This window comes from Ostrinia nubilalis, chromosome Z (assembly GCF_963855985.1).
Source record: "Ostrinia nubilalis chromosome Z, ilOstNubi1.1, whole genome shotgun sequence".
Lineage (NCBI taxonomy): Eukaryota > Metazoa > Arthropoda > Insecta > Lepidoptera > Crambidae > Ostrinia > Ostrinia nubilalis.
In genome coordinates, this window is record NC_087119.1 from 17,154,333 (window position 1) to 17,226,421 (window position 72,089).

Genomic DNA, 72,089 nt, shown 5'->3' on the forward strand with positions numbered 1-72,089 from the left:
TATCACTCAAAGATCTGTACTCATCAACTCCATTTTGACTTTGTGAAAAAATATGCGTTTAAATAACGTGTTTGTAACCCAAAAATGTAACGTTTCTATGTTATTCAAAATGTAACCTATAGAAAAATATTTCGTCTGAAAAAGTTTACAAGCTTTGGTTGTATTGCCAACCTTAGTGGAATCACGATTCAAACACAAGCAAAAGACAATTTTATGTTGAATGTTAATATGAAGATCTGTCCCTAATTTATTTATCTATTGTATCTGACTTTAAAAAAAAACGATAAATAAAATTATTTAAGTTTTTTAATTTCGTAATTGAAAATACAAAGTTCGTGATACTATACTCGTACTTTTGGGAAGAATTTTTGATTTACATGATTATGATATTTTAAACAAAAATACTCATTTAAATGTTCTACCCTAGTTTGAATATCATAGTGTTAAACGACAAGAGATTCATATGAAAATAAGCAGCACATTGGTACTCCAAGAATTTTGCAAATGTACAGAACAAAAATTTAAGTACATATCACGTTCTTTAAAACGTTTACATATAGTTTGCCTTTGGTGAAATTATAACCACGTGGGGGCACGGTTTAACGTATTTTAAAGTATGCGTACATTCCCTTGACGATCCCGACTCATTGTTCGCGACCACAGAAAGAGCAAAACACCAACGAAGATGGAGATGTCCAATATTTTAGATGGCATAGCAGTCGCCGCTACGAAATCGGAATTCTTGGTTCAAGGATTCCCTCTAAACTTGTCGTGAAAAAACGCCTGTAAATCAATATTCTTAAAGTTCCTAATGGAGTGCACTTTCGATTGCACAATGAGACTGTATCGGGACGTTCGAACAACGCTTTAGTAATCAGGTATGCAATAGATAACCATGTTTTATGCTAATCCTACAAACAGAAACATAACTTACAAATTTTCGAGAGCCTTCGTGAAGTTAATGTTTCGTCTCGAGGAATAGAGCTTTATTACAAGGGTCTATACCCAAGTGTACACACGAAATTAAGAGCAATCAACCCGTAGATTGTTATGTTGACTTTTGCCCGTCATCGGCTATTAAGATTGCTTTGTTATAGAAACATGTTGGACTATTTACACAACACGTTGCTCTCAGAGAGCCTTTGTAAAAATATCTCGGGGTTTTTTACATTCGTTGGTCAGCACATATCGCTCTCACGACTTTGAATGAAATCTCCCAGTCACTTAACGCGACGTTAGAATTTGCTTTCAATATATATGAATCGTTCCGATAGCTTTATTATACAAACTGAATGACGGCGATATAGACTGGTAGATGCAAGAATGCTAGCATCTTGAGGTGACAATGACTCGTGATTGCCGCATGAGTTTGTTATTGAATTACGAAGCTAAATAGTTTTACTTTGACTCACCAACTAAAAATGTTGATTGGCTATGGGAGACTCTTTTTCTTAAGTAATTTAAGCAACAGTTTTTTGTTACTGCGAGTGCCATAAATATGACATAGACTTTCAAGTGCTTGTGTAGCAAGTTTGAGAATGTGAGCATATTCACTGTTGTTGTACTCTATGAAAAAAATGTGGGAAAAAAGGTAAAAGTAATGTACAAAAATATTAGACAGCTACGATAAAAAAACGTGATGAAATCGAGATTAAGCCAAATAATGTTTGTATTCGTAACGCTGTGTAAAATTTATTATAAAAATATAAAGAATAATAAATCATCTGCCTCTGATATACCTACTATACGTGATCATGATCTTTCCACACAAATTGACAACCATGTAGTAGAGTTACTCGGGCGCGAAGTGACACGTCCTTCAAAATCTGCAACTGCATCTTCTTCGGTCTGCAGCCGTGCGGCTGTGTCAGCTGTGTATCAGTTTTATTCAAAAAAACAATTAGCTAGATTGAATCGACTCCCTTATTATTCAGTGTATTCATTATAATTGAAAAAATAAAAACTACAATGATAGCTTCGTATATTAATTTTATTGGAATCGTGAAGTACATATTATTATTTGCTCTATTTCGCAGATTAGTGTGCAAAAATGCAAACTCCTTTACCGTTTCGCTTACCGACTTTAACCGGGCGGGGCTCATATAGAACAGATGTGATGAAAAGAAACATTTGCGAAATCTATACTCGATCGATAACGAATAATCCAAGCACAATTATCGAACAATCATGTAAGTACTTACCTATGTATGATATTACTCGTAGCACGACACGTTAGGTGTCAAGTCAATATACGGACGACAAAACATCAAGCTATACACGGTGGCGTCTTATCTTGTTGTAATACAGGTTATTTTGCGAAACATTATTCCTAGTGATCACACGGCTTTAATTTGCTAAGAGGCGAAAGACTTTACTTGTGTGTGATTTTTAACCAAAATGTGACCATTACGCACAAATCAATCTTTATTGATGACTATTAAAATAAAACTGTTATCACAGGATGGATGAAAGCAATTGAGCAGTTCCCATGAATTCCAATATTATAACTTCGTCACGCGTCCTTTCAACGTTGTCATAGGCTGTACTTCACACGATTTATTTATTTATGTTGTGGCCGCCTTTCATCTACTATACGTGAGCAAATAATGAATGTACGACATACGATGCGCCGGTGCTGACGTCAGCCCGGACACGGTCACATCAAAGCACTCTTCCTTGATGATTTATCGTATTTTGTTAGACTTCGCCCCAATTATGATCGTGAAAATTTTGTGTATTCCCGTAATAAAGCGTTTACCTCTGAAGTACTTTGATCTCTAATTAGGCGACGGTGAGATTGACTAGATTTAAACACGGCACTGTAATCGTTGATTGATTTATTATGACGTGTAAGATAAAATATACTTGCTTCAAGCATGTCGTCGTAATTACTGGCTTTAAAAGTAGCACTAGAGAATTCATGACGTCTGACCTATTTGCAAGGAGGTTTACATTGGAAATGTACGAGACAGGAAAGTAATAACTACGATTAGGAACAAAAGTATTCTTTAATTTCTAATATGTCATTGAGTTGTCCATGAAAAATTATCACTGTGTTAATTTATTATTGTAATCGTACGCTATTATAACTTAAAAAATTGTGTTACGTGATTTTTCATCACTTTTCATAATGAATCCAAAGTTCGTCAATCGTATTAGAGCATTGTATATATTTTATTTAAGATCAATTTATCTTTATTATATCAATCGGCAGTTAGCGTACAGCTTCCATAAGTATTTTACAAGTCCAGTAATTTTAGTCTTAACTCTCAACAAGTCGATTTCTAGGGTACAAATTCTAATATGGGACGGCAGAGCGCCTAGCTGAAATTGTGCTTTTGCAAAATCACACGCAGAGTCAGGACCGCACTGCGCTGTCGATTCTGAACCAAAGTGTATAAAAATAAAAATAAAATTCATAAGTTGACGCGTAAGCCGCACACACACCCCGATCCGTGCTGCACCGCAAAACCGGTGTGATCTATTTAACAAAGAGAGCTGCCTAAAACCAACAACAGAAAACAGAGTACAGCGTCCACGGACGTTTTAGCTACATTGTCATGTGTTTGATTTGGCCCGCCCATGCCCTGTTTCACGCCTCTCGCTAACCGCATGTCAATAAACGCGATCAAATTTTTTTTGACATAGTGACTACCAACCAACTTTAGATCAAACAGTTCTCGAGGAAAGTAGGAACACAAAAATTCATAATTTGTTTTAAATTCAATGCATGTCATTAGTTCAAAAAATGTACTTAAAATTGCTTATCAATATATCAATTTATTATGCTAAAAATATAAACAAAAAGAATAATGAAGATAAAAGTATTGTGGTGCACACAAAAACTTACAAAACTTCAAATAATGCGCTTACATCAAAATCGATCGGCATTTGAACGATTCAATTTTGTCAGCGAATCTTACAAGTGAAATTCGACCTTACTCGTGTTAAATTCGAGCGCTTTTCGTGTCACTACCGGAATCACGGGTTGGATAGGTATTATAAGATTATAACGAGATCTGAAATACCAAACACGAGAATACCATTTTAGTTAAATTCGATTTTTTAAATGATTACGAAAATTAGGCTACTGGCTCAGTTAAATCCGTGCGGGATCGATGCATGTTATCGATATGAACAGTCAGACGACATTTTTATATTTTAATAGTTAAGTGATAAAATATGCATGATGAAAAAGAGTACTTACCTACTACGTTTCCAGTTTTTTAAGTGAATAGTGGGTATAAAAAGGATTTTATTACAATCATCATTATTAACCTTTAACCGACGACGTGATTTTTTTGTCACGCCGTCTGCGACGTGCGGTCTGTGGGACCGCTATACTGTTTACTCAAAAAGTAATCATTTTTTGTATAAAAGTATATTGATTTTATATTTTTTGAGAACACTATAGTATTACAAATAAACATACGTATAATTTGTGAGGAATCAATTTAAATTATTTATTTAAATATGGCTAAAACGTTTTTGACGCTTAATTTCGTTAAAATAACACTAGAGCTCAATAATACCTATATAACTTGTAAATTTTAATCAAAGCAAGAAAAACTATACTCCTTCCTAAATATAGTGAACATAATGAATAAAATAAAAATAAATGACACGTACATTACATGCACAAAAAAAAATTTGACGTAGGGTAAACATTAGGCATAATCGAGACATTTTTTTTACCGCATTCCAAGCATTTCCGGTATACATAGGTAACACCTGTAAGATAATTTCGTTTTCAATTTAGGTGGACTAAAATGTACGTCTTTTTTGCAGCTGGTACAATGACATCAGGCTGATTTGGCATGTCAGAACCTAGAATACATGTCACTGTTTGCTTTACCACCCGTTTCGGGGTATTTTTTTACAGACTACCATATTTTACATAATATTATGTAATATCATTAGGAAATGTCTTTTCCTAGGTTGTGGTGGCCCAGGATCCATAATTTTTACGAAAAATGAGTCGTCTAAAACAAAAACGCAAGTTTTAGTATGGTACAAAAATGTCACGTAGTCTGCGACGTGCGGTCCCACAGACCGCTGTTGAACTTTAAATCGAATTATCTTATTAAAACTGCCCTCATCGATGTAACCACTACCTGTAATGGCGTTTGGGCAACTAAACTCGAAGGTACTGAGACGCTCGGGACATGGGAGTAAGTAGAACATTGCAATCCAGAAAGTTCAAAAACCGGAGCGGTCTGTGAGACCGCACGTCGTCGGTTAAAGGTTAAATCTCTTCGCGTCCAACTCGACACTGGATGACGGGGGACATTAGCCACCGATTATACCGAGGTGTGAGAGCTGTATGCCGGATATCCGGTTCCACCAAAGCTCAGTACGCCTGGCTCTATTTTCCCTGGATATCCATAAGTCGAGTGGGCCCGATGGAATCCCTCCTATCGTGCTGAGGACGTGCGCTCCTGAGTTAGCACCGGTTTTAACGCGCCTTTTTCAGCTCTCCTACCTCTCTGGCATAGTCCCGACCTCATGGAGGACAGCTTTGGTGCACCCGATCCCTAAAAAAGGTGACCGCTCAAATCCGTCCAACTATAGGCCGATAGCAATCACCTCCTTGTTCTCGATGATAATGGAATCCATTATCAACAGCCAGCTCCTTCGGTACCTAGAGGCCCACCAGTTGCTAAGTGACCGACAGTACGGTTTCCGTGGAGGCCGCTCGGCTGGTGATCTTCTAGTCTACTTGACACATTGTTGGGCACAGGCGATCGAGACTAAGGGGGAAGCATTGGCGGTCAGTTTGGACATGGCGAAGGCCTTCGATCGGGTTTGGCACAAAGCGCTTCTTTCGAAGCTCCCTTCCTATGGGCTTCCCGAGAAATTATGCGGATGGATCGCCAGCTTTTTAGCAGACAGAAGCATTAAGGTCGTTGTCGACAGCAAATGCTCAGATTCTATGTCTGTGAATGCTGGTGTCCCCCAAGGCTGTATGCTATCGCCTACGCTCTTCCTTCTGCATATCAATGATATGCTGCAAATTAGCGGCATTCATTGCTATGCGGACGACAGCACGGTTGATGCCGCTTATACCGGCCGCGCAAATATCTCTCGGAAGAACGTCATTGAGAGCCGTAACAAACTTGTGTCCGAAATTGAAACCTCCTTGAAGGAGGTCTCAGACTGGGGTCGACGCAATTTGGTCCAATTTAACCCTACAAAGACACAAGTTTGCGCGTTCACCGCCAAAAAGTTGCCGTTTGTCGTATCCCGCTGTTTCGAGAGCACTCTTCCCCTCAGATCATAGAAAGAGAATGTACAAGTGTGTTAGAATTTTTATCACCACTGATTTCGATATCGCAGTAACTGTTACGGCACTGAATTCGTTCGTAAAAATGTTTAGTTTTTTTTAATTATAAGGAAAATACCAATGGATTTGCAATACTTACATGTAGTAAATGACTCCATTGTTCCTGTAGTTCTGCGTTTCACTTGTTTTATTGCACGTAACGACGCATTATCCAAAATATCGGAGAACATTTCCTTAGTACGACTGAATCGCGACTAACCTAGCTACGCGGCCGATGTTCGTTTCTGGGCATATCGCGGAGACACGCGCCACGCCCCCGTTTCACATCTATTCCCTTCTATGATCTGAGCACTCCCCTAACTGCCTCCGCCAATATCGGAATCCTTGGTGTTGACATATCGAGCGAAGTCCAGTTCCTTGGTCATTTAGAGGGTAAGGCTAAATTAGCCTCGAAGAAGCTTGGTGTGCTCAATAGATCGAAACGGTATTTCACTCCAGCCCATCGTCTGCAACTTTGCAAGGCGCAGGTTCGGCCTCATATGGAATATACTGTTCTCATCTTTGGGCAGGTGCGCCCCAGTACCAGCTTCTCCCTCTGGACCGCATTGAACGGAGAGCAGCTCGAATCGTTGACTGCCAGGACATTTCGGATCGGCTTGACCCCTTGGCGCTGCGTAGTGATGTATCCTCACTGTGCATCTTCTATCGCATGTATCACGGGGAGTGCTCCGAAGAATTATCCGGACTTATTCCTGCCGCCACTTTTCGCCACCGATCTACCCGACAGCACTTCCACCCCCATAACTTAGATGGTTGGCAGTCCACAACAGTACGTTTCTCTAGAAACTTCCTGCCCCGTACAACCAAACTGTGGAATGTCGTCTGCGGTGTTTCCGGACGGATACGACCTGCAAGCTTTCAAGAGGAGAGCGTATCTTCACCTTAAAGGCCGGCAACGCACCTGTAACGCCCCTGGGTCTGCGGGTGTCTATGGGCGACGGTAATCACTTACCATCAGGTGATCTGTCTGCTCGTTTGCCTCCTGTCACATAAAAAAAAAAAAAAATCTCCAGAAGTGTGACACCAGGGGGAATTAAAAGATTTGGCCTTCATTCTTCATGATAACCTGCGGGCTTCAGGTCTGATGTTCACATTTCTCGTCGGATCTCACGCTATTCACGGGAAGAATGAAGAATTGAAGAGGTCCTATTCTACTCTACGGGGACTCAGCTACAGAATACAGAAACTCTATCATTATCATTATTATGAGTTGAACTCCCTCGCTGCGCTAAGTTTGTGTTTGTTCGGTCTAATTTTCAGAAACTTTTGTACGGATTGGGTTCGGGTTTAGCTATGGAAAGTAGGATTATGTGGAAAGGATAAGTACTTACGTATATTTACTAACATTTTCGCAGAAATATAATAACCGCTTTGGTGGTATTTGTGAATTAAGTCGGAACTATGATCTGAAAACGTAGGTATGAAGCATTTGATAAACAGGGTGTCCCAAAATGTAGTGTCAAACCGAAGCCCAGAGGTAGAGCATCAGTAGGGCTACCCGAATCACCGCCATGTATGTCTACGATTTTTCGTAGTTTAGAAGTTATCATTAATTTTTAAAATTTCATGACCTAGTAGGCTTCAATATTTTAAATCTTTTTTCAAGGTAGACTTTTGTCAGATTTCTTTTTTTTTTTGACAAAATTGCTATTAATGGGAGTCGTGTGAAAAAATATTCACCTTCCTATCTTTGATGCAACATAAAAAATGTATGCTACAAACTTGAAAAAAATAATAATTTTAGCAAAAATTATAAAAATTTTTACTTAAAAGATTCAATAAAAAAAGAACTTCCATAGGTTCTAAGTAATTTTAAAAACTGCGTAGTTATCTGTATAAATATTCACTTCGGGACTGATCCTTACTTCACCTTTCTCAGACTAAAGAAAATCCCACCTGAGTGCTCTACCCAGAATACCGCCGAACGGTGAAGGGGTCGGACTGGCCGACTCGTGAATTCGTGATCCGGGGAACGCGGGTTCGTTCCCCGCCGCTGCTCGACTTTTGTGGTAAGCCCAGCCCACTCGTGATACAAGCATATTTAGCTTAGTACGATTATTTGTGTAATAACAAATTTTAATGTATGATGGAAAAAAATTCTCTTTAAAAATATATATGATGATGTCATCTACTTAGGTACCTTTTTAGATTTTTTTAATGAGGGCTATCGTTTTTATATACTAACAGTTGGCACCCCTGGCGATTGACAGGACCTTACTCTACAGTGGCGCCATGTTGATGAGTGCAAATGCGATAGTCCTCCTACCACTTTAGCGCTCACAAGTTGGCGCCACTGTCTTCGCTACTAGCAAGTGACAGGACCTTACTCTACAGTGGCGCTAACTGGTGAGCGCTAAAACGATAGCCCTCATTGCTGGTATATTTGTCAAAAGAGTCCTGGCACCAAGAAACCTATACTAGTTTCATTGAATCTGAACATTAGCTCGAATGTAACTGCAACTTTTTAACAATGGGTAGGTACGTACACCTTAGGTAACTTTGACTTTTCACGATTTCTGTAAATTCAGCTAATTTGAAAAAAAATATGCACTGTAACTGGACCTGATGCATAAATTCTTATTATTCAAAGTTACCCAAGAATGACGTAAGTAAAGTGATAATTATAGATCAATTGCTATCATATTCCTACTATTTTTAATACCATGGTACTTACACCTTGGGTAACTTTGACTTTTCACGATTTCTGTAAATTAAGCTAATTATAAAAAAAATATGCACTGTAACTGGACCTGATGCATAAAATCTTATTATTCAAAGTTACCCAAGAATGACGTAGGTAAAGTGATAACTATATTGATCAATTGCTATCATATGTATCCTACTATTTTTAATACCTTGCCTGTGTGTATTAATATATGTGATTAAAATGTTTTGAAACGTTATTGTTGAACTTGTGTTAAATTCATCGGTCTTAAAAACTTTTTTCAGAAAAGGATCATAATATTTACTCGTGAATGTTTTCATACTGAAAATCGATTTAATAAAATGTCATTAATTTTTGACAAAATACGTTTTTAATATGTATACCTAAATAGTTTTCAACTAATAATGTTAAAAACGTGCTGGAGCATTCGCCTGTAACGTAAAATTTCAGATGCGATTGTTGTACTTTATAGCGATACATTGCAGGCAAAGGCTCCAGGTTAAGGACACCTTTGTCGGCATATTATTTATTAATACACAACTTTTTTTTTAATAAATATGATTTGTAATTTATTAGTAATTGATATAATTGTAAATGTGGGTAACTCTCTATGGCCTTTGTGGTATCAGATATTGATGAGTTACTATCCACAATTATAAAAGAAGGCTGAAAGTAGAGTAGTGAAATAAAAAACTGTAATTACTTCTGTATTCAATTTTATTGCATCTATTCACACACCTTTCTGGGAACGGTCAAAAGACGTTTAAGACGGTTAATAACAATACGTGTTACTAATAAATTAACAATGCTGAAATAAACGCTGAGTTACGACACGAACAAGTATTTTAAGAAACGAACATGAAGAAAACCTTCGTATTTCTACGCACATACTTCATCTAACAGTAGATATATTACTAGAACATGATCACACAGTATTAAGTAGCAGACGTGTAAATAAAAGGAACGAAGTAAGTTACAGTTATTTTCATTTGGACATGCTTTCGTTGTTTACAATTACTACATTGAAGATTAACGTCTCCCATCCGCGTTTTAATTATGTACATTAAAAGACTGCTAATACAGAAAATTTATTGCATTTACCTCTCTTAAATATTCACGATATCATTACATTTATACTTACAACAGTGACATTTATGTACAAAACTATAGACTCAGTTTTGGACTTTCAGTCTCTACAATATTAAAGAAAATATTTTACAATGTTTAGAAAACAAATCATGAATAATCGTATAACTTTACATTAATTTAACTTTTACAATTATACAAGGCCATTTTAGACTTAGATAAGTATATTCAACTCATTTTGGAGATACAAGTCTAATTGAGGAACCTGTATGAGGGCTGGTACTGCAGAAGCAATAGGTTAATTAATAACATCACTTTGATAAGAACTCGAAAACAGCAAGGATTATTTTGCATAAAATACCTTCACATTCCCACATTTTGGTCCCATGACGCTTGTTTAAAAAGTGTAGGCAATTATAGTAATGAACATTTTCAAATAATTGTATATAAACATAATGAGTGTTAAGTTAAAGATAATGTGTCATTTTATTATGGATGGGACACGGAGATAATTATTTTTTTCATTCTCATTTCAGGTTCTGTATAATAAGGAAAATAGTAGTCTGAGTTTTTGATAGTTTTTGAAGTCTTTCATAATCACGACAAATTGTAGTAAAGTGAATTATTCACCAAAAGGGTACCAAAATAGTAGGTATAGTATTATTTTCAAGTAAAGAACGATTATAAAGATCATAAAGGACTTTAAAACTAAAAACAACAGAACCGAGTTATTGAGTGTTTTTTTTTTGTTGTAGAAATGTATGTACGTATATTTTTAAATACCTGTGATTTGAAACCAAAGGTAATAAGTTAAGGTATTCTCACCCTTAAAGATAGGCGCGATATTAAAATATTTGACGTAATGAGAATAGACCGAATGCTTAACGGCCACATGTATTTTTTAAGATGCACATGTATTAAGATACTGTGGGAACGGTGAATTAGTATTTTGTATCATATTACTATACTACAATATACTTTAGAACCGTCACCAGCCCTATACATCCTGGTTAAATAGTAAAATGCATAAAAGTTAAGATGTACACGACTGATATTACATGTCAAACATATTATTGTAATGTTAACACAGACAAAATAGTCTTCTGACTAGAAAATAACTATACAGATTTTCACAAATCTAATATTGATAAAATTTGTGGATTAAACTTATTATTAGAAGCTTGTTACAACTACTGACCTCGTATGAATAAATATTAAAATTCGAATGTAAGATATTTTTATGAAACTATCAAACAATAGTAAAACATTGGACGTAATTAGGCACTAAACGTGAAGAGGATATTTTCAAAATAATAATTTACATTCTACATACAAATAATCTAACACAGTGTCGATTTTCTATTAGAAACGTAACACATAATAATACCTATTTTTGAATTAAATCACTTCGATTAACCACTTTCAATAATAACTACTGCAACATGTCGCAAGGTCCAACTTGTATTAGCACCTAGTATTGTCGGTCGGTCGGCGCGAGCGCAGCGCCGACGTCGTTTGCGAGTTGTCAACCTCACGGCGGGCGGCCGTCGAGCGTGCACCGCTCCATGTGTCCACTATCACAAATCTAAGCTTCTCTACCGGTGCATAATAATTATCACGTATATGTAGGTATGTATACATATTTATATTTTTAAACTATTAATCACTATTTACAAGTGGGAAGGCCCTCGCGGCACTCTTCGGGAGATCGCGTTTATTGTCGATGCGCCAGCGGCGGGCGGGGAGCTAGTGGTCAGGCACGAGGCGGCGGCGGCGGCTCGGCCAGCGAGGAGGTGGAGGAGGAGGACGGCGAGGGCGCGGGCGGGGCGGGGGCGGGCGCCGACAGCGCCAGCGACCGCGAGTACTCCAGCAGGGCCACGTCCGCGGGGTGCGTCGGGTGGTACAGGCCGCGGTACAGCTCCGGCCTGCTGTACGGGTGCGCCAGGCGGGCTGCTGCTGCGGCCGCCGCTGCGGACTGGTAGAACGCTGAAGCCGACGTGGGCGGTGTCGGGGTTTCACCGTCTTTGCTGGCCATGTCCGCCAGAGACCATATTCTGGGCTTCGCAGAAGCGGGCGTGCTACCCGGTGGAGCTCGGGACGGTAAGTGCTGGTAAGCGGGGTGGATTGGCCTCTCGTACGGCTCTGGGGACTCGGGACCGCTGTCTGCGCGTGATTCAGACCATTCGGATTCAGTTCTTTGTCCTAATAAATCTAACCTTTGTTGAGGCCTGTCGCCATCTTCGCTTGAACCGGTGCCAGAGTCCTTTCCATCTAAAATAAAAATATTTCATTGTAATCCTGCATTATCCGGTCCTAGATTTCATAGAAAGCAGATGTAAATCAAAATGAATAAAGGAATGGTTTTAAAAGTATACTACTTATTTTATCACTTGATGCTGTAAAAAAAACCGAAAAAGATATCGAAAAAATGATCCACCCACCTACAGGTATTTTATCTAATCAAAATACATCAAACATCACACTATGGCCACGAACATTACACCAGTACCGAAATGAATATCTACAGAGAGTAAAATTTTAATAATCTTCTTTACAGGATTAAGAGAATTAAAAAATAAATACGTACCCAGAGCATCTTTTCCATCATTGCTCTTGTGGTCGTCGTCATCATTATTATTGTCATCATCATCGACCCTGTTTCTCGGTTCCCACGTCATCTTGTTTTCCTTCTTCAGGCGACGGCGCGCGTTGGCGAACCACGTCGACACTTGCGTCAGCGTCATTTTAGTGATGATAGCAAGCATAATCTTCTCTCCCTTTGTGGGGTATGGATTCTTTTTGTGCTCGTTAAGCCACGCCTTGAGTGTGCTTGTTGTTTCGCGTGTCGCATTTTTCCTCCTGGCACCATTGAGATCCATCCCGTACCTGTTAGAAATAAACGCCTTTGTTACTACGAATACAGGATTTATTAATCAAACGATAAAATCGCGGTGCAAATCATTAAGAACCATTCCGGAAAGCGTTTCAGACATAAACGCATAACAAGGATTTAACAGTTGCGAAGCGTGGACAGATCCCTCCCTGGGCGAACGCTTAATTTTTTTTAAAGTAGATTCCGGCTTACGTTTCCAGTCTGATTTGGGCGAGATTGCAGATAATGCGAAACGACACCGCCCCAATCCGCAGCCCTCCAATGAAAGCCAATGAAAGCGGCAGCATAATAATTGAAATCGAGATAAGCCATCGACTGCTGGCGAACGCTAAGCTGCAGCTTATCTGAGACATAGCTACATACGCATTTGTTGGACCACGCGCCGTTATTTGAATTGTCCTATCTTTATTAGGATGCAGTCCCCGTATCCCATTTCTATTAAGCCTCGAGAACGGTTTACTTAGTAAGTTTGGGCGTGATACAGAAAGACTTCATTTTACCGACCCCCATTTGCTAACATGCGTTAATCAAGATAGTACGGTAACATAAACGATTGTTTTAGATATAACAATTTGAAATATTATTGCAGTTAAAATATGGATATTAAACGTAAGTATTTTTTTGTATTATTTTTCGGTGGCTAGAAAACTTGAAGTAAAAATATGATGCGTTAAAACCATTTTAAAATTTACAATATCTCGGTTAGGAAATCAGACTCTATAGTGCCGTAACACCATGTGCCGCCACGCCAACGCACTGTCAGAAACGAAGTAGGGTGGAAAATGGGATGAGTAGTATGGGAAATTAATAAAACTGTCACTTAAATCGCAGAAGTGACGCGCGGCACCCCTTAACAATAAAACCCAAACGATATTGAGCTTTATACAACACTATTACGGTAACAAATCAAATATTCCCCAAAACAAACATGCATTCAGTCCATTGTCAACTATGATGTTGACTTTATTTTGTTCGCCCCTATTCCGAGTTCGACATATAAATAATAATATTCATTTCGTTTGTGTTTCTTTGTATTAGCAACGAATACGAGTAATGGATTGTCTTTCATCAATGGATTTTTCTCTATACCTTTCAGGATATCCACCTTGTTTTGTCATCTGTTGATAGGTAATCAGATAGAATCCTATCTTTTAGTGTGAATAAGTAAAATAAACTTGTTAAAAATAACGTTGAGATATGGTTCAATACACATATCAAAATAACGCTTCTTTATTACAGAATAGGAAGCGGTAATCGTATGATGGTTTGTGGATAAAACATCTCTTAAAGGCGTCATTTTAATGACGTTCGTCGAGCTCTATGAATGAACTAACATCCATAGAATTCGAGTAACAATGCAAAAGTGGAGCGTCGCGAGGCTTAGGCGTATTCCACAAACAAAAAACGTCATTTATCCCGGGCGTGCCACTTTCACAGTATCCGCGCTCGCGGGGATAGCGCGGGCTCGTTTTTTATTATTTCTGCTCCGAGCTGTGGCTGCCCACCCCAACCACCTCGCCTTCAATTAAATCCCTATCTCTCGAGCCACCTCATACTTCCTACTTAAACTCATAAAAATGAGATAAACACAAAAATATTGCTCGTACCCGCTGTCGTTGTTATTAAAGTAAGCCGTTACTGCTACGGTTAATTCACTCGGTTAAATTGTATTTTTATGTTTGGGTTTGCAGATCGTGACTGACTTAATTAATTGCGTGATTATTTATTGAACATTGCGGGAGATGGTATTATTTTTATGATAGAGTGCTAAATTCGCGGTGATCATGTTATTTTATAATAATTCGTAATTAATGGACTGATTGATGTTACAAAGAAAGTAAAAGAGATAGTTATTGTCATGTAATAATTAACAGTTTCACTACGAAAAGCGTAACTGCTACCAATAGACCTAATTCTTTAAGTTTTTCCTGCACTTATTTTGGTTTGTTTGTTAATTGAAATGTCATGAAATTAATTTAATAATAATGGAAATTCTCTAATTTGACGAGTAGTAAAAATAGAGTGGACTTACCAAACTTGACCCTAAATAAAGTTCATGTAAAGCTTTTTATAGAGCGACAATGTACTTGAAAAAATTCTTAATATGCAAACAGTAAGTAGGTATTAAAATATCCACGGTTCTCATAGTTTGACGTCTCAATATGCATGAAAAACTTAACAAACGAATCGTGATTATCAGAAAAAAAGGAACACGATTTCCTGGTTTTTCCATAACAAAACTTTTGACGGCCGACATGACTTTTAACCAGCCCATCTATAGTTTGCAAACTCCGCTCGGCACATTCGTAGTTAAAACTGGAGTTGGCTTAAATCAAACTCTTTCCACAAAAAACTAGCTACATTGACAGCTACAGTTAATATGAAATGGTTTGTTTTCAAACAAACTCACGATCGACAGTTTTTATCAGTTTAATGGTTTTTGAATATTATTTTAGGCGACAATTTTAAGCCTGTCAATGACATCGCTTTGACCCGAGCCAAGCTTATCTAAGGCTTTACAGCTAAAGTCTGGCTCTATTTAATTAAATTTATTGAAAATCAATCATGTTCATTTTATAATAAACGCAGGTTACGCAACTTACGTTCTTGACTTTGTGACAAAGAGAATTATAACGGCCTGTTGAGTAGGTAACAATGACTTCCTATGCAGGACTTTATATTTAAACTGTTAATTTAATTAATTTAGACGCAAATAAATAAAACACAAAATTCTATGTTACTTTCGGGTCCGTTATTAGACCGTATTACGTTCTAGAACCGTTAAATACAGGATTTTGGAATATACAAGTACAAATTTTAATATAATAATAGCCTAAGAGTAAGTCATTATAATCTTGTTGATAGAGCATCATTTAGAACAGGATGTACTTAAATTAAGAAAATTGATTCAAATGATCCAAAAATCCCTTTTCTGGCAAAACAATACCTGCATAATAATATACGAAATGATATATTATTTGTGGCCGCCACTTACGTGCTAAACGTTTACGTGAATGGGACCGTTTCAGGGCGGGGGCGAATCAAGATCATAATAATAAAACAAAGGTGAAATAATGGTCCGCAGCGGCCAGGGGGCTTGACACCGATACACGGGATGAGAGATGCGACCCACAAGTTACACCTGAGCACCCGTCCGATCGCGAAGACCGGGTTGTTACGACTTAAATACTCTCGAGCGATTCTGTCTTTTGGGGATTTTCATTTACAAATGTAGTTTCATTTCGATATACTGAAATAACTTTACAATGAAATACACAGATGAATGTTAACATTTCGGTTGTATTGCCAGGCTGATCAAAATAAAGATTTGTTAGACTTTCGTTTTAAAGCCTCTATTTAGGCATAACAACACTAAACGCAACAAATTATAGAAAAATGATAACTACAGAATGTTGTTTTTATAAAATTGATTTAGCACAAAAAAGAATTACTAAGGTCTACCTAAACCTGGAATTCTGTGATTGAGTATCATTTATCCCGGGATATCATCGTAGCTTGATACAACATCAATATATAATAAAAGAAATCACTACGGAGATGCCAAGTTGGAGCTGTGTGTGTCAGAAATTAACAAGACTGTAACTATACACCGATTTTTGTGTAAGTGATCATGCCGCCTCGGTTTGACGCAGGTAAGAGAAGAGATATAATGTTTCCATTACACTTTGAATTCACCAATGACATCGTCCGCACCCGCACCGATATAAAATTACATGGTGCGATATTTTGTAAGGTAATAGATGTACATTTTTTTCTTACGCTTGACTGAGTCATCTACATTATAAGCCACGGACTATGAAATTTTCAAGAGGTTAATACTTGATGACAGTTTTGTGTAAAATGCTTTAGAGAGTCGTCTCTTGTGGCGTAAGTATCCAGTTTCATGTGTCATCTTAATCGCATTTTACACTTAAGAGCGTTTACGCGAAGCGCGGCGTTTCAAGGGGCATCATTGGAAATGATTCGCGCGCGGCGTTTTTTAATAGTTTTCAAATGTTTATAGCAAAACAATAACAATGAATTAAATATCGTTTCAAAGTAAATATTTTAAAGAAGATGTTGTTTTATTACATTAAGCTATTTTTATGTTGAATAAAAGAAGAATATTGGTGAAAAAATCACTTTGATTTTTGGGTATTTCACGTTCTTTTAATTTGTGATTTCTTATTGTAAAATGCTTAAATCTAAAAATTTTCTCAGATAACTATTTGCCCAAGGATCTATGCTATAGGATATAAATGTTTTTTAAATCGTTTTCACAGTATTTTTATAAAAATTTCAGCTTGTAAACTGACGCTAAAGTGGAAATTTACAAAACCTGTGTGGACTTATCTTGATAGAATTCTTAAATACTAAACTAATCGCAATATTTTCTCAATTAACTATTTAGACGACGAAATTGCCTAACTATTTATGCCTATAACATATTTGTAGTATTACTGGTTAATGATTGTAACGAGTTGAAAAAGTACTGTTTTTGCGCCAAACGGCGTAAACGCTCTTAAGCATGATATTAAAGAACGCTGTTTGCGTTGACTACTTTGTATGCAATCAAGTTTTTATTCTAGATAGAGCATATGCCGGAAAAAATAAACTAGCTTTTAAGCATGAACGTAAATCGACTGAAACCTGTAAAAATTTGGAACTGGTATTAAACATAAAAGTAATCAGTTTTCAACACGAACATCGCCTTCCATGCTACAAGTAAATTACCATGTTCGTAAAAAGTATATCAGATAAAGCTAATTATTCGTCGTCGTAATATGGTAACGGACGCACGCAACGACCAATCTCGGGTTATGAGCGAAGTTTTAAAAGGTACGATATAGGGCTACAGGTTCCAAATATTGGTGGGTAGATAGGGCGGCGGGGGCGCGGCACGCCAACAACACATTACCACCCGGCAACGCGCTATTACGGCCAACCGCACGCGTCCATGTTAGCCGATAGCTGCCACCCGAACATGCTATCCGACGACTAATTGGTCAGCTCCATGCATAAAAACCCCTAATAGAAACAACTGTGGCGAGGGAAGCCCGCTTACAGCTTAAAACGTAAATAATCACGAGGTGCTGTAACAATCAAGTACGAAATTTTTCGGCGGTGGACATGTTTTAAACAAAGGGCCAATCGTTAAGTAAGGTGGCCTAAAGGGCGTGTTATCTGAGGCCTGGGCGGCGCATGTCACGTGACAAACGAACCGTTAACACACCACCGGTGCTTCATCCAAAACGCCATCTTTGTTTTGTTCCATGGGGGTAACTTTCCACTTTGATGTTATTATATTCGGCAAATTAAACCCGATAACATCGTATATCAAATAACCTTTGTTATTAATTCTACGATTTATATACTTGAAGCTTGTCACAATTTGACTATGTTGCACTATCATACTGTTTATTTTTAAGAAGTTTACCTTAACAATTATCTAAACAAAATAATTACTTTGTTTGTGTTACACACATTTGAGCGAAATGAGAAATTATACACATTGACGTTAATAAATAAAAATATGTAATTATTCGATTCATCTGTATCTATACACAAGTAAAATCAATGTCAACATTGTTTTTAAACCACAACAGTTAATCATTTTTCTTGTATACAGCAAAGAAACTTAACAAAAACAACACATAAATTATCCTCTTTTATCTTTGGCAAATTATTTTTCTGTTAAGTTTGGGCCACGACCCCGTCATTTACGTCGTAGATAACGACGCGAACATCGTACAGTTTTAATTAATTTAAGTAATTATGTCATTGTGCCGTATGGTCAAAGAGGACGGTCACATGCTCGTACATAATCATGAACGAACATACATAATGTCAGCACATTTCGTTTTATCAATGAAGACCTGCAAGATCAAAATGTACCAAAAACCACAACTGGCCAGGTTTTTTATATTGTTTTTTCTCGTTTCACGCCTCCGGATGTAGTTCAGTGGGGTGGGAACGGGGAACCTAATACGATACACCAACTGAAGTGTACTTAAAATGACGCAACTTGCATATACCTAGTTTAAAGGACAATTTTATGTAAAGCTGTTGCTTAATAAAAACCGATTTAGAACTACCTGATGCATAGATTGAAGAATGAATGGCTATTATTAAATGTAAAGTTATAAGTAAATAGCAATAATAACTAAGCCTTAATTAAGCAATGGTTGTTCCTTAGCCGATAGGTAACGGATAATCATGCTAAAATTGATATGACATCAATTAACAACACTCGTTGCTCATCGCTCTTTAACATTAATCCCACGCTGGTTTCGAACCTGAAACCGCGCTGTTTCAGTCCGTTACACAAACCACCAGGCCATGCCGTCAACCGCCGTTGATAATCAAGCAACTTATCTTTCACTAGCTATCCCTAATAGACACATAGACAATAATTGTTACTCGCAGTGTACACATAACTCACGTTTATTGATCGAGTTACGACGCAGAAGTCATTGTGAAATTTTAATTAATAGGCATTGTAAGTAATAAGATAAGATAAGATAAGATAAGATAAGCATTTATTGTTAATTGTGTTGATACAGTGGTGTTACATAAAAGGCACATAATGCTAAAGTACACAATTTATCCATTTCGGACGTACAATATAAATTGTCAAAAACATAATTAATTATTAATTGGATTATTATTTTGCAATGTCAGTTATTATAAAATTATTAAAATTTTTAATCTGGAATTAGATCTCTTTATAGCCCACACAATGAATTGAACGTTCTGCTATCTTATTTATTGAATCTTTGTTTCTCGTTCACAAGGACTTAAAAAACTATAATTTAAATATTATCTGCCTAGATAATGACTTAGGAAACAAGCAAGTTACTTTGATAGATTTCTCATGAACGTTTTGTTTGATATTAGAGCTGTAATTTAGTAGATAGGTAAGGTAAGTAACGGCCGAATACTGAAACGCTACTCAAATCTTTCACTCAGCTGACGGGCTCCTAAATTTAAGTATCCTTCAATTTTAAATGGTATTCTCAAACGCCACTCAACGGATTTGAAGCCGTGATCAGCTAAGCAGCTCTCAAATGTTTACATAATGGCAACATTTACCAAAAAAAGTATGTTTTCATTTACACAAATGATAACTTTGCGTTTTTTATCCATTACACGCAGCATCGTTTGTTTATGTATTGTCTTTTATGGAAATATACTCAATCAACTTAACATAAAACAGTTTATTTTTAGTTTCTATTATATATAAATCTCGTTTTGTCATATAAAAAAATTAAGCTTGCATTTTTATTTAATTAAAAAAATAATTTTAAACGTGATACTTTTTATTGTTGAAATCTATTAAGTGGCGATCGTGGACCGAAACGTAACCACAATTGACATTTATCATTGTTGACAGCAGAGCATCAAATTGACAAATCAACAACTCTTGGAAATGCTGCTATGCGATGTCCCCTTATTCCTCAGAAATAGGCATGTTTATGTATTGCGATTTCATAGCAGCTATTTTGGTTGTTACTTCGTGCACTATACGATGCACAGTTGGCTGTTAGATGTGGAAGATATCACCTAGTACACGTTCTTAACTTCCCGTTGCGTAGAACAGTAGGGTTATAATAAGTATTTGGTCCACTGGTTGTATGGCGTTTGGTGAGGGGTTTCAAAGAGCTTCCAAATTATGAATCCAGAAACAACACCGTTTCTTTAGAGACGCGGAACCTCGCTCGGAATTGCATGTCATTATAATAATATTTTTCAATAGCGTTCAGCCTTATTGCGTTCCTGCGATTACTTAGATCTAGGTATTTCCTCAAGGCTCGAAAGAAATGATAACGATGACACACATTATTTACCACTATTTAGGTCGATTTAGGTATAAGAATAGGATTTAAGATACCGGGCAAGCACTCTCAAATTTAACAGCTGCTTAGGACGATTTGACAGTTGTTTGAGTAATGCTTAGGGTTGAATGGCGTTTCAGTATGCGAAAATTCATTTGAGTGACGTTTAAGTGCAACTTAATTTGAGAGGTGCTTACAAATTGAGAACTGCTCAGATATTGTTTTGAGTATGCGAAATGTAAGTTTAGGAGCTGCTTAACTATTTGAGAAGCCGTCAAATATTTAAATGGCGTTTCAGTATTCGGCCGTAAGTGTTTCGTTTTGGCCAAAGGTCAACTTTCAGTGCTACTGTTAGATATAATCGAAATAAAAAAATAGAGACGACGTTATTCTAGTATGTCAAGTGCAAGACAATATTGAACCTAATTCAGACTCTACAAATTAACCAGTTTATGCATTTTGTATTAAATCTCGTACTACTGCACGGATTAAAATTAGCATTCATCGTACTATAAAATTACGTCAATCGGAACACGGAATTTCATCCTAAAATTACAAATATAACAATGAATAAATATAAAGAAATTACAATACATTGTTTTAAAATGGCACTGAGTGTGACGGTAATGTTGACGACTTTTATTTGTTACTTTCTTAACTACATACCACTCTAGCACGTGTTAGCTATTTTAAGCATAAAAGGTATATATTTTTAAACACTTTACATACTTATTACATTACCATTAACATAATAATATTATGTTATCAGGGTTTCCGATGTTTTATGAAACCTCACAAGAACTAAATTAGTAAGTACAATTTTTTGTTTGCAAGCAACCGATACCTACGTAGCTTCGTATGGATGACTAGTCAACACCTGCTACGATGGTGCTAACTGTATAAGGTATCTTTTTAAACAAGTGTCACCTTATGTTTATTTATAAACCTAAAGCGAGAAAATATGTATGAAACACTAAGTGGTATTTTATAAAACTAGTCTTGTAACGTTCAAGACATTCAGACAACATTTTCAGGATAAAAGTAGTATGTAATTTGAAAAGGTGATGTTACTTATGAATGAGGACTTTCTTGTGAGTTGTACTTCACATAAAAATCGCAGCTTAACTAATTAGTTTCATGCTAGTCACATTTTTTTTTTGCTGAAGTAGTCTGCACCTTTATGAATAAAATATCACCGATAATTTACCACATAACAATATGGAGAAAAATAATCTTCCTTAATCATTGTCTTAATATTGTCATTTTTTTGTATCATTACTGCACTTAAATTAAAAAAAAAATCTACTAAATATATTTATTTTAAGTACCCAAGACTAATTGATGTGTAAAGGATATTGCCAGGGTCTAGAACAAGAGCTGCCCAGATTCAACCCATATTGCTTTTTGTTTATCAGGACAATATGTACCTAATGTGTAAACCGGAGCGCACTGAACTCTATCCCTAGAGTTAAGAGAAAATAAGAGTTTTGTTTTCAATTATTTACTTACGAAAAATCATCAATTTACGTACTACGCAGAAGATTTCCCGATTGTGGCATTATAGATCACTCGCCATGATGAACTTAACCGTACTGCATCCGTACACCCTACTTTAGTGCGATTTAGACATTCTATACAGGGTGGAAACGTTAAGTGATCTCACTCCATTATTTCTAAACTATACAAGATATTGAAAAACTGGCTACTGATCCTGAAAGTGCTTCATAAGCTCTTTCAAACGGTACCAATAATAGGTTACAGAAGGAAACATTGAATTTTCGGATAGATCCAGTTTATACTGTAACCTATTATTAATACCGTTTGATAGAGCTCGTGAAGCACTTTCAGGATCAGTAACTAGTTTATAGATATCTTGTATAGTTTAGAAATAATCGAGTGAGATCACTTATCGTTTCCACCCTGTATAAACGATCTAGCACTTAATCATACGTCTACTTGTAGAGTTTCATATCGAAATAATTGACGATTTTTTATGGGAACTGTTTATATTAGAATTGTAGTACTTAGTACAAAAATACCCTCTTAATTTTTTCAGTAGTATGTACGAGTAGTAGCTCTGTCACATATTGTTGTGAATAGTGAAACAATGTGTTTATCTATATTATTTTTACTTTTTACTGCTAAATGAGATCACATTAGTAAGTCAAGGTTGACCAGTAGTGCTATGATACTTAGGCTACGAACACTATACGATCAAAAAGATTAGCACAATTATCTTTATACCAGCTACTGATATTATTTGATAATGTGAGATGTTTGTCATCGAAAATGGAAAGGATCAAGAAGTTTTAAAAATTACGAAAAAGCTACTTAAAGTATTTAAGTTGTCATTTCAAATATTTTTAAAAGAAGACCGATTGAGAAAATCTTAGCCTGGGCACAAAACACCGGTTTATAGTTGGCCGATAGTTGGGTCAGGCTGTTGATCAGTATGGAGACGTATGAAAGTGCGAACATTACAGAGATTTGGTATCGGCCGATGCTTCATACAAATTAGAATCGGAAAGATACTCACTAATTAGTAGTCTGTCTGTCTGTCATTAATATAATTTTATCCTAAATGCATGGACGACGATTTTCATATTAAGCTAATAATATTTAGTAAAATCAATCTCGTTTTGACACTTGCGTATCAATGTTTCTCATACTTTCTGATATGGGTAACTTCTTTCATCTCAAAAGACGAATTTACTTAGGTATATGGTATAAAATAGGTACCTACATGTAATCAGTTAATTGCTGCAATAAAGAATTGCCAATAGTCTGACACAAAACATGGCCCATAAATTATGATAAATGGTACTTAATATAAATGTTTGTTTTACAAAGGCAAAGTACAGACATATCTGGAATATTAATCGGTTTGAAGCAAATATTCTTGGAGAAAACGATGAAACAACTGGATATCTTCTTGTGGCAATAAAATAAACCTCAATTACCTACACTAAGTAATTACTGATTCTGTAATAAAAAAGTGGGTACCTACTGTAGTACTCTTACGTACTACTTAATTGACTTAATTAGCAATTATTGTTACTGTAACACAATTAACAAATAGGTTCAATCAAATGTTAATGACATGTGCTTAATAGCTTCACTGTTTGGAATTTATATAGAGCTAGCTATAAGACTTATTTTTATTCCTATTTACGTAAAATACTACAATCTAATGAAATAAGTGTAAATCCAAATTCAGATTCCTTAATGGTGTATGAATAACAATAGTTGTTTTTATTATTTATACGAGTACAAAATGTAAATCTTACCGATTTGACGACGATTCAACCGACACATTTGAACTTAACTGTACTTACTACGTTGCCTCTAAAAGATACATATATTGTAACAATTTGTAACCTTTTCTTTGTATACCGATCAAAAGTCTCGGGTGAAACAATCACTAGGAAGATATGTCAACATCAGCCATCTATCAAACGTCAGTCAACAGTTGCTTATTGAGGAGCAATATGTTAGAGTCGCAGGGCCCGCTGCGGTGGCGCCGGCGTAAGCACTGATAGCCGATCGGGTAGGGATGCGCCGTTTTATCAGACCCGAGTAAAAAACAATTGAAGTTCATCACAGATAACGTCGAAGGCGTCAGCCAATACGCGCCCTTTGACAATTTGAAACAACAAAGTATAACTGAAGTGTTTTGGTACTGTCTTATATTTGGTTCGATGACTATCTTCAGTTTGAAATGATAGAGACAGAATATTTTGAATCCTTGCTAGTCTTGCAAGTGGAGGTAAACAGTAACAAAAAATTACGGTGTCATAAAACGTTATTACTGACAGCAATCAAACATCGAATTTGACACCCGCGAGTTTGATAAAAAAATATTTTAAGTAATTTAATTTCTGCTATTAATATGGAGTCACATCACTATCGGACCTCACAAGACGTCGTATGTAGAACGTATAAACTAGTGAAAATTAAGTGTCACCGGAACGGTTCATTTATCTAAGGTCACAATGTCTCATTTTATTATTGACATATTATTAATATCGATGAGAACATTGAATTAGACGCGGGGTGGTATCATTTCGTAATATCTTAAATGTCGTAAAATTCACTTGTGTAAGTTATCATTATCTGTCGTTATTGTGGCATAACATTCATTATTGATATTATATGAGTGTGATTTTAAAATTTAATCATAAGATGATTAGAGAACTGTCATAAAATGATTTAGTATGAAAAATAATGATGTTAACCACGCTATTGAAAATGTAGTGCAGTGAATTAATGCATGCTGCAATTTAAATTGACATTCTAAACGCGCTAGTGTTCGTGAATGAATTCAATTTTTTAATCAATAGACATTATGCATATGAGGTAGTTCAAAATGTTAATATTTTTGTGAAAAAACAAGATGAATACAATTTTGCACCATTAAACACCACCTACCTTCATCTCTAGGACTCTATAGCTTATTGTGTACCCGTAGCCTAGCACTGTTTTCAAAAAATCTATCATACCTACCTAACATTAGACAATAAGTAAACATAACACTCACTTACATTAGTAGGTACTAGGTACCTACTATTATTTACAAAAGGAAGCTCTTTATTCCACGATTGCAGCGTTGTACCTATATTTATTGCATAATCGATAGGAGAATAAAAGAAAATGCAGAAATAGTTACCATAAGCAGAATATTTTTGAAAAAAATTTGATTACCCATTTCGGAACTCACGGATCACGGGGCTCAAAATTAACTGCCGGAAGACCCAAGAGATGCGATCTGGAGTGAGGAATTGCACACCATTACGGATTGGTGCAGAGGATGTGGAACGTGTCCACAATTTTACCTACCTCGGGAGCGTCGTGTCAGAGACTGGAGGTACCGAAGAGGACATCACTTCGCGCATTGCCAAGGCTAGAGCCACCTTCGCACAACTTCGCCCCGTATGGCAGTCACGGAAACTGACCCGAAGGGTCAAGATCAAAATTTTCGGGTCCAACGTTAAATCCGTGCTGCTCTATGGGTGTGAAACGTGGAAGGTCACCAAGGTCATCTCGCGTCAGCTGCAGGTCTTCGTCAACCGCTGCCTTCGCCGAATTCTCGGCATATACTGGCCTGAGAAAATCTCCAACGTCGAGCTATTGGAACGCTGCCACGAAATTCCGATCGACCAGCAGATCAAGCGCCGCAAGTGGAACTGGATTGGCCACACTCTCCGAAGGGATCCCGATCACATCCCCAAGCAGGCTCTTAGTCCAGTCAATGAATGCCTTAACGACGGTGTAGAGAGAAATCCGTGGAACACAATTTCTGACATCGGGACTTTATTTAGCCTAGTTAGGTGGTGAACATAGCAAAAGTCCCCGCCCTTAGCCCTTGAGCCGGCGGGGAGAGGGGGGTTTAAAGGTGCCACTTTTCGGTTTTTCGCTTAATCCTCGGAAACTATGCGTCCTAGTGACATGACTACTTTGAACCAAAAAAAGCAAATTCAATTTGCTACAGGTGAGATAGACAAGTTTTTCTATAAATTGTATAGTTTTCGCGGCATCTGCTCTAGAAGGTCTGTAATTATTGGAAATTTTATTTTTGTCTTACATGTTCCCATCAGTAGAAAATCGACTAAATCAACATTGATCAATCATTCTAGACATGCGGGAGCATGTTAAGCCTAGTTCCTGCGAGGGGACTACACCGTGCGTATATTTAGACGAATCACTTTGAGCCACTTTTGACTCCTCATCACTCAAAAACTACTGTGCATTAACACTTCAAATTTGGCTCATGTGTTGATACTTGCAAGATATACATCAGTTTCAAATTTCATAAATATGCCTCAAACGGTTCTTTAGGTATTGACGTTCAAAAATCGATATTTAGAGCACTAAAATCTATCTATCACATGTGAAATGTTAAAATTTACTGGTTTTTTATTTGTTCCTTTGTATTTACATAACTACCTTTCTGGATGCCAAATTTGAACCTTCGAGGTCATCTGGAAGTGGTTAGAATTTGGTCTATAGGTCAGACATGTAGATTTTTGGACGTCAATATCTAAAGAACCGTTTGAGGCATATTTATGAAATTTGAAACTGATGTATATCTTGCAAGTCTCAACACATGAGCCAAATTTGAAGTGTTAATGCACAGTAGTTTTTGAGTGATGAGGAGTCAAAAGTGGCTCAAAGTGATTCGTCTAAATATACGCACGGTGTAGTCCCCTCGCAGGAACTAGGCTTAACATGCTCCCGCATGTCTAGAATGATTGCTCAATGTTGATTTAGTCGATTTTCTCCTGATGGGAACATGTAAGACAAAAATAAAAATTTCCAATATTACAGACCTTCTAGAGCAGATGCCGCGAAAACTTATACAATTTATAGAAAAACTTGTCTATCTCACCTGTAGCAAATTGAATATGCTTTTTTTGGTTCAAAGTAGTCATGTCACTAGGACGCATAGTTTCCGAGGATTAAGCGAAAAACCGAAAAGTGGCACCTTTAAACCCCCCTCTCCCCGCCGGCTCAAGGGCTAAGGGCGGGGACTTTTGCTATGTTCACCTCCTAACTAGTCTAAATAAAGTCCTGAAGTCAGAAATTGTGTTCTACAGTTTTCCATCTATAATGCTTTATTGACTGGACTATCTGGATTGGAACCCCCAAGGAAAACGCAAACGTGGTCGCCCCAAGCAAACTTGGCGGCGCACTGTGGCAGACGAGGCGAAGAAGATCGGCAAGACTTGGAGCGAGATCAAACACATAGCTCAAGACCGAACGCGATGGAGGACTGTTGTGGACGCCCTCTGCCCCATCTAGGGGACATAGGACCATAAGTCAAGTAAGTCATTTCGGAACTCACTTATCTGGTTTTAAAAAACTGGTTCAACGCCTAGTTAGGTATTCGTACCGTAGGTACGTTGTGTGTGTCACACAATTTGCGAAAAAAAAATAGACTATGTTATATCGTCGCTCGCTCGTGTACACTCGGTTAACACAGAAAACATCTTAGTTCGTTTTGGAATATTTTTAGGCTGGGTTGCCTCATCTTTTAACTGTGACAAATGTCAAAAATCTGTCAAACTCCATACAAAAAGCGCCGGTTATCGATAAAGTTACTGTTAAAGTTAGGTTGTGCAACTCAGCCTTAGTGTCAAAATTAGTGTGTTGGCTCTTTTTGATCAAAGCAGGTACTGAATAATAAATTCAGTACCTGCTTTTTTATAAACAATAATACTGTAAAATTTGATCGAAATCCGTTCAGTAGTTTTTGCGTGAAAGAGTAACAAACATGTTAGCATCCAGACATCCATACCAACTTTCGCATCTATAATATTAGTAGGATCGCAGACTTTCTTATGAGTAAGAACATGGAATTTAGTTTGTACGAAAACCAAGTGATTTTATTCTTGACGGCTCGTAAATCGATGCAATTACCTAAGGAAAATGCCATACAGCTACAGCATCACAGTCACCGTATTTTCAAAGTATGTCATTACAGTTTTGGGTTTTGAAAAGAATTCTTGGACTTTCGGCATCTCAGTACCTTGTACGGTGAGCTTTGGTGTGTCCCAGGGAAGTACACTGAGAGCTTTTTACGAGATAGAGCGCGTCTGAAAGCCTTTAGAGTCTTCTTTTTATGTGTCAGTCAATATTTGTAATAACTTGGAGAAGGCTGATGAAGTCATGTTAGTTATAGCTATACCTAATTCTGTTTGTGTAGAGTTAGGATCACATACATACTAGTACACGCGCGCGCATACACCGTAACAAAATCACGTTAAGATGTCACACACTTGGGCGCACACATAGACTGAATTGCAATATCCACACATTGACTATTGTCTGTAAACTTCTTATACATCATGTTAAAAATGGCATGTTTCTTTTGCAATGCTAATTTCAAATTATGAAAAGTTTACTATCTGCCTAAAGAATAAATAATTTTACGCAATGGAATGCGTTTTCCTGGTCTCTAAAATTAACATAAAATATACTAGTCTGGGGAACAGATTTTTTAGTCTGTCTGGTTGAATTCCGGTATAAGTCTTAAGAAAGTACGATGGAACTTAATAATAAATGATAAAATTACTACATTACATTTATTAAATGCCCAAGCTATAGGTTATTTTTTAGTCGTAAATTAAGCAACACGTAGAATTCGATTCAATCTTGTCGTCAAATATGAATTTGCATACGCATGTTGTTCCGCTGTCGGTTACGATTTTGATATTTTAAGCAACATGTCAGTTTGTTTTTGAAACTTTTTATATAATGACCAACGAATCGCTGTTGGTTACTGTCTTAAATGCTCTAGACTGCATTATAAATTATAAACTCAAATTGGCAATACCATAAACAAATTCGGTCTCGGCATAATAATTAATCAGAAAAAGTAAGCAATCAACTTTTTTGAATTCTGTAATAATGAAACTAACGATTTTCAATGGTCACAAGCAAATATTATTAATATTACATAACTAGTAATAAACGTGCTACGGGATTCAAGAAAATCACTTATGTAACTTTTGCGCCGGATGTTTTGACTTGTTTTTTTAAATAGCTACAAATAGAGTCTCGTTTATTAGTATAATTATGCAGATTTTGAATCCAATCATTCGATTTTTTTTTAAATTATTTTCATCTAACTGTGCCAATTAAATATGTGGAAACGCTTAGTTGTTAAACTAACGAGTGGTTCGAGAGGTTTAAAGAGCGTAAAAAGTACCTAAGTAGAATAAGTTTATTCGTGTCGAGCACACGCCGCCTCGTGGCTGACCGATAGGAAAAAGGAAAGAGGAAGCGCCCAATGCGCCTAGAATGAAATTAGCTCGTCGGTCAATTACTCGGAACCCAGCTCAGCTTACTAATGGCACGCGCGGCGTCCCCTGCATACGGCACCGCTCATTTATATGCCCTCACGCGCACTCTTTATTGTTCCATAGATTGGTAATACACGGAGGACTGCCACTTTGTGCTGTAAATACACGTATCCTCGATTAACTGTGTGCTGTAACCATAGGTAGCCCGGGCACCGTGTCAGTACAAGCCGCCTGCGCAAGTGTGACGGTGACATCATGTCCGGAGTGGAGCGGCCACACAAAACGTGACGGTACGTGTCTCGCTGCCTCTCTATAGCCACGTCCAACAGTTCCGCGGGTGACGCATAGCTCTTCAATCGGACTGTGCCGACCGATTATTGACAATCTGAATCTGCATGTTTCCTTTTATGAATGTATTAAAAGCCAAATTCGTTCATCAAGCTCTAGCGTACCTAATAGCCATCGCATGTGTCACGTGTTTGGTCCCTATTTTTGTCAAGATTTTTTACTTAATCTTTCACAATGACTATTAATGTAAAATAAGTATGTTTATTTGTGATGAGAAATAATTACAATATTATTCCCAAAATCGGCACTAAATAATGGATCAACTGCATAATTAGTATTGATTAACGTCACCGATCAACTGATACGAGCATTCAATTTAAGCGATAACCAAACTATTAGCTTGTTTTAGGACTGTGTGTATCGAAAATTGGTTGGCAACTGGCTCAAAATTAAATTCCGTGGACAGCGGGTGAAAATTAACGTCCAGACCTGTATGTTATTCAAATTAGATGTGTTTAATGTAGGCACAGCACGTTTAATTGCTTTTTCGATAATTTTTCCTGCCAAATAAAAAATAAAAAAGTGTAATGTAAACTATTCGAACAGTATGAAATTACGTAGGTAGCTTCTTGCGCTATATCCATACGTTACATTCTACATTCCATACCTACCTAATCTGTTGAAGGCACATTTATCATGACAATCGGTGGAAAAAGCGCGCTAAACCATTTCCCCCGAGAGAGTGATTGACAAATTGTAAACGTGAAACCATCTTACCCTTGCTGCCATCGACCCTCACTGCACATTCTCCCTGGAGCTTTTAGCGAATAGATTTTTTTGGATTATGTGGACAGCCTTTTGCGCCGCAATTTATCTGTGTTTTTATTTATCGTGAAAAAACTCTGATAAAAAACCGTGTCAATTACAACGTGTGTATTTCAATTAATATTTCACACAAACAAGTACCGACAGGCGACATCATATTGGGAAGTTATAACCATTAAGAGAATACAATCGCAATTTCTTCCTGTCGTAAATAAAGTTCGGCGAGCATGAGTAATCGTTACTTTGTGTGCACAATATCGGGCAGAGGCCGAATAGATTAATACGTGCGCGGCATCTGCTCACGCGAATCTCGCGGCGTCGGTTCGTCGAAATTCGTCTACTAACTTTAATATGGTGTAGTATATTTTTCCGTTGTAATTATGCTGGTAAATAGCGGAAATGTCTCGGTGGTTGTTACACCAGTCACGGCTCGGGCGGCTGACGACCGCCGCCGAGTAACGGGCCCGCGCCTCCTAAGGACAGTGGCGCGACTATCTCATAAGGGACTCTAATAATTTCATTTCGAGCACTTGGTCATTTGATTTATTCATTTTACTGTGTGCGTGTTGGTAGTTCAGTAACGACGATTTTCATTTATTGAATTGATTGGGAATTTTAAGCTAAAACTGAGCAACTCCATGTCAAAACATATTATGTAGAGTAGGTACTTCGATGATTTATATAGCAATTGTAGTGCAGAATTTTCTGGACCCTAGTTAAAAATACCGCCAAAGCAAGAAGACGAAATAGTAAACTGGTCATGTTGGTGACAGCTGATGAATTATTAACCATGGGATATTCGTAGTGTACTGGCCAGCTAAGTGACCAGAGGGTGAGGGCCCAGGAGGCGTAAAGAGGGTTTGTTTGTACAAGTCATTCCAGGACGAACCCGATGTCACTCTTCATTCCCGAAACCTACCCTCAGGCTAATTGTTGGTGGAAACTTCCCGGTAAACACTTCGTTATTGTTTTAACATCGCAAGATTTGAGAATCACTTTATCATATTTTGAGCTGTTGTTTGAGTTGTCACTTTTGGAGTTCTCACGGACTGAAAGCGTTTCTATTGTTGCTTCAAATTGTGTGTTTAACTTTGTATGCCAACTCTAGAAATTTAAGCAGATTCTTAACCATTGCCCCTGTTAACAAAACCGCTTTCTGTTATTTGCGAGCGTGATAGTAAGATTAGAATAATGTGGAATAATTAAATCAGGTAGGAGTTTGAAATCGATGTTATTCTTATCTTTCTGATAAGAAATCACATCAAGTTTGTACACGAAAACAAAATAATTCCTATTATCAGATTCCAATGTGGAGTACCGACATATGAATATTTAAACAACGATTTTGCATTAAAACATTAAGGAGCCAATAGGTCACGGGCAGTGAGTTTGGCCACTAAACGAAATGCGGTCTAAATAAGCATATTTAATTTACTAACACAGTGTAACAAATTTAATTGCGCTTAATTACGGACCGCTTTCGTGTTTATTTAGTAAATATCATTACGGATTGTTGCCGACGTGAGTGATTAAGGTCTGAGATACCCATCGCAGGGACCGTTGTTTCGGTGCACCTGCCCCTAGCGATGTGCCGTGGCTGATCCGAATCGAGCTCGGAATCGATTCTACGCTATTTTAATCGAGATGGAGCAATTTCATATTGTATTTTGAAGTTATTTTCTGTAACTCTATAAACATTTTTGAAATATTATCTTAGATCGGTCACTGAAATTCTGTATGATGAAATGTATTAATTTATGGATGAACTACTCGTAATAAAGGTCATTGTTTTTTAGCATTTAAGACTTTAAAATGTGTAACCGATTTAACACATAACAGCTAGGTCAATCTTGAGGAGTAAAAACTACTTTAGGATTCGTATTCCGCGACATACTAAATTCGTAGATCGAAACCTTTGACTAACAAAATCGAACTCAGTGAAAGGATTTTGATCAGTAAGTTTTCTGCATTTTCAGCAAAAGTTTTTTAGTGGAAATAGATTTAATTCCATCAATTAGGAAAGTGTCAAGTAAATTATAATTCAAGTAAAGTATTTTAAGTCATTACGACTCCATAGGAATCTGTGAATCGAATAAATTGGGCTGTTAAAGTATTGAATTTGATAATTTTCGATATTGTGTGTCCCGTCCCGTCACTAGTCACAGTCCGTCCGTCTGTGTCGATAGCCTTCTATTACGACGTTATTAGTACCAAGACGCCCCTCGACGTTTTACAACATTTTAATTGTGTTATTTAACGCTTGTTGTATTTTTACTGACACTGATTTATTTTTTAACTCGTCAATTTTTGTGTCAAAATGAAAGGATTGATCGCTATACAATCAGATGTCATGTACTTAGATTTATGTTAAGAATAACCGCAAAAATCCCTTAAATAAAGCTTATTTGACACAAAAATTTACCAACACACATCGTAAACCAGTAACAGTGATTTACAAATAGCTCACGACAAATTAGTGTCTCTATAAGTGTAAGTTTATAAGTTTTAACCAAGGTTATATTAGGGGTTATAAAACAACTTCAGCTGCATAATCATATAAAAGTAACCTATTAACAATAAAATTCAATTTGTTCATCAAAACGTTTATAACATCCCTTAACCCGCATAATTCATTGTATAATGTGATAACACACACTAATGGCTTTTATTCCGATAGTTTAATCTATATTCATTGAAAGTTAGTAAGCTACACTAAGCTGCGGTGCAATTAAAAACATATAAATCAAGACGTTCGCCGCGTCTAGCCAGCGAACCGGTGATCTATTTATTAGTTTAGTCTCTCACTGAGCGAGCAAGTAGCAAGTTCAGCTTTAAAATTTGTGTTTTTTTATCATATCTCAGTCATTTTATTTTATGTTTGAAGGATTTTTACAACTTTAATTCCTTATAAACGTCATATTCAAGTCCAGATTTAGTTTGCGTATAAAATAAAGATAGTTATAGATAACAAAAGCTTTACTTAAACCTTAAAACGTTTCAGATTTCAAAAAGAAGAAGATTCGTAATGTAATCTATTTTGTCTTACTTTCATTTCAATTATTAAACGAAATTTAACAGTCTACTTTAAATGATTAAGTTAAGGTGATGCCGTGAAATCAAGTTAAAAAAGTATTAAAGGGAAATAACTATGTTATGTGAGCTCATGAATCTATAAGTTTCGACTGTTTCCCAGCCAAGCCATTCTGCATTAAGTATTTCGTATTCTCCATGATAAGTTATTAATACTCGGGCGTATAATCAAGAACAAAAACGTAACGCTACGCTGAGAGCGAGTAATGAAGTGTTCCGGCAAGTGTTAATGGATTGCTGAAGTAGTAATTAACCGTTTCCATATTATACGTGCTAAGTGCTTTACCTAATGTCTCTTGTATTGAGTCTTGTAACCAGACAAAAAACTAGTTTTATTTGTATGTAATTAATGGCTACAGCATATTTTGCCTCAAAAATACATTACTCATTTACAATTATAATCGGCATTTCCAAATTACAAGACTCAATTATTTTAACACCCGTTCGCAATTTGTGAACTACATAGTGACTACTTTTATTAGTCATATTACCTGCACAACCAATTATAACTACAATAATCAGGGATAAAACTTTGATTTCGATTGCGCATTTACGTTAGTGATCGTGACAAACAGATACAGTTCAATAATCTGATATAACAGTCATAATTATCTAATAAACCCGTGTTTTGTAACCTTAACATTTTGCCGCTATCAGTGAACATCAAACGGCATCGAGTCCCACCTACGTATGTACATAGCTGATAATGATAATAATTCCGTTGTCGATATGTCCTTAATAGCAATGAAGCCTATACTATAATTCATCATTAAATTGTGTTTAGCGTATTTAAACTTTCTGATGATTTTATTACACAAATAAGCAGTAAATAAAATTGTTCTAGTGTCTGTCATGTTCAATCAAAATTCAATCAATTTGATCAATCTAATTCTTTAATTATAGCATCTTAATTGATTACTATTTCATGACATTCGTATCATTCTTATTTCTCTTTTTCTGCACCAATTTGGCCAGAACGAAAGTGAGTATGGGTAAAGCGGGTAGGGTTTACAAAAGAAATGACTGATGTAGATAAAAGCGCTGCAGAGATTTTTTGGTAAAACAAAATCTGCGCTGGAAAATTAGAATGACAGTACACAGGGAGGAAGTGGGCAGGCTTTGGCGTTTACAGTGATTTGTTCTCTTTTTAGAGATTTGGGCGTCTATCCCTCCGATATGCCGGACGCTAGGGGCTATCTGTCAATTGGAGAGAGCTCAATACTGTCCAACTACCGTTTACCCCCTGGGAGGGAGCTGCATAAAAATTAATTATGCTTGGCTTCAAAATTGCCGCCAGCCGTCACTGTGACTGAGGACTGGATGCGTGGGTATAATTTTTTAACGAGTCCACAACCAATCAGGGCTTATTTGCAACTCTTATAGCATTTCTGTTACTATGCTTCGCCGATTGTTTCCGAAAATCGCAGCCGGTAATGTATAATACCCAAATATTTTTTTGTCTGAAGAGCCCTTTTACCATGTCCCACTAAACTCAGTCAAAGTTCTACGGTTAAGTTCCGCAATAGGGATATTATAAGCAAGTTGTATTTAGAAGGAAAACGTTAAAGTTATGTTAAAAAACATTTTATCTCAGCCTGGAAGACAAAACACTCATAAAGAAATTCGTTGATATTTGTGTCTATTAACAGCGCTTGAATGGTTAACCTTTGTCAAGTTCAAAACATAAATCTGATGTAATAATTATGACTTACCCATTAAAGGGGTACCCAGCAAACGCCGCATCGTACGGGTGATAAACAGTGGGATAAGGCCAGCTCGCTGCGCTTGCAGCCAGGTTCTCTTTTAACTCGATCCCTGCCGCCTGTGCACATAAAAAAACAACTTTAGTACTCCAAAAGGATCTAATTACGGTAAAAGTTCGCCTAGCCTTTGATTCATAAACTCTAGTTTTTTCATAAAAGCTTTTGTTACAAAATAACTGAAAGTTAATTGCTGGGTGTAAGTTAAGCACGGATAAAAATAATGTCAAATCAAACATGTCAGCCTGCTTCACCAATCAAAAATTTCACATCCATTAATACCTAATAAATATTGCTAACATGTAAACTTTCAAACACATAATCTCGTTACACCAGGCCATTATAATAATACCCCTTCATGTTTCCGGTAGCTTTAACTTAATCCATTATAAAAATGAACCTCATCGGATTGATTTCTTGATCGATCGGTTTAACTTTTCGTCTTAACTATTATTATTTAATGGGCAGAGATACGCAGCGACTACATCAATCATCTCTCGGTCGACAAATGTATCTTTTTTGTCCCCTCATGAGGATTGTTGAACTTTGCTTTCTTTTATGTCGTCAAGATAAACAAATGTATGAATTTATTGTTACGTTTTGTACAGTTCTTATATAGGATAAGTTATTCAATTTAAAAAGTGAAGACTGTGACAAGTTGAACATATATTTGCATAATCGTACGTAAGTAAAAATCGCGTAAAAAAGCAACAACTACTAACGGGCGACGGGTTCAAATTTATAGCAACGCATTAAAAATTACTCGCTCCCGAGTCTTAATGCGGTCAACCAGGATAAATCTATCAAAAGATTTTGTTGTCCAACAACTTCATTGGTGGCCGTATCGAAAATCCGATAATAAATTTTACTCAAGTACGACAGCGTAATCCAGTCGCTCTGTCGCTCTTTGTTGCTTCGACCTTTCTGATAGGTATAATTCCAGTTTTCTGTTACCTCAAATAACCTCACAAACGCAAATATGCGCTGGGATTTATTATGCCGTGCATTTGCCTGCCAGTTACAGGCAACATCATAAAGCTCCGCGCAAATGTAGTCTTGAATAAAAAATAATATTTACATGAAAACAATAAATAGGATAAATTCTTTAGTTTGTTGATGACTTTATTCCCAAAATACATTGTATTCGTGTCTTTTGAGATTAATAGTTTCCCTTTTCTCGAAAATAAGTGCTCCGTTGTGGTCGAAAGCCTTGAAAAAGAACGTCCTAATCTTGGATCACGATAAAAGGTTGTATAATTTTTTGGTAGATTGTTAAAATTTTGATGGATGATAGCTATAATCGCATTCTACTAATAAATGTAACTATGCTGACTATAAAACTTATGACTATCTTTAATCCCCTGAACTACACGTTGGACACGTTAACTGATTATTGCTGTTCGTTGTAAACTTTGTTGACGCTTGAGATTTTAACATGGACGTATCAGTTTCGTATGCCAATGAAACAGCTTAAAGGCGTTGGTTTAAGGTCATATTATTGATATTCCTTAAAAACAAAATTGGTTCTTCTTTAACATTTGAAACCGTTTTTTAGTTGGTGTAAAGTGAAGTATAGAGTTTAACATTCATTGACAAAGACAAACTGACTTGTTGACCTATACTCGTAGTAAGGAAAATGAAACGATGCGACGCGTCGCGATGCGATGCATTGCGTATGCGAGATATAGTAGCGGCTCGCTACTTTGATGATAAGACTTACAACGCAGGCCAAGTGTAGATAGGTACCGACTTCAGCTACTCTTTGTTAAATTCTAAAGAAGTTGCGTCGCATAATATCGCTTCGCTTCGCGGAGGAGTTTCGAGGAGTAACGCTTTATATCGCATTTAAAAAATACCTAATCACTATTTCAATATTCATGCTACGAAGCTCCTAGTCTCGTTTGTGATCAAAAGCAACTCGATTCAATGAATACATTTTTTATTTCTTGTGTATCTTACTACTACTTATATTTAATTTTTATGGAAATCCTCCTCATTAGTATGAATGCAAAGCTTTTTTACAATCTGTCAACACAGTCATAAGAAACTACAAAGAGATTCTATAAACACAAGTCATATGCCTCTAGGTTTCAAAACAGAAATAATGAATGTAAATAGAATAAAAGGCATGTAAAAAAACTAAGGGTATCCCATTGACGGAGGCGTCGGCGGCGGTTCGAGTTAACACTTTCGCCACTGATGATATACGATCATATCTTCATGAATGATTGAATCATCTGTCGGGACACGTCTGCGGCCCCACCTTTTCACACCTTCCTCCAAAAGTTTTACTACACATCATATATTACGTACCGTGGCTACTTTTATGTTGTTATGATCATTATCATTCAAAGTCACTACCCACACACATGGCTTTCGGTGAAGCTCGCTTTAATACAGGGGGTGTTTTTTTGTCATTAGTAGATAGAAAAAGTGTTTCCTTTTTAAACTAATCAACGTAATAATAGCTTAATTTTATGGTTCTTATAGTTTGATAGCTCTAGACTAAAGAAATTAATTTAAAATTTAATTTTTAAGGTAGAGTAATAAAGTCCTATATTAGGATAGGTATAATAAGAATAAGCTGGCAATGTTTTTCTCCAAAATGATAACCACGTTCATTTGAAAACAGTCAATCAACTAACCTTGACCAATGTGTATAACTCTTTCAGTGTAAGTAGCCTCATTATTAGTCAATGCCTATGTCAAAACAGAAATAACAATTGTGTTGGAATTTAAATCCGACTGCGCGGGCAACACAGTATCCCAACTGTATTTTAATCTCCGAGAAAGAAATCGTTAAACGTATTAAGATATTAAACCCTACAGAGGCAGAACAACTTTTTTGTGAAGATGGACAAAAGAACATGCATCATCGGATTAAGACTTTAATTTATACGCATTTTTTACATCGTAAACTTATTGTGGAGCCTACTTAACATCGTGAAAGATCCTGTTTCACTATGGTACTATTTTGACATCGTATCCTAATTATTTTAAGGTAATGCTTTTGTTAATACTGTCGAAAGAAGTCAACGATAAAATATAATCTGCTCTGCTGTAGACGTCTATAATCCTTTCAATTTATTTGATATCTCGTTTTAAAGTCGTAAGCTCTTGTGAACTTAATTAATTTTAGCGCTTGTTAATAAGATTAAACAGTAGAGAAGTCCATTGGATCTTAAGATGCAAGCATTCACCGCCGCATTTTCTAAATATACCTTTAAAAATATGCCTTCTGTTATTGGCAGAAATAATATATTCAATAGGAACTGTATAAATAACCAATTTACCAAACGATACAGTTACCATTCTGTGCATACGAGTTCTAAGAAACATTGGTAGGTTGAACTCTTTTATGAAGACCAAGCCAATTGACGTAGGTACTCGTAGATTGCGTGCGATAAGACGTTATCTCTTGGCTTCATTATGCTCATGAAAGTAAAATAAAATGTTCTCAATTGCCATGGAGTCAACTAGTGTAGGCTGGATGGTACAGAAACCTGTCAATGAAACTAGTTTTAAATATGTAAGTGTGTACTTTCGTCTGCCATAGCGCCATAAAGAGCCTCACTTTGTAGGTAGTGTTCTGCTTCGACTGTAGATTTTATAATGCTAATGTTATATTATATGGTGACTTATCTATTTTAAATTATACTTGTATTAGTTTCTGGTGAAATCGTATAGATCAGTGGTTCCCAAACTTATTTAGTCTACTGCCCACTTTGAGAATAAATTATTTTTTAGCGCCCCCCATTTTTGTAGTCAAGAGTCGAGCTCAGTCGATGTCTAAGAGTCCTCCTAGTAGACGACGCCTCCCAAGCCTCTACACAACGTCCCGATTTTTTTTTTGGGTCTCTTACTGCCCCCCTTTAAGCCTGCAGCGCCCACAAGGGGGCGTTATCGCCCACTTTGGGAAAGACTGGTATAGATGATACGAGTATGATATTGAAAACAATATTCTGGTTAACTTGCGTATATCTAGTAAGTACTTAGTTCAATTCAAAAGTAGTTTGACTCTTATTACTTCCCTTTTCCATCTTGGCATGTAATTTTTTTTCTTCTTCTTTAAATACATATATTCAACATGTCAAAGCTTCACTTTTTATTTAAGTAAACAGTTTATTATTACTTGGCAAAATTCCTCAATAGTTCAGTATACTCGTATTGGTTCAATAAGTGACTTTACACGAGCTTGAAGGTTAAGCTCAAAAAATAATACACGAATATTACATTGATTAATTGTAATGTTAATACGCTACTGGGCATATGTCAAGCTTACCTCTGTTTAATATGAAAAGATATAAATTGAAATTACGAGATCACATTTAAAGTTTTCAGCATATACTCAAACTTTATACTAACAGCATTCGGGTAGAATGGTGGCTGATCACCGGCAAGAGCCGGGAAGTAGGCCGCCATGCCAGCGGCGGTGGCAGCAGCTGCGTCGGAGTACGGCGCGCTGTACATGGACAGCGGCACGCCGGACGCGAGCCTCTGATAGTTGAGGAACTCGTACTGGCACGAGCAGACCGTCTGGCCAGTAATGGGGTCCTGGAATATGGGGCGGCCGGTGTCGCAGCAGCGCGAGGCCGCGGGCGCCGGCGAGCTGGGCCGCGCCGCGCCGCTCGCGCCGCCTGCGCCACCGCTCATCCCCGCCTGCGCCGGCGGCGGACTGTTGGAGGCTGTCGATATGGTGCTCTGTAAGTTGCAAATTTTGAAATGCCTTTATGGCGCGTTTCCACATTCGCTGTTGCAAACAAAAACAAACAATTTGGAGGCCTCCGTGCGCGCAGCAATACAATCGCAAAGCGCAAGCTATATCAACGTAGTTGCTATCGATTATTTGACAAACGACTCTTAACTTTAGGAAAAAATGTATTAGCATACTAAAATTAAGCTGATGGATAATAAATGAGAATTTAATGAATGTGTTAAAAGGGGTGAGGAAACTATGGGCGTGCCTCTCGCGGCAATAAACACTTTAATACGCTTCGTAATTCTTTTGACGTGAACGAAAAAATCAATTGACAAATATGATACGATTGAGGAACTTTGAATTAAACTACAAAGGAATTGGGCGAGGGATATTGTTGTTATAGTGGATTTATTCGCCGAACTACCTGAACGATCCGCGGTCGCAGAATAAATATCCGCTGTTGTACGACCATAAAGGCAAAGACGCGAACTGAGTCGTACGACCTTTTTAAATTCAGCACTGCAGAGTCGTACGCGGATAAATAACTTTCTAAATATTTGTCATTGGAATGAAAAATGGTCCCCAGCCGTCCTACGTTCATTGTGTTCTCTATGGGATTAGAAACCGAGAAATGCCACCCGAACGCTTATGATACAACTTTGTGTCAGTTTGTGAAAGAAAATAATAATTAATACCCCCATTGTATCCTTTCCGTGTTATTATAGGATATTTCCGTTAAAAAAAGTTTTTATTTGAGGCATATCCACATCCTATAGATAGACGACATTAATCTCGGGACGAGATGGTACGAAGTAATCGATTTTATATTGGTTGAAAAGCTAAATGTTTGAGTGTGCATATGCTAGAGAATTCCGCGAAAAGAGCAGAGATATTTAAGGTAGCGTATAAATTGTGTAACCTTTGATTCTATGTGACTTAACCTTTAATTATGTAAAGAGGTAGTGTTGTCGACATAAGCCTGGTAAAGTCGCGTCGCGGTTGACTGTAGACTAAGCTGAAGTTGTGACCCGTCTGCAGGAGGTATGGCTTCCTCGCCCTCAACATACCGCCTGCCACCGCAGCGATCGCCATGTTTTCACTATCGTCCAACTTTCGGCGCCTTATACACGCCATCACGTGTCAGGCTAAAAACATTTGTTGTGTTGGGGAATTATTAAGGTAATCCCGAAGCCGTTAAACGTCGAATCCGTGTGATATTACCTACATTACATACCCTGCATAGTTATTTAATCCTTGCTCGGTGACATATTATATGTTGGCTCTAGCTGTAGGCATTTAGCTCAGGAATCGTTGCTCATTCGACCTAATGACTATGGTAATAGAGATTATATCGATCAATACGCGGGAGTGTGGCTGAAATCGACGCCGGTGCTTAAAAGGGATTGAATCCGTTCAAACGATGCCAGTGTCTGTTGGATGTAACGACATAATTTCTGTAGTACGCCATGCCCTCTTTACCCGGTCGGCCATTACGGACGTATATACCTGTATAAATTGTATGCAACGTTGCCAACTTACTATTGACACGCAGTTTTTCTTATTATAATAATTATTAATAACAAAATATTGTACAATGCTCAAAAATAAGATAATTCCGTAAAATATTGATAACCCTGTTAAAGTATGTAATAAATAATGCAGTGGCGATATACACGAGTAAATCAAGATGACTCCTACACTTGTAGGTGTCAAGAGGATTTGTAGTTTTAACCGACTGATAAAGACATAAATGTGTGTCACTCATTTTATCGACATGAACAAACTTTGGAAATAAGTACATGCACGTCCTAAAGTATTGGTTATATGTGCTTATTAGATAAAGAGCACAAAAAAGTTGTCATCATATCCTTTTCAAATATCGGACGGTTGGAGGATTAAAGTGCCGCTGCACCTTATCTTCAGCAGACATCTTTTAAAAAACAAACACGAGAAGTATTCTTTTTGTCGTCTTTTTTATCGTAACCCGCAGGATGTGTTAGAGTCGTTAAGCCCTTTTAAGTGTTAAACCATGTAACTGAATATTCGAGCGTATAAGGGTCCGATCTATTTGTTAAATAATGTAAAAAAGTTAATCTTAGAGAAATCCGACCCAATGACATGAATTTCGTTAAAGACATCTCAGTCCGGCAAAAAATATCGATGACATGTCGCTCGCTAGCTAACTGTGGGTGACGCCGAGCGATGGCTTTTATACAGGTACCATGGACGTTTTTTATCAAAGTCGGACCTTTAGGAGACATCATTAAAGTATTAAATTTACGATAAGACAACCTGCATATAAAATTACGAAATGTTCTTGTCAATGTTTAATTTAAAAAAATGCTTAAACCGCAATCGTTCCGTCAAAATGTGGACATCGTATTTTCAAATACTCTCGTGCTTATTCTGAATCAAGAAAGATTAAATATTTTTACTCGACCAGAGCTACGAGTATTATCATGTAAGACAGGAAGAAAATATAGTTAACTTTAAAATAAGAGACTCTACATTTTGTTAATATGGAATATCGTTAAAGATTCGACTTCTTAATCGCAATGTATGTGACTTTGTCAAATTCATTTAGAAAAAAGAACTCAGGCTGGGTTGCATCTTACTTTAACTTTGACAAACATTAAAAAACTGTCAAACTCCATACAAAAAACGCCGGTTATCGTTATAGTTACGGTCAAAGTTAGGTGGTGCAACTCAGCCTTAATATATTGTATTTTCTGTAAGGGCAACCTACGGTCAAATTAGCCGATTGACGCTTCTATATGCCAAGAAAGTAAGAACAGTCAAGACAATCTGGACACCAGGTATAATGGCCCTACAAAGGATTATTGATAACAATCTCCTTTGGTGTGTACAGGTACTCGCTGTATAACAATACAACCAAAGTGCACATATCTACCTAATCCATTGCGCACACAATCGACCAAAGAAAAAGCATCATAATTTGATAGATCCGATGATAAGCGGCTGTGCGAGCGTCACGCCAACCTGAGCTCGCGTTACATTCCCTGTCTTGAGAAAAGCGTGTGCGAATAATTCTAATCTGGTACAGTTTTTATTCGACTAAACATCAGGTTAATTGCAGCAGATTGATATCTATTATAAAATCATTTGTTTTACAGTGCCGAGTTGCGGTACTCTCTCATATTGATCAACGTTACAACCGTGTTTATTTTAATTGTTAATTGGCACGATTGTGATTGTAGCTTTTGATTTACGCTTTCGTGGTTCGAGTGAACATTGCAAATATTTGAATATTTTACGTTACTTAATGATGTAGCATTAAGAGTTATTCATGTCACAGCACTTTAGTAATTGCTCGAAATTATTAATAGAAATTTAGCATCCTTTCGTTACCAAATTAAATATGTTTTTTGTTGATGCAGAATAATGCCTGTCTTTATACATCTGTGATTCATACACATAATTGCGATTCCAAATTGAATCAAACCAACTCAGAAAGTAAGCAAAGAAATATAATTTTCTTCATGACTCTATTTCTTTCAACTTTCTGGATAACACACAAAGAAGTAATACAAAAGTAACTTGAAATGATTGATCTTATTGTCTTTTCATATCTGGCATCTAACCTCATTCAGTTATTCTGTAAAAAATTGCAACTACCTAATTCATTTCTGTTTATAGGTGCATTTAACGCCATACAAGATTATAGACTGACTACACACGAAGCTTATTATAACGTTACTCACACTATTGTTTGAGCTTTCTGTTTCTGTATTCTTTTTCTACTATGTCAGAGTACGAATGATTATCATTGATCTATATTAGAGAATGAATCGCTAACATATCGTGTGATCCGGTCTTAATTACTAACGTGCCGACTTGGTTCGCGTGAATAGGAAATTGCTAATTAATTAACCGCCCAGTCGTCGTTTTTTCACCTCCTTTTCAACGATCTAAGATATTGCGATTTTAGAATTGAGCTTATAGCATTATTCAATTTGACATGAGCCTTTCGCCGGCAATAATACACATTCTTCTCCAGGTCACTCAACTCGCAACCATGCGGCGTTTTATAAGTAAACACCTTTCCTGACTATAATTCAAGTTTGGCCGTTTTGTATAGTTATTTACATAAAATTTTGTCTTTAATTGGACAATTACACGGTGGATCGCGAGTTGAGGTAGGTGTCTATTTCGACCACATCCTGTATCAAGATATCCATGTAGATAAGATCGAAATTGGCCCACCCTCGAAATCCATAATACCTTTGAAGAAATTCACACCTTCCCTAATTAGGGTGGAATTAGGGAAGAATAAATATTGAAAGGGAACCGCCGGCTATTCTAATGCCTGGCAAAGACGTAATGTAAAGATAAATACGTAATTATGGTGTGTATTAACAATGAATGCATATTGATATCGTAAAATACGTCTGTCAGACCGTGTTCACGGTCAGTGGTTCTTGCAGGGAGTCAGAGCTAATGGTCTACTGACAGGATTAGTGGACTTCATTTTTTTGTAATAAATAAATATTCATTAATAAATGTCGTCCACTGATAGACTTACTACAAATCTAAGTAGCGAAGTTGTATATTTTTCCATTTAAATTAGTAGTGAAGATAATAATATATCATCGAGTAAAGATGCTTGTAAGAAATCATCATGACCAGTGTTCGATTAAAGTTGATTGATTAATTTGAGAAGTTCTAGAAGTGTAGCACTTTTGTATAACAGGCACCCAATGGAGCTTTTGGAAGTACCTAAGCGATAAGCTTGCATTGTAAGTGGATCTACTAAATTATTATGTGTTTTACGACGAGGTGAAAAGTTTAATGTCAGGTCGATTACCCGTTTTTAAAGACCGATTCGGACACGTACACGTCTCAACAGAGCGCTTTCCGCGTCGATTCGCAAGCCCGCCATATTATTATTGTGTTTCATTGAAACAACTCATTCATAAAATTGCAACTCTTTCGCGAGCAACGAGAGAGCCGTCGACACACTCCATCGCACCCATAAATGTGACCAACTGATTTTTTTCTCTCGTTCAGGAATACTCGTACCACCGACATTGGAGTTATTATTCACAAAGCCATATTGCTAAAATTATGTTTAGTGACTTCAACAGCTGTAAATGTAACTTTGATTCCGCCTAATGAACTTGCGGCAAATTGTACGTCGAGATTTATTAGCCGATGTTATGGAATAAACATGTGCTAGTACTTTGAGTGTTGCCTAATAATAACCGAACTATTATTCTGTTTAATGCCCCTGTGACGCGGTTGCAAACATTCCTACATCCACTAAGGCTGAAATTAGATTGAATCAAACATAGGATGGTTTTGTAAACTGAACTTAACTTTAACTGTAACTTTGAGATTTTCATTAAAGTATTTCACGTTGTTGACTGATTTGTCTCTCTTCGGCATGTAAGTATAAACTTCGTATTTGACGACCACCGCGTCATTCGACGGGGCTAACCACCAAATCTTTCGTTCGAGCTTGAACTCGGCATGATTGTGTCAGCGTTGTTGTTTGTCGGTTCGTTTGTTGTATCATCAATTCGTAAAACCGTTGATTTATCTATATAGTTGCGAGCCGAGCATTTTTATAAATATCTATAGCATTTAAGAACTTTTTTGGAATTTATTAAGTCCAAGACATGTAGGTCGCAAATGTGAAACTTAAAACATGAACAGTTTCATAAAACAGTAATAGATACGTTCCTCTTTAATAAAAATATGTAGCGATTTCATCAAATTCGTATCAGCATCAACCCAAACTTGGTGCAAACGGAACTGGTATATCATATATCATTGATTCCATGCGAATGCGATCATTCGAAGCTGTTACGGTGTATATTGCCGTGCGTTAGGGCGGTGCGGTATCAAAATTTGAATTATCGGTTAATACAGCGGCCGTTAAAGCGGTGGCGATTCAAAACATCCCGTGCTGTGGCGTTAGCGACCTTTATTACGTACTCCCTGTCGTTACCCACTAATCGACGCAGGCATTACCAAAATAACTCTGTATTATAGTTCGGACTTGCACTGGGAACGGTTCTGATCCGATTTGATTACTGTGGTCAATGTGCGCCGAGAGTGGTCAGCGGATTTGCGATACGTTTCATTACATCTACCTAATCAGACTTATCTGTAATAGGTATCGTTTGCGCAAAAGTATGTGGTATGATGGTGTAAGAGTTTGACAAAACTAAGACTGGTATTCTGAGATGAAAAGATCAAGTATTAATCTGTTGGTCTAAATGTGGTTAATTTAAGTTTCAAACAGATGCTTACAAAATACCGTTTATACTTTTTATAACTGTATTTCTATTAGTCCTATTTTTAGCATAAAAATTAATTGGTTACCCTTTGATTTTGTCCCTGAATACCTAGTACATTCTGCTAAGGAATATTTGACATAAAATTACTTTAATGGGTTATTAAAAGCGATAGATATCGTCGAAATTTCAGGATACTTACTTACATAAATTCTATGAAGAAAAGGATACTGGAATGTTTCTAAAAGTAAAACCAGCAATTATGTTCCAGCAAGAGAAATATCTATAGAAAGAAAGAAAGAAGAAAGAAAGAAACATTTATTGCCATGGACATCACAAAAGACAAAAGAGGTAAAATGAAAAAAAAAAAAAAAGCAAATAAGACAGAGGTGACATAAAACATACAATGAATGAATGAATAAACTAAGCAGTGCCACCCTGTCGCACAGCGATGCCCATCGCAATGGGACCCCACTCAGCATATGCCGTGGCCCCCGGTGAGGGAAGCCACGACGCTGGTTTTCAGTTCTATAGAGCCCGTGGGATATGCCCTGAACGGATTACCGGATGAGGTATAGATCTATGTAGGTAGGTAGGTATTCTAGGCAAATACAGTATCGGGCGGCGTTGTGTTAGATCGGACCAAGTGGTGACATGTCTACGCCCATCAAAGGAGGTGGACATAGCTGAAAGATCAAGATACCTACTTATACCTTTACACAATATTCGATGTACCTATATTGTTGAAATGAATGATGTCTCTACGAGCTATGTGCCCCGCCACTTGATTTTAGCAATTCTGCGAGCTATGTCGGTTACTTTGGTTCTCCTGAAACGACGAATGATGCATTAACGTTTCTTTTATTGTTGAAAGTATCAATTAGAATCTATTTAGAAACTAATAGGAATTAGAATACTAGTTAGAATCGAGTTGAGAATTTCGTATTAGTGTTAAACTTTATTTTGCAACTGAATATAGGATGTTGAAAAGTGTTTTTATGGAGACCATTTAATACTAATGCGGCATGAAGACTTGGTTTTAAATAGCTATGTGGTTCAAATTCTCGTCATACCAAACGTTTCAAGAGTGAAGTCAAATATTCAATTAATTATAATTGTCAATATAGTTGAGTAGTATATTTTAAATTGGTTGTTCTTGTATTCCTTTGTCAATGTTATACTTGCCTATTGGAAGATGTGTATTTTTACTTATCAAGTTTGTGGGTATTTTGATATGACGTTTGGTGTTTGTGAGAATACTTGTAAATTTTCTGAAACCACGGGCAACGGTATTTTGAGAGCGCATAAATCTAAAGAGAAATGCATATTATCATGCACGATTTTGATATTTTCCGTAACTCTTGTTGCAAACGAAAATGTTTACGGTACATAATTGTACAAAATGGATCGTAACGTTTGTATGTCTCAATCAAGAGCGCGTTAAGACATCTTGCGGACGATTTTAGGCGGTGAGGTGTGAACTAATGATATGTGAGCACCTCATCCGTCAGACGTGTGGGCGGAACACTGGCCGTAATTGTCATACATGTGTATTTTAAGTTCACAATGCAATAAACTTTCACGACTCTATGGCGCGTCTGATTAGGGCCACTGAAAGATCTGTAGCCGACACGACCCGAATGGGTGTTTATTCGTGTTACAGCTGTCGGCCGTTGGTTCTGTACGAAATGAACTTTTGAATTTTGTCCTTGATGTATAAACGATAATCTGCTATAATGATGATTGATGTGATGTTTACCAGTTAGGTGATCTCTATGATTATTTTCACTTTTTTTTCTGAAATGAAAAACCTATTAGGTACCTTAAATTAGGTTTTTACTTCGTGGTTAAAAAATGAATACCAGCATATAAGTATTAAATGACCAAGCGATGCTTGGCAGGATCGTCGTCGTAAGTAGTAAGTTTTAATTATTTGACAATTTTGCATATTGAAATTGCTATTATAAATTATCTGTATTGTATAACTTGTTGGCGCGTTGGACTTTCTGTAAGCCTTCAAGCAGATTATAAATAAATAAATAAATAAATAAATAAAGTATGCACACGAAAAAAACAAGCCCTGGATTTTGGTTGACTAATCCAACACCTTGGGTTAGGTGTTAAACGCAACTCTATCCAGTTCTAATAAGGGCCGGTCGCACTTGGGTTCTCGAAACATGATCGGACTGTCGTAAAGCGCGATGTTACCACAATAATAATATTCAGTAACACCACTCTCTAACATAACCCGCTCATTAAAAAATGGCAATAAATATGTTTGAAGGAACTAACTATTAATCACTGTAAACCATAAAAACTGAGCTGAAAACTGTGTATACACAACATTATTTTCTAATATTTAATATTGGTTTAAAAGTATTTAAAAAAAAACCAATAGTTTACTCTGTACTTTCAGTTAGTTTCCATTGCTGCATTGGGAAAAGTCTCAAAAGTAAGCCCAATGTAGTCAAATAATGGTATTTTTATAATTAAAAATAATGTTATTTATTTGAATGACGAAAACATTATTATTTGATTTTTGCTAATGAAATGTCATTAAAATCTTAACAGTCTCTTGAAATTTATACTTATCAATATCAATTTTATTTATTACCACATGAAATTAAGGTTCTAAAAGACTTCAGTTAAAGCGGATCTACTGCATACTCATTGGACTGTAGCATTGCGCGCACGCACACAGCGCTACGAATCCGGTTACGGCTCCGCCGTAGTAACACTATCACAATTCATCGCCACTCGTAACGAGAGGCAACAAAATTTACTAACCGCGTGAACAACACTCCCTTAAATTCGGGGAAATTAATTATAGTTTCGGAGAAGTGAACGTTTCATTCACCTATCTCACGCGGGAGTCCCGCTTTGTAGGTTACCTCGAAAGTGGTTTGAGAGCGAAGCAGATAAGGTGTCAGGTTTACGGCCGGGGAAGCTCTTATTAAACGTTTAAAGGATAAAAACCGTTCTAGGGAGATAATATTGATTGATACAGCTACTTCTTGAGGCTGACGTTCATTCATTACGAAAATAGACGAGAGTGAATTAGCGTTACACGTAACGTGGTATGCCAATCAAGAGAATATTGAATCGGTTGAGTTAGAAATTATGTAACCTTCATAGTTATTATTTTTTATATCACAACTTTTTTTTAAACTTTTTACATGCATGGTACTCATTAAATTTCCATTTAGAATATTTTTGGTGTCTTATTTTAATATAAGTACTAAGAACCGGTTTCGTTTATAATTTTAATTTACATTCACAATTAATCAACGGTATTTGTCAATTCAGTTATCAGATACCATTTACGAGCTTTATGACTTTCAAAAATAGAGGTGTAAGTAAGGTTACACCTACGAACATTGAAACTTTCGATATTTTTTTACATGCACTTTTTCATTGAGTCATTGGTAATGGTGATTTTAAATTATTTCTAAGTTGTGTATTTTGTAAACAATACTTTCCTTTACAATTTTTTACTGATTCTCGATTAACCCAGGAACATAATCTTATTAGAAATATTCGATCGTTATTACACTTTATGTTTAACTGTACATTGATGTTAGAACTTTTTTAACTCATCAATCAACACAAAACTAACACATTTCTCAATGTGACTAAAAAGAAAGTCACCCGATGAACCTTTTTATTTCAAAAGTCAACAGCATCAAGTTAGGAATTTTTAAATTAAATACATATAATCCAACAATGGTTGTTTCTGACTGGTTAGAACAAGTTCAAGTTTCAATGCAGTTTCATGTTACGTACAAGTTTAAAGTGGAGACTTAACATTTGACTCATTATCAAGAACAATAGGTCACCAGACGTACGTTTACTTAATCACAACTCTTTATTATTACGCTTTATTAAGGTCTAAAAAAGAAGGTTCGAAACGTTAAATTGCATCGAGAAAAGAGGTCAGGAAATCAGCGGTCGGACGTTAACTGCAAAAATGAGGAGTATTGTTCATGGCTCATTATGGAGTGAAATGAATTGTGTTGGCTTTGCTTTTGGGATTACGTGTGCTCGTATGCGTGTTCGTCGATATTCGAGGCCACTGCGCCGATGTAACTTACTTTTCAGACGCGATCAGAGGCAACAATTTCAGTCAGTGTGAACCGCGTTTGCCTCCGCTCGCAAAATGTTAATCTGGAACCCGACACTTGGAACGGCTTGACGAGCTGGCCTGACCTAAATAATAACTTCGTTCGTCTTTTGTTCCACCTCGTTTGTAAAATGTACGTACATACGCTACATCTGTAATGGTATCATAACTGTTTATTCTATTACAGCTGGCTTTCATAACTTTTATAACAATATCAACGTGAGTAATCGTAAATTGTTACAGAAAATGGCGGCGTGTAATACCTTGATTCTAACCCCCTTAAATTTTTATTCCACAGGACAAAGAGTAACAATTCCGTATTACAAACCGGTGTTTACGAAGCCGGGCCAGCCCTTCTGTCTGCATTATGTATAACGCCATCATGCATAGCCGTGTTTGATATAAAAATGGCTTCCTAACGCGATTCAATTTCGACCCCCTTCTGCTCTAAATTCGTACATAAATTTTGTAAACCATCTTTATTCAGTGAAAGAGCAAAAAGCTTTGGTGGGACAATCAAACTTTCGAGCTATTAAGAACTGAATAGTATAATTTAAATGACCTATATTTACAAGTTACTCAAATTGACAGTTAAAATCGAGCATTCTGCGGTATTAACTGCTCAAATAACATGTTTCGATTCGTAAACGCTTTAACTTTTGGTACTTAAAGTAACCCACTCTAAATGAAGTATGTGTTTAAACATTTTATTTGTGAAAGTAAAATGATGCCACCCGAGGTTTAGTGAGTCTGGGCTCTTAAAACGCACGATACAACGCAGCATAAACGTTTACAGCCCATTCTTGTACTTAATTGCTATTTAAATAAAAACGTACCATGAAAGCAATGGGACCCTTCTGGTGTGGAAGAAAAAATACTTGCATTCCTATTAACTAAGTGTGTTGAAAGGCGCACTTTATGGCTCTTTTATGTTATAAAATAAAAATCTCGAAGACATTGGCAATTATGAAAGGGAGCAGAAAGATATAGAAAGTTAATTAACGGGCGATTGACCACTAGGCAGATGGTAGGGGGCTTAGCTGTTGGGAAGTTTGGAACTGAGAAATAATGAGGATAATCTCCTCTTGTTGAGGGCGTGAGTCCCTCCTCCGCGCCGGCGGCCTTATCTACCAGATAGCAAAAGTGGATCGCCCGCATCACGCACTCGCCCGATGACCAAATCACTCCATAATATTATCTTTATTAACATTGGTCTACTTACTTACGTTTCACCATTTTAATTATGGCTTACTAAACTAACTAAATGGACTGATAAGTCGGACAATTCCAATATTCATACAATCGTGAAATTTAATAAACTGCTATCTCATTGATAAAAAGCAGAGTAAATCTAATTTATTAACGAATCACATGCACTCAACGATAGTGTTTATTTTTTTGGTAAATACTCGTAGATTCAATTTTGCACCATCAAAACCAATCATCAAATCGTACGTATCGAGGATTGTGTTTTTTTTTATCTTCAAAGTAAAAACAAGTGATCGTATAAGAAGTAGTACCTACAAAGGTAAAAAGACATCAATGATAAAAATAATTTAAAAAAAGCACAATTAAGTTTGATTGCATGAATATTGTGACGAAAATGTATTGTAGTGTAAAGGATAAAAAAGAGCTTGGGCTAACGGTTTTACAATGTTAACTCGTTGTCACAACAACCGGCCCGATATTGCCTCCAAAAGCTGGGCTAATTTAATTACCACTACCTGGAAAAACGTATTTTCCGCTGCGTGAAAGAGTTTTTCCGATTGGTAAATATTTTGGCATAACGATACGAAACGATTGATCATTTAAATTACAAGCTTATTGGAAATAGGCTTAAACGCCAACTATAAAAACTTTCTCTAAATCTTTTCTCTTTTAATCCTTTATTTTCGGATGTATTTTATCTCATTCTTTATTGATTTTTTGAATATCAAAATTTACAATAGGATTCTGCTTCATTATTTTAATAATCATGCAATAGTATAAATTTAATTACGCGTACTTTCAAACAAACAATTAAGGCAAGCAAATGCTGAAAAATGGTGAAAAATGGTGTACGAACGAATGCCAAAGTCTGAAAATAGCAAAGGTACATTTTGTACGTAATCGTTGAAAGTTATTTACGAGGTACTTTTTTTTTTAATGAAATGATCATACGAGTATAAGGAATATTGTAAAAAAATGGGAAAAAATATAAAAATCATAAAAAATCAGTTTTTTTCTAAATTGATGCGGATTTTTGAAATGTTAATGATGCTGGTTTTATGTTGATTTATTTTTTTATTATTGATTGAAATTAGAAAAAGAGTAATTTTAGTATTTATTCTATCAGGTCTGGTGTAGTCTCAAAATGATATATTTGGTCCAATAAATGAAGAGCTACTCGTACTAACTGGTGGATTAATTAACAGTGAGCGTGTGCGTATTTGTGTGTTTACGTAGTACGTACAAAATATATCAGTTTCTTTTTATTTTGAAGAGCTTCAATAGTGTTATGTAGCATTATACAGATTTTCATGTCGGTCACTTTAATTTCTAATCCTTTATTAAATAAAAATGTCATTCGATTAATTCATGACACTCGAGATAGATAATTTTATTGTTGGCTAATAAGTAAAAAATATTTAACTAAATAGTTGCATTATAGTTTTATTGTTCCTATTTTAATTTAGTATGACGTAAGACATTTTAAAAATGTTTTTGAAGAGATCACTCATAGTATTCGAGCAAAATACTGTTGTTGTGGCTTGCACCGAAATCGAATAATGGAAACTCCCAACATCGAGTATGAAATCTGTGGAGCACGACTCACCCCTCACCACGCCCTGCGGCTTGGTCGAATCGAAACGTCCGCGTTCGTTAGCTTAGCATAGAGTCAAATCGACAATGGGTATTGCAACGGAGTAATTAATGGTTATGTGAGTTAAAGGAATTCAATGAAGCTTCGAAGTATTTATTAATTCATTTAGATTGTGTTATGACAGGGATGCTTCTGTTTTTGTAGAATAGACACGTAAAATAAAAAGATTTATTTTTAAAAAATTTGACCAAGTGTTTCAACCTTTACAGATTTATTTGTGGCGAAGGTTTTCATAATAGAAACACAGAAAATAATCGAAAGATTTATTGTTGTCTTTAAAATTGACAAATATAATATGAACTGCCTCTCCTTAAGCCAGTAAGTTTCATTGAGAGTCGTTCGTCAATGATTGTAGAGTCCATTATTGCCAGTCTTATTTGACTTAGGCTTAATTCTTATAAGATCATAAGAAATTTTAGGAAATTGGAAAATTGTAGTCAATTGTTGAATCGTATGAATATATTTATTTATTTTATTTATACTTCAATGCCAAAAATATTAACATTAGGCGAACTTAATGCCATAAAGCATTCTCATCCAGTTTACTTTAGTTTTATTTATGTTATTTAATACACATAAAGGTGTGATAAAAGTAGCAAATCGTGCTTCTCCTTCTATCTATATTTAATATTTAGTTTTTTTGTTAGTTGTTCAGAGTTCATTAAATGTTTATTACAATGTCATTATATGCAACTTTTGTACAACAAGTAAAAAAGAGGCGACTTATTAATGTAAATGTTTTTTTTACAAATTAATAAACATTTAGATATTAATCACTTAATATTTTATGTTATAAACGCAATGAGTATAAAACGTTTTATCACAACATAACGTTTCAAGAACGTACAAGTAATTCTTATGATGGCTATTAAATAATGTTATCGATTGTGTGAATATTAGTGATGGTTCTAATTAACGTAGAACAACTGTAAATATGTAGAGCTAGTACAGATAAATAACAATATTGATAACTACTAACACACGAGCCATATTTGAGTACCCACATTATACTACTAATATACGTTTGAACTTCTATTAAAATAATATTAATAATATATGCTTATCAACCTTTTTCATTTAAATTGAGTAAGTGTGGAGTTATACTATTATTTCTGTATACACAAATTCATTAACTTTTTAGAAGTTTTATTCTTGTTTATATATTTGTTGATTGTGAGTACTTTGCAAATATCAAAGGATCTAATTTCAAAAGTAATCTTTTGTTAACACGCTGTAGTAATAAAATATAATGTTTTATATTCAATATTATTATTACGTCCAACCGATTGTTTTGTGGTAGAGCGTACTGTTTTATATTTTTATATTTTATAATAAAATAAATCTGTTTTGGAACATCGACTGTACATTTAATCTTGTTCTTTGATTTGCGATAAACACTTTTAGATGTGATAAGATAGCAACGTTTATTGCAGCTGCAACATAGGCAAATTACAAATGTAAAACCTTTAATACACTTTGGTGATATGTAAATTTAAATTGGTAGAGCCTTTCTTTTACTTGTTACTTTAATAACACATTACAAGGAATTGTAAACTAATCGTACATTTACAAAAAAATGAAAATAACTAATTAACCCTACCATTAAGTTTTGAATAAGCCAATTCTAGGCCTGAACGTAGACATCTGCCTCTTCTATGCTGTATCGCCGCTGCCGGTCTCCTTTCCACAATCTAGATTACAGCTACTGACGTCGTCAGTCCATCGGGTAAAAATATAGAACCGTGTTAATTATTAAGTGTCGTAATCATTACTTCTTGGTACTGAAATATATTTTTGCGAGCATTTAAAAATCTTAATTTGTAATTAAAATAAATAAAAATTACATCAAAAATGTCAAATAATTTTGATTGTAACTGTACTAATCACAAACGGGCTCGACATAAATGTATATAAAATGTTATTATTAACAATCTGCACTTGATAATGTACCGATGAATGTTCCACTATTATTGGTAGGTATAGAATATCTCAATCAAAGCAATTAAACTTAATTGATACCTACACCTAATAAATGTTTACGTAAAAATTTTACTGTTGCTACTAATTATTCTACATTGAAACCCAATTTCAATTTTACTGTCCAACAGTAATTTCTTTGTCTAAGTTTGCCGAGACACTGATTTTTAAAATGTAGAGTCAAAGCAAATGAAAATTAAATTGTGACCGCTCTTTCAAAATAAAATATTGGCAGTCAGAATGGATTTTAATGGTTTTCTCAATAGAAAGTTAGCTAATGAGCAACTAGCTACGAAATAATTTGAACAAAAAGAAAATTACCTTGGCTTTAAAAGAAAATCTTAATGTTCATCAATATTCGATAGAGATCACTGTGATAGCAACTACGTTGATATTAACCAATTTTTAAAAATATTGTTGTAAACACGACTGTTAGATCGCCCAGCAAAAATATTTTTAACTTTTTCCTGACTGAAGAAAAGTTTTCTAAAAGTTTTAATTTATCGACGCTTACCTGATTCGGTGGAGATCCTCTGAAGGCGAATTGGGATGTCATTTTTCACAATGAAACTTGCCGTTAAACTTGTAAATAAGCACGTATCGAGTATATTGTCTGTGTCACTGTCCGCACACACTTCACAGTCGCATGTTGTCGCGGCGGCACTGTTCCCCGAGAGCGGGCCGTTCGCGGTGCATTCCCGAGGCGAGCGAGAGCAGAGCAGGGTGCACTCGCAACGGTAGCCGGCCGCGCTCGCGAATATCGATTGAAGTGCAGACTCGGGGTGCCAACGGAGCGTCACAGGAGCGGAGCGGCCGCGTGGTGCAGCGGGCGCGTGGTCGCGCGCGCGGCGGCAGTGGGTAATGCGGTAGCTGCCCGCCAGGTGATAGTAATTGGCGCCGCCGTCCTGCTCTCGCCTCGGCCGTCCTTCTCGGCGCGCACACGCACACGGACGCCTGTGTGAGTGACGCTCGCACACCGCTCCTTCTTTTCACGCTCGCGTCGCCGTTTGACCCCGCGCCGCCGTCGACGCTCTCGATTTTTGCGGTGCGGTGGGTGGCGCCCGCCACAGGGGCGGCCCGACTCGGTGGGGGCTGCCGGAGGTGGGGGTAGATGCACTCCTTTCTTTTTTAAAGCTTCTCTTTCTTTTCTCGTATTTTTTATGTTAGTATTGGTACGGAGCGGTCTCTTTTATTTTATTTTATACATATATATTGTGATAATTAACAGTGACGATGCGCACGACGAGCGAGTTTGCTGAAGCGTCGACTTAATGATAGCTTTGCATTTGAGTAAAGGTAACCACTACAACATTTGTAATTTTTATTTTCCTGCAATGTGAAGCGTAGGGTAGAGTTACTCGTATAGCAGAACGCCAGTGAAGTCGGCGGTTACAGCCTGTTGTGTACTCGATAGCTTATATTACTGGAGTTGCTTTTGCGGTGGAAACAAGTTAGCGGTGACAGTATTAAACGGTCCTTTGAATGTGTTCTCCTCGCTGTCTCTGTATTGTGTAGAGCTACGATTATATGGGTGTCTTGACTTCTGAAGTTGCATATAGCAGATTTTTGAAGTGCACTGCTAAATTAAAGGTATGGATGGATATTTATTGATTTTTGGGAATAAAAATAATAAAAGTCTATTGAAATGTTATACCAATAAAATAACAAAAGAGAAAATTGTAAAACAAAAAATAATAATAGATTTGAAATTTCTGTTGCTCAAAAAACATCTACTCTACATTTTAAGAATCTGAAACAACACTAAAAGTAGCTGGCAGACAATTCCAGACGTTTCCACGGTAGCTTGCTATTGGGAACAACCTACAGGAAGGTGGTAGGTGGCTGGTGTGACGCACCTATAATTATGCTATGACAATAACACCACCAAGTATCGAAATAAAAAGCGCAACGTCCCCGATCGATCTATTCCCCTCTTCTTTCTTATCGCGCGAATATTTCACACTGAACGCATACCGACCGAAAAAACTCACACAGATATAAAATATTCAAACGGTATAACATAAAATAAATTATCTTAGGTGAGCGAGTCGCTGTGTGCGTGGCCCCCTCCCCTGGGCGGGCCGCCGGCTGCCGACCAATTGCGTCGAGCGGCGCGCGACGCAAAGCAAAAGTCACTTGACGCTGCGCGTTTGTTCTCGCTGCACGCTTCGCTCCTGCATAACCTCTACCGGCCATTACAATGCCTGACCTTAATCCTTCATCTCATTACGCTCACTTACACTTAAAAGGTATACAATCTAGGTTGGATTCCATATTTTCTTCACCTTCGCTGAAACGACATTTGCGAGGCCTAATGAAAACCAAAAACGGAATGCAAATGACTCTACTTTTTGCGATCAAACAGGACACACAGTTGAAAAAAAAGTTTCATTAATTCGTTACTAACTCAAAAAAATTAAGACTGCTTTATCGTCTTACTTGTCCTTGGAAATGAACTTATTAGAATTGAAAGAATTATGAATGGCTCGCCGAAAATAATTACACCGCAAAAAAGCGGAAATGACGCTACGTGTAGAGTGAATAAAAACCACTGAAAGATCGCTTCGCTTGGTCGACTAAGCTGAGCGTAACATAGCTTTGCTTTAAAAATACGTTTATTAAATTCAATTCTATTTAGAAAATTACTTTTTACGTGTCAACACGCTGTTACATTCTGCTGAGAGACGCTGAATCATTTTGTTAGGTGGAGCAAGGTTCCTTTGATGTGTCGGAGACATTTTTCCCTCCAATTTTTAATGCTAAGAGGCCGAAGCGTGTGCTCGTCGTGTCAAAGTGCGAATCGTATGTGCCCAGCCTAAAGTGGACGGGGACGCTGCTTGAAACATCTGTGTGCTCTACAGTGCAAATTTGGAGTCAGGGACGACCCCAAGTTCTAAGCTTATTTTTTTTTTAAATAGATGTACATTTTATTCAAAACAAGTGAAATTTAATTAAAGATGATAATGATATAAAATTACTTTATTTAAATGTTGGTGATTGTAAGAGCTTTTTTTTCATATTTAAACTAGTACGACCAGGCCTGTTCATCTCCGCGAGTTTACATCGAAAACAAAACACGCACGATTGCCCCCTACAAGAGTACTATTCGACAAGGCCTCACATACGAGCGAACATTGACTCACGCACGCGTATTCTTGTGTATGATGGAAAAAAATAAAGAAAATGGTGTACTAAATACTGTGCAGTATTTAACTGCCTAAATAATAATAAAAACACAGAATGTACTTTTTTAAGTTGCCTGAAGACACTGAGAGGTAAATAAGTAGTTAATATTATTCATGATAATTCATGCTAAATCATGTATTTCCTCCGCCATTTTCTGCAGATTGGCACCTCACGTCACATCATTTTACCGAAGTCAGCCCTATAGCTTCGGCGCAGTACCGATCACTGACGTTTGTCAACAAAACTTCTGACAAACTTGCTTGACTCTTGAGACAAGCTAAATTACACCATATTGTTAATGACATTGAGCATACATTTTTTTAAATACCTTCGCGAAGTAAAACTTCTGTACGTAGTACTTATTATTATTCTGTGGTACGACCTACAAATCTCTAATTAGAAAAAGTTTAATAGGTTTTATTTTTGTTCTTTACTTTCTCTACTTTAATCAAAATATTTTTCACGATACCTTAAAAATACCTTATCTAGATGCCCAGACAGATACATTTATTAGAATTTGTGAACCCTAAAATGTATGTTTACTTACTAATCTTATCAAATAACCCTTTGAAACACATGTTGCTATTTTTTTAAATGTAGAGTCATTTTGTTGAAAACTTCACGTACCTACCTATTGAAATATATTTTTGTACCTGTTCTGGTCTTCTGTAAAGTCAGATAATGAACTTTACAAAACTTCATACTAGAATCTCATCATTGACTCTACTTTCGTTATTTAACGTGATTAAAAAGAAATCATATACTGTCATGCACTTTTACCGAAGTATTGCTATTTATAAGGCCAGATTATCTAGTAATCTACCATTTTATGAAACCATTAAACGCTCAGTAGATAATATTAAGTCTTCTACCATAAAGGTCAGCATATTTTGTGTGTTTTACACAGTGGCCATAATAATTGTTAGCAAATAATGGCCGTTACAGTATTGCATTACACAGAACGTATCGTATTACTTTAAACTTAATTATAGGACATAAATAATATGTTTTTAAATTTTTACAACCTCGCTTTATGCTCATTATTGCTCATTTGTAGAGTGTAAAATATTATAATGATGGAAACAAAGAGGCATATACTCGTATCTGTACTTTAATGTGATAAATATTAATTGTACTGTGATGTACTTGTTTTTGATTTTATATAAGATTATTCATAATCATTAACCTCAGTTTATTCATTTTACATCTCAATACCTACGATGAAAACTGATGGAATTGGTCAGACCCCACATCCTGTTACAGTTACAATAGGCTAGAATTGGTCCGACCCAAACCCTGTCACGCTTGGTTAGCTCGTACCTATGCTTGCGCGATGTAGGTACAGACAGCATCTCAACAAAACTATACATGTTTGTTACAAAATTTCGTTACAAGAATGTAAGGTGTCACAGTGATTATTTAGTTGACCGTGCCGTCGTCTTTACCAAACGTAGTCACAATATTAACCACACTTAACAGTGGCATCGATCTAACTACAGTTACGGTGTTTGGTGTTGGTAGTTTTAACTTTGGAATCCTGCCCAGTTTTATTCTCTTAAGTAACGAGTATGAAGCATGTCAACTTTAGCAATTTATAGGTATACGGACAAAATAGGTACAACGGCGCAGAAAATAAAGGTATATTCACACTTGAGTAGCGTACGTTATACTTCAAATGAGCACAGGTGGTTCATATCCTCTTCGCGCTACTGACACTGTGAATAGGTGCTACTTAGTGTATGCCAAAATTTATTTTTTAATGTTGGAGTTTTGGGCTGACACTGTGTAGGTTTGTTGTCGACACGAAAAGAAGAAGAAGAATGTTATTTACACAAATAGAATTAAAAAATTAACATCATAATATCAACATGATTTTTAATATCTAATGAATTCAAAATTGATTAAAATCAACAATCCGTTTATGGAAAACATCAATCAAAACTAGATTTTCATCCCATTTTCGATCCCGACCCCTGCCACCGATGGTACGCTCGTGTGCTCACACAGTGTAAATTAACCTAACTAATCCTCCTATCAAAATGATCTGAGTACAGACTAAAATACCAGTGTTTGGTATTACCGACTCACTCACATTACATTATTATACACGAGAGAATTGATTAGGTACTTGTCTCGTTCTATTTTGAAAATGTAACTTTTTTTTGTTTGTACATTATTATGTACCTTCATCATCATTAGGTCATGTCTCTGTTACAGTCAAAACTCATAATCAGTCAAAACCACTTTTGACTGCAAAAGTGCCCTTGGTCAATATCACTTTTGACTGATTTTTCCAGTCAAATGTGGTTTTGACCAAGCGCGTTAGTCAAAACCACTTTTGAGTGCAAAGATTTTATTTATCCGATCGAACAAAATGATAATCTACTTATCTTTTACCTGACGAATACCCAGATATCTTAAAAGTATTACCTTAAGGTAGATGTGATCATTTTATATGCACAAATCACAAAAATGTTACACTTTAAAATGGTTCTATTACAAATTTTTATGATTTCCAAGTAATTTACACTAATCATAATACTTTCTATGTATTTTGACTGATTGGTAAAATTTTAAATCAGGCGAAACCACTTTTGACTGATTTTTTGAACTCCAAAAGTGATATTGACCAAGGGTATCAGTCAAAACCACTTTTGACTGATTTTTGCAGTCAAAAGTGGTTTTGACCGACTACGAGTTTTGACTGTAACATCTCCAATGTATATGGAAGGACGATCTTCTCTATTTTACCAAATGCAAATAGAAGATTTGGCCTACACTCCCCAGGGCTGGCCTGGCGGGCTGGCTAAGCCTATGTGATGCTCGCGTATCTTTCCCTCAGTCGCATCTTACATCCATTAGAAAAGGGGGTGGTCCTATTCTTCTCTGCCAGAACCACACGGTTACATAAACACAGAGTATACTTAATATTCATATTAAAATTTTCATCCGCCATTAATTTTCCATAGCGTGGGCCCAGAAAAAATATTTCCTTTTTTATTCTAGAGCCATGTAAAGACGAAGACGATGATACAATTTAAATGACCATTAAACATGATATGAAGTAATAATAGAAGCAATTTTGCTACTAAAATTGTGTATGTAGTCTAATGTGGCAGCGACTGCACAAGCTCTGCTTTTAGTTACTGGGTAATTGGTGTGAAATTAGAACCGTTGTTTGTTTACTAATTCGAGTAATTATAAACTTATGTTTACAAAAGTTCTAATGATATTACGGTAGTTCGTGGCCGCAAACGAATTGAACTAATTGACAACTTACCAGTAAATAGAACGGAAGTTAGTTAACTATTAAAAGCTTCCACGAGCCGAAATGAAACATTTGTATGGGACGTCTACGTAGTCTGTGCAGTCGCAGTGCAAAACGTTTACGAAATAAACAGAGGCTTAGGCATTCCTGACTTTACCACAACGTAAGTTTTACACATAAATGTTGCAAGACCCTTACATTCCAAATAGAGATGTGAATACATCTTTAAGTATAAGCTTTCAAGTCTCTAAACTTATCATCTCCAGCTCATCAGAATGCGATATGTAATTAATTACCTTTGAAAACAAATTATCGCATAAAAGTTTAGTCATAGAACAGGTGATGTAAATATGCCCTTGTCAATGAGTTTTCCTCTACTTTCATTGCATATTACATATACCGAGCATTTTTACGAAACAAAATCACCTTGAACAGGATTTGTAAGCACTCATCAAGCAGAAAATGGATTAAATTCAAACAGGTGGTGTGCACAAATAGAGGCAGTTCCTTGCAAATGGCATTTTATTGATGAAAAAATCCGTGGTTGAAAACTTCTGTACAGCCAGTCAGCTGCAAAAATCGCTCTTATCCCAGGAACATAAGATCCATGATACGGTAGCTTGACGAGCCGTTGTTCGCCCTGGCTGCCTAAAATTCGGCGCTGCGTCACATGATATTTCAAATGCCCATCGAATCTGTCCAATCTATAAAGTTTCGTCTGCTGTTAATAGAATCCAAAAGCGTCTGGGCGGCCTCGGTATCCGATTAGGCTGATTTGGTGACCAGGGCCAAGTCAATTTTCCATCTATTCGGCGGAATTTCACATTCGCAATGACACCGGAGACATGTCATTGTGAGTGATTAAAGGATGATGGGCACAAATGTATGGAAAGTGGTACCCGCTCCAATAGCCATAACCAATATATATTTTAAAAGGCCTTTAGATGTAGGAAAATGTCTGCTATGGGGCCAGTTCTAATTCACGTTTTGAAAGCAGTAATTCCACTAAGTATTATAATGAAAGTATAACACAATCATCCATGTATACGAGTATGTATTATGACTACAATCTATTAATATAACTAAAAGAAGAATTGAAAAGGAAAGGATTATACCTACGATGAACTACCCAAGCTATTAGCCCTTTATTCGCTTTCATCATCATCATCATGATCATTTTAGCCATAGGACGTCCAGTTGAACATAGGCCTCCCCCAATGATTTCCACAATGGCCAGTTGGTGGCGGCCTGCATCCAGCACCTTCCCGCTACCTTTATGAGGTCGTCGGTCCATCTTGTGGGTGGACTTATTGGGTCTTGTGGGTTTATTCGCTTTAGCAACCCATAATAAAACCCTTAAGAAGTAATAAAACTTTTACCCCTTTATTAATAAAAGTTACACCCTAGTTGAACTCTGGCTTAAATTGTCATTTGGTATGGAAATGTCATTTTAATCCAAGGTTCTTCCTAGGTGTAACTTTTTATTAATAAGGGGGTAGTACTTCTTTAAATAAAAATATTTATTTCACAATCATCCCCATCAATAAAATTATAGAGTTAAAGAAGGATGCTGGAGCAGTAAACCCTTCCTGCCTCGCATAACCTAAGAACCATACGATAGACACGTATGATACTTTTTCTTCTTCTTCCTCGGTCCCTCACTGATGAGGATCGCGACCACAGATAGTGTTCCTCCACAGACTGCGGTCATAAGCTGTGTGGACCGCACGATGCAAACTCCCGCCCACCGTCTTCCTCACCGCGTCCGACCATCTCGTCGGTGCCCTGCTCCGAGCGCGTCCCCCTTCATATTGTATGATACTTAGGTTACACAAAAAGTATCTTTATCTTCGAACGCAACCAGATCTGAGGCTGGTGGCCATAGTAAATGTTGTTCGTCTTGGTAAGACCTTTCAAATGACACTACAAACATAACTATTGGAGCCGGGTACCATTCTGCAAAAAAGTATGTATATCTTCGTACACAACCAGATCTGAGGCTGGTGGTCATAGTAAAAGTTGTTCATCTTGGTAAGACCTTTCAAACGATACTAGACTCATATCTATTGGAGCCGGGTACCATTTTGCCCATTGTCCTTTGAGAAGTTAGAACCAATTCAAGTCTATACAATTTACGTGTCCATTTGTTATTTGAAAGTAATTAACAGCGTATTTTTGCATATAAATATTATCTAACAATATTTTATGACAGATAAATTAAACTAACTAACAGACATAAATGGTACAGTTGAGCTGATTTATTTGCAATTTTAGGCTAAGTTGCACCAACTAACTTGACCGTAACTATAACGATGACCAGTGTTTTTGTATGGATTTTGAAAGATTTTTGACGTTTGTTAAAGTTAAAGTAAGATGGTGCAACTCAGCCTTAATGACAGATAGCTAGATGGTATAAGTATAGTAAACTTAAAACTTTTGTTTCAAGAAAAGTTCATGGAACAAAATACAATGTTTGTCCGAAATACGCCGCTACAACTGCAGGTACTAGAAGCTAGTTAATAATAAACTAGCCCTTATAAGGAAGTTAAAAACTTTCTAAAATATAAGTCCTCTATGCACATCCCCGTCATACGAAAGTTATTCGATTAAGCTGCTGGGTGAACTAACGAGCAGGTACGCTAGAACACACATAGACAACTGAGTTTTATCTGTTTTGGATGGTTCTAGTTGTTAATTAAACTAATTAGCGTAGTAGCAATAGAATCTAAGCGCTTACATTTCATTGAAGCACAAAAAATATTGTAATTTACGAGTATGTACACTTGTACAGTCAACAGGATACAGACTCTACATTTTAATAGCACTTAATACAATTAAACAAGTTGCTACAGTATTATAGCTTGATGAAATGCTTACATTTTATACATACGGAATAGATTATTACTGAATTCAATTTTATTAGCTGTTACAGCACATTTAATTACCTAAAATCTGTGGTTTATTTTACTTCGACTAGTATTGTTGATGCTAAACATTGTTGGTGACCCAGTACTAGATGCAGGCCCATATAAATGAGAGGTCTAGATAGACTGGTAATAGTATATGTACCACATTAGAGACGAGTCCGAAGTTACGGGCACAGCTAGTGCCAAAACTGCTAAATAAATAATAACACCAGACGGTCACAGCTGACGAATCACAGCCGGAAAATGGATAATAATTATTAATATAATATATTATTAATACGGTCACAGGTGGTCACAGCCGAGATTTATTAGACCTGAAAAATGATTGACATCTTGATTTTTTAAATTACAACTATTATTTTTATTAATTTACACGTCATTGTAAGAAGTGAGAAACTGTGCATTTATTTTTATTTAATTATCTCATTACGGTACCAAGACGATATAAATAACATAAAACTGTTATCGCTATGCAATCTTATTCGAGTGTTATTTTGATGTTTTTAATTATAAAGTTTGCTGTAATTGCACATTAGGGTATTGCTCCTCCGCTTACCTCATTACTTTTTATTTCACGGCAATAAATAAAATTCGCGTTGTAACTGTTACCGTGTCTAACATACGTATTCATTTTACTGAACAAAAATAGTGAAAAAGCAAAATCCACAGTCCGATAGCGCTGCGATGGGAGATTATTGGATTGAAAGAAAGTAATCCTCTTGCATCGATTTATATGATGGTGATGAACAATCCAAATAATCCAATAGGCCAACCTCCAAAATCCCAGCGCCGTGAATTTTGTATTTCGTTGATAGGAATCCGCACGCGGAAGGCCGCAAGCCTTTAATCAAACTATGGTAAAAATCGTGTCGGATTTATCACTCTGTCTACCAGTTAAACAAGACCTTTCGTTTGTATGAGGTTGCGTACACAGAGAGTTCAAGTTAGTCGGAAGCTGAATTAGTTATTTGGCTTTGAACGCTTCTGAGATAATTTTGACTACAAAAAGAAGACAAATAATAATTATAGTAGTTTAGTTTTGCGTTTAGAATTGTGAAAATGCGTCGATATCTCGCCGTGACAGGTGACTCAACATCATATTGCACATGGTTTCAGGTGCAGAAGACATGTTGTTTGTGGCTCTACGGACTCCAACCTGAGCAGATACTTAGCACAAACCGCAGGTGTCTCGTGGTTTAATATCACCATCATTAAAGGAATACATCTTTACTTAGATCGACTTTGGTACGCTAGCACGGGGCGTACCAATAAAACACACTAATTTTGCTCATAGTTTTAGATTTAAAACTATGTCCTGCATCTAAAATAGAAAATGATAGAGCAAAGTAAACAGATAAATTAAACTAATGGCCCTTGTCATTAGGTAGGTAATCCTTGTCAGATATAATTACGGTGCGTATGACGACGTCTGAATTATCCCATGGTCTCAATACTGATATTTAGTAACTAAGCACGCATGAAAATGAATATAAAATCTAATTGCCAAGTGAGACATAATGACGACGGAAGACGACGAACCGGGGGATAGATCAAAAGCACGAATGGAGTTTGACATATCCACATGGGGGCAAATCAAGATATCTATACCACCCAAGTATTTACCGGCAATAAACCCGCCTGCACAACCCCCGCACCCCGCTCAAACAACCGTACACCCACGGACTCTCGGTCTACTCATTTCGTATGCAATTTTATTCATTATTTGTAATCTACTTCAATCGAATAGGGTCTCAGTATAAATCACTTTTAGGATTTGCACGGTAGGATGTATGTAGATTGACGCTTTTAGTGTGATATTTAAATGCGTTGTGTCTTTGAGTCGGTAGGTACAGAGCACTAATAAAGCCCGTCTTCCACGAACTGAGTATGTATGAGACGCCCGACCTAAGAAACTCATTTGTCTAAAACAAATAACGCTCACTTTCTTTTTATTTTCTTACGCGCACGCCTTTTAAGATGCCGATGCGTCTTCCGATTTTATTTCCATCTGTCGTCAAGAGTATAAAATGGTTGCATTAAGTATTAATCGACTTTAGGTTGAATCAGCTGAATGTAGATAGAAGCTGAAATTCAAATTTAAAATTCTTTCAGTTAAGATAACATATTTTATAAGACATGAAAGCGTCTTTCGTGTTTCATCATGTGTAGTTTGGTAGCATTCAATGAGACTAAACTCTCTGTTATATTTTACTTTCTTAACATTGAATAGTGTATTTATTTTCCTAGAAGTATTAAATTTTGTAGGCAAACAAAGAATTCGCCGTCTGAACCCTAACGTTGTAAAAACTCGTATCATGTATATCCAGAAAGGTTATAAAGCTTATTTTGTAGACTTGGAAAATCCGTATTGCTACCTTAGTTTTACTTTTCATGAAAATGCTACTAAGCACTAACGAAAAATATAATCAATAAAAACATGTTTTTAAGACATGGTGAAGCTATATTTATTTAAATGTATGCAGCGATAAACTTTCCCAAACTTACAGCAGCGGCTAGTATAAAGGAGCCCGATTTCCTACATACACAACAACCTGTGATGCACCTGCGACAGAAACACTTTGTCAACTCCATTAGGGCAGACTGAGCTTAAAGGCGAAGCAAACACAATAGATAACACTAGTTTCTATCCGCGATTTCGTCCGCTTAGAATAGCTAATTTGGGCTAACGTTAACTTTAACCACCGACTTCGTGTACGTAGGTGAAAATATTTGTAAATTGCTCCTCTCCTATTGGTCTTAGCGTGATAACATAATTATAACCTATCTTATACCTTCCTCGATAAATGGGTTATCTAACACTGTAATAATTTTTCAATTCGGACTAGTAGTACCTGAGATTAGCGCGTTCAAGCAAACAATACTTTGCTGCAGCTTTATAATATTAGTATATGTAGGTATGTTACAAAATTATTTTCAATAGTGAAACAATCATTCCACCTAACGCAAGTCCTTACCGGTCACGGCTATCACCGGCAATATTTACACCGGTTCAAAATAGTCGCGACCGATAAATGTAATTGTGACCAAACTAAAAAAACAAAAAAATATATAAAAAAAAAACAAAAAAAAATAACAAAAAAAATGTATATGTCGGCTCGTCAGGGATTCGAACCTCAGATATTGTGGGCGAAATAGGGTATCGTGCAATGAGAATGAGACTTGTGTTCGAACACTTTTAATAATCGTCAAACAGAGTTCAAAATCAGCACTTAGTTCTTAGTATTACAATCTAGACTTCGTCGAGCGATAAAATAGGCACTAGGTGAAACGTGGGACAGTTCCGTGACGATGTCTTCTCTTGTCGGCGTCCGGAGCGAAAGTGAGTTCGATCCGTCCCGCCGTGACCGTTACGACTCTGTCGAAGCGCGCCAAAGCGGTGTTGCGCCGATTCGCCGCTAGGTGGCGCACTTGCGTTTCACTTTAGTGTCCGTACTCATGACCGTCTGCGACACGGCCATCCTGCGTGTCACACGTCCTCGTGTGATCATCTGAAAAAAACCAAAAGAACAGCACAGTATCCGCTCGGCCAATCCTATTTCAAGCAACTTATGTGCTTTCAGAAATGAGGAAACTAAACTTTCAGTACTACTAGATACTCTTTCTACTACTAGTTACTCTTTCTACTACTAGTTACTCTTTCTACTACTAGTTACTCTTTCTACTACTAGTTACTCTTTCTACTACTAGTTACTCTTTCTACTACTAGTTACTCTTTCTACTACTAGTTACTCTTTCTACTACTAGTTACTCTTTCTACTACTAGTTACTCTTTCTACTACTAGTTACTATACTCTATCCACTCTTCCAAATAAAAGCCATCCAAGTAGATGTCTAGTGTTTCTAACTAGTAACCATAGCTATCTATTAGAAACTACCTAGCTTTTAGGAATCCAATCACTACTATTCACAATTCCTAATAATTGCTACATTGAAGTCACTAAGACCATGTGGTAAATCATCATTACCAAAAATTACTTCAAAAATTGAATGAGTCCCAGGTATCACAATCGCGGTCCACATTTTGCTACCCTACCTCGGGAGCCTAAGTCAATCAACCAATGACTATGATCTTAGCTACACACTGCCAGATCCTACTGCACAACCCAGAACTATCGCACTACCGAATTCCCACGGACTACTCAGAGCAGATACCAGTTTCTAATAGGCTACGGCTACGGCATCCTGGTACAATCTCCGACCAAACAATTGAGAAACCTGTGCTTGTAATTAATTAGATGGAACTTAGTCATCCAACTCGTTTCCCTCACAATCTCAATAGGTACTGGGCCTTCAGGGGTCTTCCTAACACGATCATGTGAATACTCAATACACGTTTGTTAATTAGGGATCTTAAAACATAACGGTCACCATCATAGATTTCCACAATTTAAAACGAACATAGATGGGTTGAATCATTATAAAGTGGGTCTGACATGGCGGGAAAACTCGAAATATTCGTTTCCATTTGCAGTATAGACGTCTATTCCCACAATTAGAATTTAATACGAAATAATCAACGATCAGTTAGATTTTAACGGATGACTATTCGGAAACGCGGCAGGTGCGATACAGCGAGGCACGTACGCTACTATCTACCTAGCGATCGCTTGATACATTATCAAAACACAATAGAGATTAAGGTCCATCAAAACTCAATAAACTACATCATCATAATAACTAAGGTCAGCAAAGCAGTAAACAATGCTCTTCATCTCCATCCGATTGTTTCTTACACCATATCACAAACATGGGCTACCTCCATCCGGCACCCGAATACAACACATCATGGGCTACTTTCATCCAGTACCCAAATACAACACAATCATGGGCTACCTCCCTCCGGTACCCGAATACAAACAATCCGGTGGACTCACAGCGATCGTTTACACCTCCCCGCCAAACGCATGCCATTCACAGTCATGGCCGCACTGCTACGGGAAATCAGGCCCGATTTACGCTTACGACTACGAATGCACGGGAGATGCAAGCAATCTGAGCGACTTGCATACTACGATACTGAGAAAAGTAACTTTAAAATAATTGAGTTTTGATCGACTAATCCTATAACTGGTTTAAGGTCCATGTCCATATGAATGTAGGGGATTCATTATCATCCATGAAAAAGCAATGTACCTCCATCAAGTACACTCATCTACCAAATACTTTATCTAGCATTTTTGTACTACATTAGACACGTCTACCTCAGGCGTTCTAATTTCATTGCAATCCAATGTTCATAATTACACTACCAATCGCTACCACAATCACTGCTATTAAAACATGAAAGTAAACTAACTCAATTCTAATTATTTTCTAAAATCGAAACTTAACATTTAAGAACATAGAAGTAGCCAGGGCTATGTAACATGATCATTAACTTCAACACTTCAATAATGTTAGTCACTAATAAATTCGTAGGACACTCGAGTATCTCCATATGCCACAGTAATCATCATTACTGAAACTGTACCATTAAGTACCATCACAACACTGTGTCACAAAATATAACAGAAGGTAAACTCATGTATGTACCTCGCTTTGCATACCTGTCTCGCTCGCACGCTCGGCCGTCGCGCTAGGGACGCTAGGGTTGTCTTGTTATGTGTTGCGTTTATTTCGTTATGATAGAAAAATGTTACTCTTAATACTATGCAAGAAAGACAATAACAGATATCCACGTATACTTATTTATATTATATTTAGTACGTTATTATAGTAATAGTTTGCAAACAAATACACGAGAAGGAAGTAATATTTAGTTGAGTGGTTGACACTATTATCCAACTAATATTATAAATGCGAAAGTTTGGATGTCTGGATGTTTGTTGCTCTTTCACGCAAAAACTACTGAACGGATTTAGATGTAACTTTATAGTATTATTGTTTATAACCCAGAATAACATATAGGCTATAATTTATGACGATCTGTGACAAACTGAATTTCACGCGGGTGAAGCCGCGGGCAAAAGCTAGTTATCCAATAATTCATAAAACCTCTCTAAAACAATTCGATATTCCTAATAATTGAGTTGGCTTTCAATTTCAATTGAAATTCAAATAAATAACTTACTTACCTCCCCGAATCAACTGGTAATTTAAAAAATTATAATAAAAAAAAACTTTTTTAAAAACAAGCTTTATCCTGAAATGCAGTTGTACTAAAACGAAAAAAATAATTGTATGCTTGGTTCAAAGAATTTCGAAAGCTTGTATCGCGCATGGAATTTATTCCTCTTTTTTTCTGTTTGCGCTACAAGCTTTCGAAATTCTTTGAACCAAGCATACAATTATTTTTTTCGTTTTAGTACAACTGCATTTCAGGATAAAGCTTGTTTTTAAAAAAGTTTTTTTTTATTATAATTTTATTTTAGACTTTTTAGTTGTATCTCAATCTCTGGGTCATTATTTAGCACCAAACTGCTCGAAAAGACAAATCCAACGAACCCAAACTCGATGCGATTCCGTCGTTTCGTTTAGGAGTTCCTATGGCCACCTCCTGACTCCAACATCAGGACCCTGGCACTAAACTGCTCGAAAAGACAAATCCAACGAACTCAAACTCGATGCGATTCCGCCGTTTCGTTTAGGAGTTCCTATGGCCACCTCCTGACTCCATCATCAGGACCCTGGACATCATCTAGCACTAAACTGCTCGAAAAGAAAAATCCAACGAACCCAAACTCAATGAGTTTCTGCCGTTTCGTTTAGGAGTTCCTATGGCCACCTCCCTAATCCATCATAAGGACCCTGGACATCATCTAGCACTAAACTGCTCGAAAAGACAAATCCAACGAACCCAAACTCGATGCGATTCCGCCGTTTCGTTTAGGAGTTCCTATGGCCACGTCCTGACTCCATCATCAGGACCCTGGACATCATCTAGCACTAAACTGCTCGAAAAGAAAAATCCAACGAACCCAAACTCGATGAGTTTCTGCCGTTTCGTTTAGGAGTTCCTATGGCCACCTCCCTAATCCATCATCATGACCCTGGACATCATTTAGCACGAAACTGCTCGAAAAGACAAATCCAACGAACCCAAACTCGATGCGATTCCGTCGTTTCGTTTAGGAGTTCCTATGGCCACCTCCTGACTCCATCATCAGGACCCTGGCACTAAACTGCTCGAAAAGACAAATCCAACGAACTCAAACTCGATGCGATTCCGCCGTTTCGTTTAGG

General features: G+C 36.7%; 1 protein-coding gene across 2 annotated transcripts; it reads right to left on the reverse strand.

The window, feature by feature from the left end:
* Positions 1-9,707: 9,707 nt before the first annotated feature.
* On the reverse strand, positions 9,708-56,350 carry LOC135087234 (iroquois-class homeodomain protein IRX-3). Of its 2 annotated transcripts, none has more exons than XM_063982077.1 (4): positions 56,020-56,350; positions 35,539-35,648; positions 12,682-12,980; positions 9,708-12,365 (listed from the first exon to the last, which is right to left on the reverse strand). In XM_063982077.1, the coding sequence occupies exons 1-4, from the start codon at positions 56,059-56,061 to the stop codon at positions 11,848-11,850; spliced, it is 969 nt and encodes a 322-aa protein (XP_063838147.1). In that variant the 5' UTR covers positions 56,062-56,350; the 3' UTR covers positions 9,708-11,847. The 2 variants fall into 2 exon arrangements, with proteins under 2 accessions (XP_063838147.1, XP_063838146.1); XM_063982076.1 differs by lacking the exon at positions 56,020-56,350 and adding an exon at positions 39,952-40,125.
* Positions 56,351-72,089: the final 15,739 nt, after the last annotated feature.

Coding starts and splice junctions, on each gene's coding strand:
- LOC135087234 (XM_063982076.1), bottom strand. CDS start 40,056: ATGTACAGCGCGCCGTACTCCGACGCAGCTGCTGCCACCGCCGCTGGC. Junction 35,649..39,951: donor CACCATTCTACCCGAATGCT/GTTAGTATAAAG, acceptor TTATGTGCACAG/GCGGCAGGGATCGAGTTAAA. Junction 12,366..12,681: donor TGATGGAAAAGATGCTCTGG/GTACGTATTTAT, acceptor TTTTTATTTTAG/ATGGAAAGGACTCTGGCACC.